This window comes from Peromyscus eremicus, chromosome 2, assembly GCF_949786415.1.
Source record: "Peromyscus eremicus chromosome 2, PerEre_H2_v1, whole genome shotgun sequence".
In the NCBI taxonomy this organism is placed as follows: Eukaryota; Metazoa; Chordata; class Mammalia; order Rodentia; family Cricetidae; genus Peromyscus; species Peromyscus eremicus.
Window position 1 is genome coordinate 55,359,696 of NC_081417.1, and position 72,089 is coordinate 55,431,784.

The 72,089-nt window shown below is 42.7% G+C and overlaps 2 long non-coding RNA genes across 3 annotated transcripts; both read right to left on the reverse strand.

Moving 5' to 3' along the window:
• Positions 1–5,216: 5,216 nt before the first annotated feature.
• LOC131903492 (uncharacterized) lies at positions 5,217–6,444 on the reverse strand. The gene is made up of 2 exons (XR_009377524.1): positions 6,356–6,444; positions 5,217–5,363 (listed from the first exon to the last, which is right to left on the reverse strand). It is a non-coding gene; the product is annotated as an uncharacterized LOC131903492 (long non-coding RNA).
• Positions 6,445–6,559: 115 nt separating this feature from the next.
• LOC131903491 (uncharacterized) lies at positions 6,560–30,052 on the reverse strand. Of its 2 annotated transcripts, XR_009377523.1 has the most exons (3): positions 29,749–30,045; positions 17,161–17,210; positions 6,560–6,760 (listed from the first exon to the last, which is right to left on the reverse strand). It is a non-coding gene; the product is annotated as an uncharacterized LOC131903491 (long non-coding RNA). The 2 variants fall into 2 exon arrangements; XR_009377522.1 differs by lacking the exons at positions 6,560–6,760; positions 17,161–17,210 and adding an exon at positions 23,998–25,542 and having other exon boundaries at positions 29,749–30,052.
• Between the last annotated feature and the right edge of the window lie 42,037 nt (positions 30,053–72,089).

Here is a 72,089-nt window from a genome sequence, read left to right on the forward strand (position 1 = left end):
AACCCAGTGCAAACTGCACGACACCAGGTAGCCAGGCAAAGGCGACTATGCTGCCATGTAAACAGAATCTTGCTAAGAATCAAGGTAGCCCCACATAATTGAAAAGTCAGGACTTGAATTAATTAATTCAAAGGTCACCGAAGAGCAAGCTCATTAGCTAGAGTACACGTTTCCTGGTTATAAAATCGATCTCTGTTTCTATTTCCTCTTTTGTTTTAAAGCTTTAAAAAAATAAATGCAGTATAAAACTGATCCTTTGAAGGTACAGTTGTGTAATTTAAAATACATATATCTTTGTGTAAAAACCACATTTTGAATACAAACTGTTCTATTATCCAAAATTCTTGATGTTGCTATTTGGACCCCTGATCATCCCTAACCATCAAGACCTGGTGCATGGAGGTGCTGTCCCTTTCTGTAGCCTTGCCTCGGACAGATTATCATACAAACGGCATCAAATAGCATCTAGACTTTTGAGATGGTCTCTTAGTCAGCACCCTTGGAGAGGCATCTCTATTATGTGCATCAATAGTTGATTCTTTCTCATAGTTGAGCCATCCCAGTTCGTGGGAGAAGTGCATTGTGTTTACTCGTTTACCCACTGAGGGATGCTTGAGTTGTTTGCAAGTTTTGGAACTGGAGTAGGGTCACAACAAACATTTGTCCAAATGCATTTCCATTTCTCTAGGATAAATATCTAGATTTAGGATTGCTCGATCGTATTAGGTAAGAGTCTATTCATCTTCATATGTAACCAGAAAACGGTTTTCCAGTGTAGCCATTCCATTTTGTATCACCAAACACTGTCATCTGGTTTTTTTCACATCTTCACCAACACTCAATATTGCCAGCCTGTCGAATTCCTCTGCTAGGTGCATGGTGACATCTCACATGGTTTTATACTGTCTCTGTCACTAATGCTGCCACCTGCCTGGCTGTTTATTTCACTTCCTTTTTCCTTTCAGTTTTCAGATGATAACTCTAGATGTGTGTATGTACCTTGTGGGTGTTTGTATTTGTTTTGCTAGATTTTTTCTATGATTTTGATTTGTGATTAGTGTCATTAATTTTAGAAAAATTATAGCCATTATTCTTTGAAGAATTTCATCTATCCTGTTCTGTTCTCTTCTTGAGGAGTTCCAAATCCATTACTGGTGATTATTTTGTCTTCTCAGAATGTGCTCTGAGGAAAAAAAAATTATCTTTTGCCATGTATGTGTGAATATGTGTGTGCTTAAGTGTGTGTGTCTGATTTAAGAACAAAAGATACTTAAGTAGTGTTTTTAATGCTTGGAGACTGGCATTTCTCTTTCTTTTTCCAGGCTTGAGTGTGGGGTATCACAGGTCTAGGGAGGAGCTGGGCTGAGTAACCCAGGGTGCAACACAGGCTTTGGGTTTCTTCAATGATTCCTTACTTTTGAGGATGTGGTCACTACTCTACCAGAAGATTTCTGCTCTTTCTCCCTAGAGAGAAATTTCCACAAGCATTTTTTCTATTTGGTTTTTCGAGACAGGGTTTCTCTGTGTAGCTTTGTGCCTTTCCTGGGTCTCTCTCTGTAGCCCAGGCTGGCCTCGAACTCACAGAGATCTGCCTGCCTCTGCTTCCCGAGTGCTGAGATTAAAGGCGTGCGCCACCACCGCCACCCGGCTTATTTTGCACTATTTTACTATAACCTTTGTACTGTCTCTTTGAGACTCTCATGTATGTACATGCTTTGTTGTTTCTTTGAGACTCTCATGTATGTACATGCTTTGTTGTTTCTTTGAGACTCTCATGCATGTACATACTTTGTCTTGATCATACCAGCCCCATTCCTCCTCTGCCACCGCTCCCATTCTTCCCATATGCCCCTCCCAACGTCGTTTCTTCTTTCATGGTCTACTGACACGGATGTCCACTACTATGTGGGTGATGAGGGTGTTGCTCTCAGATTTCCACTGTAGCTTCAGTCTCAGGCAGGTCTTGGGAGCTTGGGTCCTGGGGCTGTGGCTCTCACAAGTGCACCTGTTTTCACAAGCCTTGGTCATCCTAGAGCATGAACCTGCCTTTCTTTGCAGGTGGGGCTTTAACAACCCTGCTCTCTTCTCACTGGTAGATCTCATAGAAGGTACTGCTCCCCACCCTCATCCCCCCACCCTGCGTGATGAAAACCCCTCCATGTAGAACGCAGGAAGATGGGTCTGGGGGTTTCTGCAATGTCCCTGGTATTCTCTGGACAAAAGCTTTCTCGGGATTTCGCCTGATTTTCCAGTAAGTGTCTGGTGGGGTTTACAGAGTGACACTCCACGAAAAGAAGGCTTTAGACTCCTGCCCTCCTGTCTGTGGGCAGTAGGAGCTTCACACTCTCATTGAGACGCTCCAGCCTTTAACTCTAAAACTCTAGTGAAATCTTAGCGCTGGATTTGCACTTGGCACCATTTGCCTAGGTGATGGGTGTGGCTACCCCCGCTCCCGCCCCCACATGTGGCTTGTTTCTCTTTATTTTTGGATAGATGTTTGCCTTGTGAATCCGGGTGTCTGAAAGTTCAGAAAATGTTGCTAACCTGCTTTTTTGCTGTAGTTTTTCCTGTTATATATATGACCACTGTGCCTCTTCCTTTAGAGACAGAACAGAAATGCGCACTCTTCTTTGAAAGTTTATGTTTCTAAGCTGGGATTTTCTGTATTGTATTTTCCTTGTCTGGGCTCATGCTTCTCAGTGTCAGGGCCTTTAGTTAGCTCCATTTCTCTCTCAGTTACTTTGCAATTTCCACAGCTATGGTTTAGATGTAGTTGACTCCCCGATGTCCATGTGTTGGATGTTGGGTCTTCCGGAGGTAGGACCCGAGGAGGTGGGGCCTGGTGGGAGGTTATTAGGTTGTCAAGAATGCTGCGTCAGGATCCAGAGCAGTTCTTCCTGGACCCTGGTTAATGCTTACAGAACTGATCCTGGCTCCACCTAGCCTCTCATGCTTTTTACCTACCTGTGAATTATTCCCCATGTATTCCTTTGTCTACCGTGAAGTCCTTGCCAGAAGTAAATAATCCGAGTAGAGAGGAACCCCCTCCCCCACTTTTCTTTATAAAGTTAGCTTGCTTCCAATATTTTGTCAATGTAATGTACAGCATATTGACACTCCTACTTCCTCCTCTCTGGTTTTCCTTTGCTTTCTTGTTTATTTGCTTGAATATGTTTCGTTTGCTTGGTTAATTGACTGTGTGTTCATGTCCCTGCTAGTCACGTCCTACGAGTTACTCAAGCACCACGAAGGAAGCAGCTTTTCCATGAAGACTCCTGGCGCACACCAGAAGGAGCCTAGTCCCCAGTGGCAGACAGGTTCCTGATACTCTTCTAGCTGTGAGAGGAGGAAGAGGTGTTGACTGTTTCTCAGCACAGCCAGGAGAATGCAGATGGCGCCTTCACTCAGCGGGGGGTTGCAGATGGAAGGCAACACCCAAGTGCCCCCACTCTCCACGCGCATGCACGCTTCACTGTTACTAGATGTTCAAGTGTGTGCACACCACCGCCCCCCCCCCCCCCCACAGACATTGTCCTGCGTTTCCCTGGCAAAGTAAGAAGCAAAAATGAACTCACTCTCCTCCCTTTTAAGATAGAAAATACCCACATTGATTTCCTCTAACTGCAATGTGTATAGGAACACTGCAGAAAAAAAAAATCCAACGAAACAAAAATGTAGCCAAGATCTGTTTTCTTTCTCCCCCTCCTCCAGATCAGAGCACCATGGTTTAGATTTTTGTTGTACACTCCCCAGTAGTTTTTCTATTTGTATGCAGAAGGGTATGTGCCTTCGTTTCTAAAATGTCAGGCTGATACACTTGACTAGTGTGAAGACGCGGTTAATGGAGGTTGCTTCTTCCTCTCCGCATCTCCGGGCTTGCTGCTGAGAGGGCTGGAGTGAGACACAGCTAGCCAGAGAAAGTGGCAGCAGCTTTAAATGACAGTGTGTGTGAAAGCCACAAAGAGGAATTGTAAAATGGCTGTGTGTTGGGTGTGTGTGGGGGGGGGGGGGTAGGTGTGCACTCTCATGTTTACAAACATGGGCCACTTTCATGGCTTAACCCTGTCAGCAGGGGCCAGGGTCAGGGGCGGCAGCGAGGCCGGAGTGTGTAGGAGCAGGAGCGTCCCTTTGTCTGCAAGTCCGGCCTTCACACTCCACAGGAAGAGCCCCAGCTCTTCCCAGCTGCTGCCTCTTTGCTAAAAGGTCATTTTGCCCTTGTTTCTCCCACAGTGGTTCTGGTTCCCCTGACAGGAGGCGTGCTGGCCTCAGCTTTGATCTGCAAGCCCAGGACTCCTGAGGGAGCCCAGACATTCCTAGTAAATGTGTGTTTGTGTCATGCCTGCCTGGATAAGGAGGGTGCTGGCTGGACTTTTGATGTCAGCCCTCCACTTGGAGCAATTGTGTTCTCCACTGATGACTGCAGGGAGGGGGGGGGGGGCCCAGTTCTGTGCGTTTACCAAACGTGCTTCACTTTCGGCGAATGGCTTAGTGCTGGCGAGAGCCGGCAGCAACCAGAAGCTGCAATGTGATGGTCCTTTAAGTCAGTCTGTCCTAACATTAACAGCAGCCAGGGACTTTCCTGACTGAGAATGCAGACCTTGGATTATGCCCAAGATCTAGCCAAACAAAGCTCTCACTTACCTACAAGAGGAAGATGGACTCTGTTGGATTCTCCTATGAGAGAAAAGCAGACCAATCTTAGATACTTCTGTAAGGTCAGCTCAGAGATTGTGCTGACCCCACCCCGGCCCTGCCACACTGGTCTCCATAGCTGGCCTCTCTGCTCAGTTATGCTGACTCTTAATGTGACTAATAATTAAGAGTGTTGATTCTGTGTGGGGTGGCGCCTGGATTCCAGCCTTCCTTCCATCTGGTAAGCTTCCCTCTGAGCCGGAGCTCCTGCTGACTGGGGAAAGAAAGAAGCCTTACCAGTGTTGATTAATCCTCCCCTCTGACTGAGCAAGGCCTTGGACCCCACAGGGATTGGCTCAGTCTGTGTGCACCCAAAGGATGAAACAATTTGTGTTGCTTGCATTTGAGCCAATGCCAGGCCACAGGCTCGGGGCGGGGCCAAGTGCACCTTTTCCTAGACACCGAGGAGCATTACAACCAACCCAACGAAGCATTTGCAATCCAGGAAAATGTACAGGGGTAGGCACTGCAGCAATTCAATACTTTTCCTATTTCTTGTTGTTAATTTAGTATGAACTCACATATTTGCTCAAGGAACATTTAATTTTGTGCCAGAGAATTCGCTGAGGCCTGAAAGCAGAGCAGTTGGGATGTGTACACAGTTGGTACCGAGGAGCGGTGGAGGTGATGGACGGTCGGGACATAAAGATGTAGCTGAGGAATCCCCAGGCCTGTCTTGGGAAGGAAAGTCTAGGATCAGAATCACAATCAGCAAGTGGGAACAGAGAGTGAGCCTGGGGCAGGATCACCAGACGTTACAGATGAGGCCAAGCCTTTGAGGAACCATTCATTCCTTACTAATTCCTGATCTCTTTAACAAATACTACGGAATGGAAATGCCATTTTCTGTGAGGTGCCGGGACAGAGGGGTGCCCTACTCTTCACCCGAGTCATGTGCCCACATCCTAATCCGTAGGACCTGTGAAGAGTTCTTTATGTGTCCAAAAAAAATGTGATTTAGGTAGGTTTCTTCACAGGAGGAGTTTATCTGGTGGACCCTAAATATAATGGTATGCATCCAAAAGAGGCAGAGGGAGCGTGGAGACAGACACGGCAAGGAGGCGGGAATGTGAAGACGGAGGCAGACTGCATTTTGGTCAAATGTTCCCTTCACGTTGTTGTGGCTGTCATCTCATATTTATGGGTGGGTGGCTGAGACTTGTGGGAATAAGGACATTCTCTCAGTTTGGATTGAGAAGAAGAGGCAGTGTTTCAGGGTGTGTTCTCGCTTGCTTGCTGTGGTTGTGATAAGACACTGACCAAAAGCCCACCTGGGAGGAAAGGGTTTATTTGGTTGTCCTGTCCCGCTTCTTGTCTATCATTGAGGTGAAGCCGAGGAGAGAGCTCAGGGAGGCGCAGAGGCGGAGACCATGGAGGAACACAGCTCACCGGCTTGCTCTCTGTGCTTGTTCAGCTAGCTTCCTTATACAGTCCAGGCCCTCTTCCCCCAGGGATGGCAGCCCCCCCCCCCAGCAGGCTGGGCCCTCCTGCATCAATTGGCAATCAAGAAAACACCCCACGGACATGCCCACAGGCCCATCTGACGGAGTCAATCCCTCAACTGAGGTTATTTCCTCCCCGGTGTGAGGCTGACAACAGAGGCTAACTGTGACCAGGGGTCTCAGAACAGGCAACGGGGTCGTTTCTTGCATCTATTACTTACCCACTGTGAACTGGGGTGATGGTGCTTAGTGGGGTTCTGCTTGTCATTGTCACTCGGCTCTGGAGGGCTAGAATGGCCCTGGAAACTGAGGCATGGAAAGAGAGAATGAGACCCACTCAGGGCTGGCCCCTTTCTACCCAGTGACCCACAGCGTCTTCTCACAGTCCCCTGGAATACTGGTGACAGAGCTGGGTGTATCGGAAATGGCCGAGAAGTGGAGGAGAGCAACCAGAACATTTGGTGAACACCGCAGACTTTATCGTAGACAGAGAACTCTCCTCCAACTGGATGCTGCTAGTGGCCTTGTATCAGTGGCAGGGAATGAAGGTGTTTCAGGGTCTGTGTCAAGGTCCTGTGGTCGACACGCCTACTTTCTTCTTCCTGTGCAGCCCACTGCTGGTTCCTCTGCAGGGGCTCAGGAAGAGGCACCAAGGTAGATGTGACTAATTACCACTTCTGCTATACACAGAACATTCAGTGGGCCATTTTGGACTAACTGGATGAGGTTAAGAACAATCTGAAGGTGCTCTGCATGAGAACTGACCAAATATGGCTATGTTGAACAGAGGCTTTAGGGCAGAGTGAGGTCATCCAGAGAATAATATCACAAGAACTTGGCCATATTGGGCTGGGAGTGGAGACTCTGAGCCTAGCACAGACTAGAGAGCAACCCAGGGTTCTGCAGACAGTGGGAGAGCCTGTTCTCCTGTGCTGTTCTCCACCCATGACTCCTCACATTATCCCAGAAGTCCTGTTCCCTGGACTCGAGCTCACATCAGTCACTTGGGATATTTTGGGTTCCTCTGTGTGTTCAAACCTGGGACCAGAACATACCTCATTCGTGACAGCCAGCTCCAGCAGAACTGGGGTATGAAAGCTGCTTAGCTGGGTTTCCAGCTCCAGTGATGCCAGGGTAGAAATGCCACACAGCCTGCAGCAGGGAATTGGGCTAGCCTAGATTAGCAGAGCTCTGCTGTGAGCAGAGAGACTTGCAGATCGGCGCCCTCGGACTGCAAGGAGGCCAAAGCGCATGCCGTCGTGCTCCAGCTGCCACCGTAGCTGTTGTTTCCACAGGTGTCTGAGCCTACTGTGCTCTGGGCTGCCTGTGCTTCCTGCTCCCCTGGTTGGGGTGCAGCTGCAGAACACTGCTCTTCCACACTGCGGCTGAGCCAGTTCCTTCAGCCTGGCGACAGGCCACCTGTCTTATCTTCCCTCATTCCTAAAGGACGGTTGCTCAAAGTGGTGTCTGCCATGGCTGGGGGTGCGTAGGTTGGGGTGGGGGAAGGGAAGCTGGCACACACAGAATATGTTTGGGGTGCTTCTCATCATCCCAACAGTGTTTCTGAACACGAAAGGAAATATTTAAGTTTCCAAGATGTGTAAAAAACCCCAAACAAGTATGCATGTGAAACCATTCATATTCCCATTAACACGCCAGTCCTAGTCATCTGGAGAGAAATCACAAAAAATCCTAGAAGTCCTTTTCCCCCATGGAGACCTGAATCTGACCAATCAGTTGAACTCAGTTTACCCACAGCTGGAGTCTTGCGCCTGCCCAGTTTCCCTTCCATCTCCTATTTGTGCAGTATCTATTTCCTCTAGGAGGCAAATAGCTGTTGACCAGATCCTCAAGTTGGGGCTGTATCTCTTCTCTGGCCCTCAGCTGCTGGGGTAGAAGTGGGTGGGAGGTGGGGTTGGTGATGCTTGCCCAGGTAAACTGGGACCTCACTGCTTATACCTCCTGTGAGTAGGAAGGCTCCAATTATACGTGCCTGCTTTTAGTCTCCAGAGTGCTGGAGCCAGTCTTTGCCTCATCAGGCCTGTGGACTAATGGGATGTCCTTCCCTTCTCAGCAGAGGCAAGCCGCTGCAGTTAACATTTGCTGGTTTGTGATTCTGTTCACTTGCATCTTTATAGCTTTAGTTCTTTTGTGACTAGGGAAACTGGGGGTGGAGGGGTGGGGGAGCTGTGAGTTGTAATCACAATATGAATATGCTTTATGAAGGGAAATCTGAGAGTGCCCACATCACAAAGTCCTGCCAGGGGTCTCACCACAGGGACCAGTCCTCAGAGCTCAGTAGGGAGGGTTCCATTTTGCTTTTCCTACAGATTCACCCAGACAATAGGGGAGGAGCAGAAGACTTCTCTGAAGTCACCTGTCTTCAGTGTGTGAATCTAGACAAATTCTCAAATATTGCTTCAGGTAAATTATGAGACCTGTTTGTTTATTTATTTACTGAAACCAAACTTCCACTTGGTAGGAGAGTCCCAGTTTGATAGCACAGGGTGCTGAACAAAAATTTTGTTTGAAGCCAGAGACTTAGGAGAAAGGCCATTAATGAAGGTCATAGTTAAGTTACGCCTGGTACTTGGTTTTCTTCCTTTAGTAGTCTGGTACACATTGCTGAGTTTATAATCAGTGAAAACTGGAAGTCAAACTAAAAATGGGGGAGCCCGCAATCCTAGGACTTTGTTGGATGTTGTTACTTCTGTAGGCAACTCCTGTTGGTAACAGTGAGATGTCAACTTGGTGACCTGGATTCTAATTGTAATGTGACATCCCTGGTGGCCAAGGCTGCCTGGCCGTGTTCCAGAGCCTGGACTCTTCAGAGCTAGGGGATGTCCTTGAGTGCTCGTGTGCCCGGGAGAGGAGCCTGGGCAGTGGACTGAAGCAATTTTAAATAGTTTTCAGAAGGGGATTAAAACAGCTTTCAGAGCTCAGGGAAACAGCCACTCTCTCAGGCCTACTGGGGAATTCAGAGATTTGGGATTAAGCCTCAGCACTGCCTCCAGGAGTGCTTTTTCTGCTATGGGGCTTTGATTCTGTGTGGTTCAGGGTTCTGCTGTGATCACACAGCAGATTCTGCTTCCATTGGGGGTTCTGTGCTCCTCTTAGGACCCACGCAGGGCTCTGCACATGAAAGGAGCTTCTGGAATTTTCATACTTCTAAAGGCTCCAGTTAAAAAACTAGAGGACCATACTAATCCTACTTCTAATTAGGTCCCTAGTCCTGGGACTTTGGTAGTGCTCTCCACACTGAGTGTTATCATTAACATACAGTGGGATCCTTGAGGGGTTAAGGAGACCGGGTGACTTACTTTGTAATGTAGTTTGTAAGGGGTGGCTCCATAATGGAAAACAAATGTATGGGGCTGCTAACTCGTTATCGGCGTCTGCCAGACCAAAGCACAATTTGCTTTGTTTCTTCCAAAGCTCAGCTCAGAATGAGAGCAGAGCTCAAGAGGAGCAGGACATAGGGCCAGCAGCACAGTGAGATAATACAGCCCGTCTTCAGAGAGTACAGAGATGGGGCTGAGGAAAGTTTGGGACACTGCAGCATGAACCTCTAATAGGTCTTTTAATAAAAAACCAGAGTCAGAATATTGGGTAAATGCTGAAAGATCAGAGAGACAAAGCAACAAGCCACAGCCCACCACCTCTTACTTCACCAACTCCTCCTTAGTTTCTGTTTCCTCATGCCTTATATACCTTTCTCCACGCAGCCATCACTTCCTGGGATTAAAGGCATGTGTGCTTCCCAGTACTGGGATGAAAGGTGTGTGCCACCACTGCCTGGCTTTGTTTCTTTCCTAGACTGAGTCAATCTCATATAGTCCAGGGTGGCCTTGAACTCACAGAGATTCAGATGGATCTTTGCCTCCCCAGTGCTAGGATTAAAGGTGTGTGCCACCACTGCCTGGCCTCTATGTTTAATCTAGTGGCTTGTTCTGTTCTCTGATCTTTGGGCAAATTTTATTAGGGTACACAGTATATCACCACAGGACATGATGGTTTTATGCATTTGACAAAATTCTAGCTCAAAGGGAACAATAGGATCTTGGTGTTTGTTGCCATTCTGCTAAAATTATTTGTTGTGTAGCTTAAATTTCTTTTTTCCCAATCCTTTGTGACATGGAGCTTAATGTTGACACCACTGTGAGCCTTTACCTTTAGTGTTCTTAATGTAACCTTACTAGAGGTCAAATTGTAAAGGACTTCCTGGCAAGGAGACATTTTTCTTGTGAGTTTCTGGTACCAGTTAACTGTGCCACACAAAAGGGCAGGATGACCAGAAAGTGTGTGAGGTTGAATTCAAGTGTGCTTCTTCATGTAGTAGTCAAATTTCACACTTCTCTTTTAAAAAGTATATCTGACAGGCATGTTTAGATTTATGGCATTCTGACAGCTTTTTAGCATTTCTGGGCCCCTCACAAGCTCATCGTGTGGGAAAGGGCCATGGTAATAATTATGACTTTTGAAACAGGTTGGCCCTGCCCTCACCTTCTGTGCCAAATAATGGAGTCTCTAGATTCACAGTGTAGTTCAGTGGATCTGTAGGAACAGAGTCCTGACTGCAGCTTGGGATGTGAGATCTTGTTCTAGATCTCACTGCTTTGGAAGGCAGTGAGAAGGGTGAGAGGATGCCACAATCATAAAGAGATTTACAATTAAAACTAAACTAATTCCTTTCTTCTTTATGCTCTTACCCACATGGTCCTATTTTCTGTAACAGAGATGCATTCACTTTTAGACTCAGGGCTTTCAAATGAAGACTACTGAAAGATTTACCTAGGGTCTGGAGAGACGGCTTGGTGGTTAAGAGAAGTGGGTGCTCTTACACAGGACCTGGGTTCAGTTCCCAGCAGCCATATGGTGGCTAAAAACCGTCTGGAACTCCAGTTCCAAGGGATCTGGCACCTCATTCTGACCTCTACAGGCTCCAGGCACTCATGTGGTACTCATATATACATATATGTAGAGGCAAAGCACTCATACATGTAAAATAAAAATTTAAAAAAAAACCGAAGATTTATTTAAAACCTTGGCTTTCATTTCCTTCCCATTTTTAAAAAAACTTACTTTTCTGTATGATTTTAATATTTCTGTATTTTAGCTTCTGGCTGAAGAAGTCTTATCAACTGACAAAATTATTTTAGGTATCAGTTATGTCTTCAGCCACAGTAACACACTGTATACTGCAAACCCCACATTAACCCCACATATAGACAAGCTAAGAATAGAAACAACATATGCAAAGTCTTTCCTGGACTCCAAATTCACAGCCTTTTATGTTTCTCTCTGAGTTCTCTAGAAGCTTTGGAACTAGATGATGCAAACATCTTCAGGGCTAGGAGATGCTGTGGTATCCCACTATCAATATACAGAAGAAAATAACAGTGGACATATCTGTTATTTGGAAGAAAAAGGAAATCTGATTCTGACCAAGAGACTGCTGCCAAATGCATTATGATTTTAAGTAGCAGGTGCATTTTTCACTGTTGAGAATAACAGAAAGTAAAAGATAAAAAAGACCAGTGCTCCAATTTTTTAAGATTAATATAATTACATCATTCCCCCCTTCTCTTTCCTCCCTCCAAATCCCCACCCATATACTGGCCCCTTGCTCTCCTTCAAATTCATGGCCTATTTATTGTTGTCATGTGTACGAGTGCATGTGTGTGTGTGTGTGTGTGTGTGTGTGTGTGTGTGTGTGTGTGTGTGTATCCTTAAGTATATAAATACAACTTAGTCTGTATAATCTTACTTGTACGCATATATTTTTCAGGGCTGACCATTTAGTATTTGACAACCAATTGGTCAGCTCTTCCCTGGGGGAAGACTATTTCTTCTGCTCTCAGCATTCCTCAGTTGTCTGTAGATCTAGGATTGAGGTCTTGTGAGCTTTTCCTCTTCCACATTGGCGTGTCTTGGTTCCATCCTTGTTCAGGTCCTGTTCAGCTGTGTTTCTGAGTGTATCTTCTGACGTTTCTCAGAGTCTTAAACTCACAGTGAACTCACTGTTCCTTGGGCTCTTACAATCTTTCTGCACAACGATCCCCAAGCCTTAGGTCCAGGAGTTGTGTTGTAGATGACTCCACAACTCCAATTTCAATCAGGGGTGGTTTTCTGTAGTGGCTGTTACTACAAGACGTTTTCCTGGTGAGGGATGAGGACTACACTTATCAATGTGTGTAAGGACAAATACTTAGAATGTGGTTAAAGATCATTCTAGTTTAGGAAAGTGGTGGTTATAGATTTTAGGATCCCCTCTAAGGCCCATGACTTCACTAGCTCTGGGTAGCTGGCTAGGTTTCCAGGACTTGGCATGATTTTCCTCTTATTCAGCAGCACTTAGGTCCAATTAGAGACATGTTGGTTACATCAAGGTATGTGTGCCTCTACTGTACCATTAGAATTACCGTGCTGGCCAGTTTTATGGTTCATAGGTGTCATAGCTAGGTAGGACTGTTGGTCGTTTCCCAAACTTTGGAAGCTTACACAGCATCTTCTGGTACCATGAAAGCTTGTTCTCGGGGAGGCAGAACTCCTATTTTATGCTATTTCACTTACAAGACCCTCAAATCATCATTTTTGAGGGTTTTTTTTTTTTTTTTTTTTTTTTTTTTTTTTTTGGCAAATTTTAAGCTGCAGGGTAACTGAACCAAGCGAACCAAGAGTGTCAGAAAGGGCACAGGCTGCAAGCTGAACTGGAATCAATAAGGCAGCCCTGGCCCTCTGATCAGGAATAGTTTGTGAAGATAATAAAGATGAAGAGGAGGGTGCGAGGGTTCTTTGTCTCATACTTTAAAGTGATGCTTCATTTGCTTAATGGAACACCAAGATCATCCGGGTGAGGCCTCCAAACAGACAGACATTAACAAGCTTCAGAAAATCAGAACCTGAGAGTCCATGAAATAATTGACTGCCTCAGAACCTAGATAGAACAACAAAGGGGCAAGACCCAACACAAATGAAAGCATCACAAGAATATGTATTCATTTGCTATGAAAAAAAGAAAGGCAGTTTTATTAAACACAGTCAAACATATGCGAGTACCTGTCACTTGTTAAGATTTTCTCCACAGTGAGAGCTAAGGAGAAGGACTAGACTGTAACGGGCTGGGTCCAAACATGTGTTATGCTATGACAGACCGGGAGATGAGGGGAAGAGATAAAGGCAAGCAGAATTTTATTGAGAACTAAAAATTGTTGGAGTTTTTTTTTTTTTTTTTTTTTTTTTTTTTAAACAAGACAAAGACTCTGTTGCCCTTTAGAAAGGAATTCAGAAACCCAGGCTTCCCCGCAGGGAACCAGCTCTGTGCAGGAGGTTTAGGGAAGGTTCTGTTTGCTTCTGCTTGTGCAGATCAGAGTGCTGGGTTCCTTCTGGAGCTGGGAAAGCAGAGGAAGAGAGCTGGAGGATAGAAGAAGGAATGACTATGACAGAAAGAGCAGCCAGGCGCAGAGAGCAGTGTGGATTGAGGGCTGAGCTCTGGGCATGGAGTGTGGAGATTACAGGGCTGAGTCACTCTGGGCATGGAGTGTGGAGATTACAGGGCTGAGCTCTGGGCATGGAGTGGGGGGATTACAAGGCTGAGCTCTGGGCATGGAGTGGGGGGATTACAGGGCTGAGTCACACTGGGCATGGAGTGTGGAGATTACAGGGCTGTGCTCTGGGCATGGAGTGAGGGGATTACAGGGCTGAATCACTCTGGGCATGGAGTGGGGGATTACAGGGCTGAGCTCTGGGCATGGAGTGGGGGATTACAGGGCTGAGCTCTGGCATGGAGTGGGGGGATTATGGGGCTGAGTCACTCTGGGCATGGAGTGTGGAGATTACAGGGCTGAGCTCTGGGCATGGAGTGGGGGGATCACAGGGCTGAGCTCTGGGCATGGAGTGGGGAGATTACAGGGCTGAGTTCTGGGCATGGAGTGGGGAGATTACAGGGCTGAGTCACTTTGGTCAGCCATGGTCTCTCCACACACTTCACTCCAACTCAAGAAGCTCTAAGCCCTGTTGTGGAGGAAAGGCTGTTGTGTGTTTCTGTGCATTCTCAATTCCAAGGGCCAACAATGGCAGTGTTAATGCATAAATGCACACAGGGTAGAGGCTTGTGCCTCTTACTGCCCAGTGCAGCTGGACCAGTGAGCACATACAGGAAAATGCGAGACCTTTAGGACTTAAATTTTCCTTTTAAAAAGACCTTCTTTAATTTTCTTTGTGCATATTGATGGATGTGGTACCCAAAGGAATTCTCATATAAGTATATATTGAGCACACCCACACCTCCTTACTTCCGCCACACCCCATGGTACCTTTTGTCACCCTAGACAGTTTCACTTATACTTTCACATTACAAATACATACACGATTTAAAATATTCTAGAGGGCATATTAAAAGGAAAAAAAAATACCCAAACATAACTAACATTAACAACACCTAAATATCTTAGAAATACCATTTCAACACACAGTCAATATGTCTTAGGCAGGTTTCTATTAGTGTGAAAAAACAAACAAACAAAAACATTATTCTAAGGTGACTTATAAAAGAAAGAATTTAATTGAGTTTATGGTTCTAGAAGGTTTGAGTCTTTGATAGGAAAAGGAAGGCTTGGCAACAAATGGCCAGAAGTAGCTGAGAGCTCATGTCTTTATCCACAAGGAAGAGCATTTTAGTTAATTTTCTACTGCTATGACAAAACACCACGATCAAGGTAACTTATAAAAGAAAGCATGTACTTGGACTTGAGGTTCCAGAGGGCTGGAGTCAATGATGGTGGAGCAAAGGTACAGCAGCAGGGACAGGTGGAGATCACATCTTGATCCACAAGCACGAGGCAAAGAGAAAACTAACTGGAAATGGTTTGGGCTTTGGAAATGTCAAAGCCTAGACCACTGGTGCATCTTCTCCATGAAGGCCACATCTCCTGACCCTTCCCAAACAGTTCCACCAACTGGGGATTAAGTATTCAAACACATGCACCTATGGGAACCATCCTCATTCAAACCACCACGCAATATAAAGTCATTAGTGAGATAACAACATTTTAAAAGATTTCATAATAAATCTTTAAGATGCAGTATGAATCTTGTAACTATGTCTGTGTCTCAGTTCGTGTGATTATCAGTTCAAGTTTTCAATAACCCTGTAAGGCTAGCAGCTGGTGTACTGGACAGTATAGCTCTATGTATATTTTAATTTGTATAAATCTGTTAAACCAAAAATGAAATTATATTCTAATATAAGCTAGTTAACACTCATTTTAAAAAAGTAAGTGTCCCAGTCAGGCCTCACATCCAGTGCCCTGCCTTGGTTTGGACAACCCTGCCCGAGCAGGAGCCAACCTCTAGGCTCCCACCCTCCCTTCTACCACTCACAGATCCCTTCTGATTGCTATCCAACCTGTCTGCCCAGCCAGGCTTTCCACACCCCTCTCAAAGGTCCAGCTTAGTGAGTATCAGCCTTCCTGATACTCAGATCTATGTTTCTTCCCCAACCCACAAGATCTGGCTGGATCCCACACCCTCCCCTGCCTGGACTGTGAACATCCACTAGGCTTTGGACAGGCCTCTCCCTACCCATGCCACAGGCTCCTCCCACACCACATTTAACCTTCCCACCCATCTAGATCTACCCTCAAACACCAGGCTTGAACCTGGAAGCACATCCAGTACACCAGTCCAGCCCCCTCTGTCCACTTGACTTCATTCAAACCAAGCCATTTCCAACTTCTAGGACGAACCTGCTCACACTTCCTCTCTTCTGCCCTAACTTGCTCTGTCCATATCAGATTTAGAACTAACAAAAACAAATCCACATGCCCAGACCTCATCATAAAAATACCAACAATATGAAAGATCAAGCCACTATAGTCTCTCCAGAACCTTTAGTCCTGTAGAAATGTTCCCTGGACACAGAATTTAAAAGAACAATAATGAACTTCTTCAAAGAATTCAAGGAGTTTAAAGAAGGCACAAAGAAATACCCTAATAAAATGAAGAAGGAAGAGTTTAAGAAGAATAAATGCCCAGTGAAGCTTATAAATCACAAATGTGAGATTGACAAGGACAGCCCAGGACTGGAGATCAGAATTCAAGCAGGAGATAGAAACACTGAAGAGGACTTAAGCTGAAATGAAGACAGAATTGAAAAACACAATAATTAAGTTAGGAAAGTCAAAGGAAAGCCTTACAAATAGAACAAAGCAAGCAGAATAGAATAGCAGGACTTGAAGATACAACTGGGAAGCTAGACCAAATATAGAAGGAATGACATTAAAAGGAATATGACATTAAAATGGAAAGGCACATATAGAACATATGGGTTACCGTGAAAAAAACCCAAACCTTTGGATTATAGGCATAGATGAGGAAGAAGAATCCAGAGTTGATGGAATATACCAAATCTTCAACAAAATCATGGAAGAAAAAATGTTCCAGATGAAGAAAAGACACAACCATACAGATAAAAGAAACACACAGAACACCAAATAGACAACACCAGAATAGAAAACACCCAGAGCATATCATAGTCAAAACATTAAGCATACACAATTAAGAACATGTATTGAAAGCTTTAAGAAAAAAACAGATGCAAGCCACACAAAAAGGAAAACCCATCAGAATAACAGCTGATTTCTCAATGGGAACTTTGCTAGCCAGACTAAAGCAGAGCTTCCCAGGTTTTAAAAGACTGTGGCAGTCAAACTAGACTAATACACCTAGTATTAATAAAAAAAATCTGCCATAGTTGAAGGAGGAAAAGAAATTCCATGACTTAAACAGCCTAAAAAATTTATATTTGACAAACCAAACCTAAATAAAATATGAGAATCATTATTTCAGGCTGAAAACAGGGATGAAAAGAATACAAAGCTGTAATTATTAAAGCCCAAAATATTACTGAGAACACAGACAAAAACACCCCAAATTAGCTACAATTAACATACTCATTTCAATAATAATTTTAAATATCAATAGCAAAAGACACAGGATAACAGAATGAGTCAAAAACAAGATCTACCTGTGTGTTGTCTTCAAGAAACATATCTTGGTTTTAAAGACAGGCACCACCTTAAAGTAAAAGGATGGACAGAAGTGCTCCAGTCAGGGGACTAGGAAGTAAGCAGCACCACTAGCCTAGTGTCTGACCAGATTTCTCTACTTGTTTGTTTTTACTCTTTGGCTCTTTGCTCTTTGGGGGCCTGTCACCCAGCTCCCAAATAAACAAGTGGAGACTTATTCTTATTTATGAATGCCCGGCCTTAGCTTGGCTTGTTTTTAGCCAGTTTTTCTTAACTTTTACCCCATCTACCCTTTGCCTCTGGGCTTTTATCTTTCTCTATTCCATATACCTTTCTTTACTTCTTAGTCCATGGCTGGCTGTGTAGCTGGGTGGCTGGCCCCTGTCGTCCTCTCTCCTTCTCCTTCTCTCCCTCCGTGATCTTCTCTTCCCAGATTTCTCCTATTTATTCTGCCTGCCTGCCAGCCCCTCGTCCTTTCTCCTACCTTGCTACTAGTCATTCAGCTCTTTATTAGACCAATCAGGTGTTAGACAGGCAAATTAACAAAGCTCCATGTAGTTAAACAAATGCAACATAAAATTACGCAATACATCTTTGCATCATTAATGTTCCACAGCATAAACAAATGTAACACATCTTAAAATAATATTACACAACAGATTTCAATCTAAAATTAATCAGAAGAGCTAAAGAGGGACATTTCATTCTAATCAAGGGAGCAGTTAACCAAGAAGACATCACTATCTTAAACATACAGCAAACAAACTCTGCAGTGACCAATTTCATAAAAAATTACTACTGGATTTAAAGATACAAATTAATATCAACCATTTATAGTAGATGATTTCAATACCCCACTTTCTCCAATAGACAGGTGATCTGATCAAAATAAAACAGAGAAACATCAGAGTTAACTGACATCATACACCAAGTAGATCTAATAGATAGCTACAGAATATTCTACAAAACCTCAAAGAATATACAAAGAAGCTTTTCTAAAATAGACCAGATAATAAATCACTTTTTGCATCCTATCTGACCACAATGAAAGACGACTTAAAATTGTCAGCATAAAACTCTAGTAAATATGTGAACTCACGGAGATTAAGGAACTCTTTACTGAATGATGAATAGATCCAAGGATAAATCAAGAAAGAAAAAAAATTCCTGAAAGCAAATGAAAAAGAAAACACAACACAACAAAACCTTTGTGACACACTGAAAACTATCTCACAAGAGAAATGTATAGCTCTGACTGCCTACATTTAAAAATCAGAACGAGCACAAATAAATGGCTTAATGATGCAACTAAAAAAGTTGGAAAAACAAGAAAAAAATAAATCCATACATAACTAATGGCAAGCAATACTATAAATCAGAGTATAAATCAGTGAATCACAGAGAAAACAATACAAAATTTTAATGAATATAAGAGTAGGTTCTTTAAGAAGATAAACAAGATTGATTGGGCCAACTAACCAAAAGAAAAATATAGAGTACCTAAATTAACAGAATCAGGAATGAACAGGAAAACATTACAACAGACACCAAAGAAATTCAGAATATTATAACTAAATATACTCCATTAAGTTGGAAAACCTAAAAGAAATTGATAAATTTCTAGATCACATAAACCACCAAAATTAAACCAAGAAGACAGCAACCTAAACATACCCACAACAAATGAGCTTAAAATAGTAATAAAAAGCCTTCCAGCAAAAAAAAAAAAAAAAAAAAAAAAAAAAAAAAAAAAAAAAAATTAGAGCCAGAAAGATTCACAGCAGAATTTCATCACACATTCAAAGAAAATCTACAGTCAGTCCTTCTTAACTGTTAAACATGAAGGAAAAAAAGAGAAGGCTCCCAAACCCCTTCCACAAAGCTAGTATCACTCTATACCAAAACCAAGTAAAAACACAACAACAACAACAAAAACCTACCTAATAAACATAGACTCAAAAATGCTCGATAAAATGCTTGCAAACTGAATACAGTCATACATCAAAAAAAATTATTTACCTTGACTAGGTTGACTTTATCCCTGAACTGAAAGGATGGCTCAATACACAAGTAAATAAATGTAATAAACCACATCAATGGACTTGAAGACAAAAAAAAAAAATAAAATAAATAAAAAAAATCACATGATCATTTAATAGAGGCAGAATAAGCCATGGAACAATTCTAACATGACTTCATTAAAAAAAAGTCTAAGAGAAGGTAGGGCTAGAGAGAACACACCTCAACACAATAAAAGCTATGTATAAGAAGCCCACAGCCAACATCACCCTAAATGGAGAAAAGCTTGGAGCAATTCCACTGAAGTCGGGAATTAGATAAGGATGTCCATGCCTTGTCAATACTGTTCTCAACTACTAGCTGGAGCAATAAGTCCAGAGAACAAAATTAAAAGCATACAGACAGGGAAAGAAGAAGTGAAACTATGTCTAGCTGCAAGTGACATGATACTGTACATTAGAGATCTCCAAAATTCTACCAGAAAACTTTTAGAAACATAAACACATTCAGCAATATGGCAAGATACAGAATCAACCTGCACAAATCAATAGTTTTTCTAGACACTACCAACAAAGATACAGAGAAGGAGATCATGGATATACTTCCATTCACAATAGCCTCAAAGAAAACAACTTCCTGGTAGGAATAAACCTAACCAAGGAAATGAAGGGCTTCTACAATGAAAACTTTAAAGCTCTGAAGAAAGAGATAAAGACACTAGAAAATGGAAAGACATCCCACGCTCATAGACTGGTAGATTTAATATTGTGAAAAAGACCATGTTTATTGCTGCCCTACTCACAATAGCTAGGAAATGGAAACAACCTAAGTATCTCTAAACTTATGAATATATAATAAGAATATGGCATGTATACATTATGAAATACTATTCAATAGTAAAGAAAAATGAAATAATGAACTTTGCAGGTAAATGGATTGAACTAGAAAAGATCATATTGGGTGAGGTAACCCAGACCCAGAAAGACAAATACTGCATGTTCTCTATCATCAGAGGTTCCTAGCTCCAAACTTCAGATGTGACTATACAGCCCAGAGTAATTGTAGAGCTGGAAAGTGAAAAGGGACCATCACCAGCGAAGTGTGTTGGGGAGCAAATAAAGTAGCTAATAGCAGTGTGCAAGTGATGTGATTGGGCAAATGGGAAAAAGGGGACTCCTTAGGGAGAGGTAGTGTGGTAAATATAGAAGAAAGAGGAAAATTGTAAAAGCCAGCCATGGTGGATGTGGTGGTTTGGACAAGAATCAATGGACCCCATAGTCTCACATATTAGAATACTTGTTCCTCAGTTGGAATTGTTTGGGAAAGATAAGAAGGTGTGGCCTTGTTGGAGGAAGTGTGTCCCTGGAAGTGGGCTTTGAGATTTCCAAAGCCCAAGACATTCTCCGATAGCTCTTTCTCTGCCTTGTGTTTTATGTTCAAGATGTAAGCTCTCGGTTACAGTTCTATGCCTGTAACCCATGCCTGCCCACTGCCATGCTGTCTACCATGATGGTCATGAACTCTAACCCTCTGAAACTCTAAGCTACAACTAAACCATTCTGTAAGTTGCCGTTGTCATGGTGTCTTATTTCAGCAATAGTGACGTGACTCATGCAGTGGACAACTACACAGGGAAGTGCTTTCCAGACACGCGGTGGCAGATCCACACAGGAACTCATGGCAGTCACGACAGCACACGCAAGTGCTGCATTTGCTCAAGCCAGAGAAAACCCCAGCATGGGAGTGGGTGTGAAGTGCCACTCCCTAGCTGGTGAGCTATTGGGAATGTGTAGATGCTGGGAGAGGGAGAGTCAGTTTCCTTCAATGGTGTCGCTCCTGACATGTCAACCATGCTCCAGTGGACGGCCACATAGCCAAGAGTATGTGGTCAGCATAAATGGACTTGATGGGTTTAAGAGAGAGAGAGAGAGATGGTTTTTAAAAGCTGGGTGAGTAAGAAAAGGGGGATGAATCTGGGAAAATTTGGATGTGGGGTAAATATCATCAATATAGATTACATGAAACTCTCCAAGAACTAATATAAAATAACAAATGGAGTTATATTTGCTAGAATTCCATCACAGTGACAAATACCTGGAATAAACATCTTAAAGAGATAATAAATTATTAAGTTATGTGTTATTCATAATTTAGTGATGTTATCATGCACTTTTATGAAAATTATTGCATCGACTTTCAGAATTACAGTGTTACATAATTACTATGACTAACCCAGTTGGAAATTCGAAAGATATAGACTCACCCAAGATCACCTAGCAAGAAACAAAATCAAAGTTCACATTTGGAGCTAGCCCAGCACCAAGATCCTGGTGCTAAAACAGCACAACCTTTGTTCCCTTGAGACAGAGGAAGGGGACTTTTCTCCTTGAGGTATTGGATGGGTATTAAACAGAGTTAAAATCACTGCTGGTGTTGATCAGTTTTTCAAGATCTTATTGTAAGCATTTGTTCTAACTCCCTAATTATCAGCTATTCGAATCTCCCTTATGGCCCTGGCTGCCTTATACAAAAAGATGCCAACTGAACAGCCAGCCAGGCTATCTTTGTGTCAATGCTGGCTGTGAGGCACGAACATTCCATGGATGTCTTGAGGAAAACGTGATGATTATAGATGATTATCCTGCCTCTTGGTGGAGCAGCGGCCATGGTGGTCTCCAGACCACCCTGTATCTGTTTCCAGCTAGGTGGGAAGGGAGGCACTTCCCCTTGTGGCCTAGCAGAACGATGCTGTGACAGGTGCTGAAGAGGCAAGGCTGTGATTGGTGTAAATACTGACTGTCCCCACCCCCTTACACCTTTCCTTTTGGCTATATACATAGGCTGCTCAGGCTCGCTTGGTGTGTAGTCTGGGAGACTCTCCTGTGCTGTTTTCTCTGGTGTCATCCCTTAGACCCAATAAAAACTTCTTTCCAGTAGTCTTTGATTACTTCTTAGTCAGGGTTACTATTGCTGTGATAAAACGCATGACCAAAGCCACTTGGGGAGGAAAGGGTGTATTTGGCTTACACTTCCACATTGTAGTGCATCATCAAAGGAAGTCAGGACAGGGACTCAAACAGGGCAGGATCCTGGAGGCAGGAGCTGTTGCAGAGGCCATGGAGGGGTGCTGCTTACTGGCTCACTCCTCGTGGCTTGTTCAGCTTACATTTTTTTTTTTTTATAGAACCCAGGACCACCAGCCCAGGGATGGCCTCACCCATAATAGTCTAGGTCCTCCCTCATTAATCACTAATTATGAAAATGCCTTACAGGCCTGCCTAAATAACCTGATTTTATGGAGGCATTTTCTTAATTGAGGTTCTCTCCTCTCAGATGACTTTAGCTTACTTTACACAACTGCTTTCCATAGTGTGTGTTAAGTTGGTAACACAAAGAAAGAAAGCAGAATCGTTTGAGTGGCAGTGGTCACTGGGCAGTCAGTGGGCTAAACTTAGAGAGTGGAGGACATTTGACTTCTTGACAGCTAAAGAGACATCAGCTGAGCAGTTCAGGAGTGGCTGGGGAGGACCGCAGTAAGGAAATGGTAGGTTACTAAGAATGATGATTGGTAAAAGGCTGTAAGAAGACAAAGTAGAGAAACTGTCAGCCGTAAGGTAAGAGAGCTGTCAGGTCTTTGGGGCCAAGGGTCTTGAGCATCCCAAGCCAAGATCTGTTAACACTGGCTTGTGTGAAGACTAGGGAATCCTGACCTCCTTGTAATCTGTAATCCTTGTAAATCTAGGGGCCACAATACCAAAGCCTGTAACCTTGGGGGACTCTGCCTACAGATGCTTCCACTTGCCTGCTGCTGCTGCTCACTGCTGATGAACACGGGAAACCAAAGCTTCCAGGCTGGCCCTGGAAGAGCTCCTCCTTCTTCCTAGCATTTCTGTCTGGTGCTAAAGAACCCCAGCCAGCTGCCTCTTGGCTGCCCATCTTGCATCAACCCTGCACACAGTTAGTCCCCTCTGCCTCAGTGATCACATGAAGAGCCAGAACCCACTTCCCATCAACAGATGCTGCTCTGTAGAATTTTCAGCTTTCCCATTTGTGTGAAGGAATGGCTCTCTCAGCTCTCTCAGATTCTTAGGGTAGGTGGAGTGTGTTAGCCTGGTGGACAGAGCATCGATAGGGCAATCAGTACCAGGGACGGCCTGGGCTATAAGCTCAAACAATTCACAGACACTTTACTTTCCCATACTTCTCTTCTCCTCCTGTACAATATTTCTCAAGCAGAAAACGATCATCTGGGGTGCAGGAGGCCTTGGAGACTAAGCACCCACATTGGGTATATAATTATTGATGCAGCTGGTTTGGGGCTCACACATAGTTCTGGGTGTCTGGGGACTGGCTTGCTGTTGAGTTAGTACCAACTCAGTGGCTCAAAACAATAGGATCTTCTCTCACAGTTATGGAAGCCACAGGTCTGGGACCAGTTGGTCCACAGGCCCTCATATCCTCCAGTGGCTCTTGGGTCTGAGCTCTCTTTGCCTCTTGTGGCTTCTAACGATTCCAGTATTTCTTGGCTGTTGAAGTTGCAAACGTGAGGAAAAACCAAAGTATTCAACACATCCAGCACAGAAACTTCTGTGACCAGAGATATGAGGACTCCGTGATCGTGGGTGGCTAGTCTCACTCTATCTGGAAGGTCGTCTCAGATCTTGTAGGTTATGATTCCCATTCCATAAAACTGTTCTTAATTACACACACCAACCATAGCTCACAGCTTCTGTCTAACTTGTCTGTGTATTGGAGGCTGCCAGGAACTCCCTCTTGGATTTGAATAATTTATTAGAAAGGCCTCCAGAACTCAGGGAACCTTTTCTGTTTCTTAGTTTATTATCTCAATAGGAATATGATACAGAACCTAGACTTACAGCCACATGAAAAGATACACAGAATGAGGTCTCCAGGGTCTGACTGCAGGGTTTCTGTCCCTGTGGAGTAGGGGTGTGGCAGTTTCTCAGCATATGAATGTGCTCAACACCAGAGAACCTCTAGAAAGCTACAATTGCTATCTGAGGATCTATCATGAATATTTCACTAGGACAAAAGACGCTCCCATGATGTAGAACATTCCCTAGGACTGGGAACTCTGTTTCAGGAGCCAAGGTCAAAGACCAAATATTAGAAAAAATACTCTCCCTCAGTCCCTATTGCTCAGGAATGGACAGGGACTTTAGAAGCCTTCTGCTGGAAACTGGAGAGAAAGGCCAATATAACATATAATAAATCTTACTATAAATCACAGTTTTATAGTAGACAAACACAATCCTTGCCTCTGCTTCCACATGTCCTTTGTCATGTCTTTGTCCTCTTTTTCTGTTTTTCAACAAGGGCACTAGACATTGGATTTAGGACTGTCCCTAAATCGAGGGGCATCATAAGATCATTAACTGATTATATCTGCAGAGACATTATTTCCAAATAGGGTCACATTTTGAGCTTGTAAATAAGCAAGGAGTTTTGAAGGACACCATTGACCCCCTTGGGGACATGTGTGCCCTGTAGAGTAACCTCTCGCGATGGCTGACGACAGGCTCACAGCACACAGTAGTCTGCCTTTGATGAAGACATCTTTTGCCTCTTTGAGTCTCGGCATCAAGAATGATCAAAGGAGGCAGGAAACTCCAAAGGCCCTGGGTGTGAAGAACCGAGGGAATAAACAGCTCTCTCCAGTTTTTAGCCACTGCGTGGCACACGGGGCTTTGCCTTCTATCTTGTTGCCCTCTCTGCATCAGGAACTGCTGTCCAAACTTTACAGGAAACATTCATTTCAAAGGAAAGCCAACATAAATTCCTTCTTTCTTTTGGAAGACTTCAAAGAGTACTCTTAGTCAAGAGCACTTCCTTCTTGGGACTGCGAGGTAGTGTGCTGTTCACGTCATCTTGCTTACAACATTTAACATGTATCACATGTAAAGCATTGAGGCTGAGGCAGAGGCAGGGGCAGGGGCAGAGAGGTTCTTTGTAGAGTGTCCTTGTTTCCGCATTTTACTATAGTATTTAGAGATCAGAATTAGCTTGTCTAATTGGTAGTTCTTTTCAGAAATAAATTATTTCTCTCTCTCCCCCGACCCTGTGTGTGTGTGTGTGTGTGTGTGTGTGTGTGTGTGTTTGTGTGTGTGTGTCGTTCAGAAGACAACTTGAGGGAGTCAGTCCCCTCCTTCCAGTGTGTGGGTCCTGGGGATTCAATTCAGGTTGCTAGGCTTGGTGGCGAGTGTCTTCATCAGCTGCGCATCTCATTTGCCCTTATTAGTGTTTTTAGCAGGAAAGCATACCGGAGTCATGGTGTGTGTGAAGTTCTCACAGGTGCACAGAATTGAGAAACAGCTCCAGGGAAGGTTAATGTCCTCTTTTTACTGAGAGAAAAAAATGTGTAGATGGGCATAAAGACCTGAGAGCCTTCTTTTGCTACCTCAGAGTGTGTGTGCACACGCACACACATGCATGTGCACACACACACACGCATGCATGTGCACACACACACACACACACACACGTGAGCTTAGAAGATCCTCCCCTTGCTCATCCTGTGATGGTGGTGGCCTTGGCTGAGAGCTTGGTGGAGACTGGTAAAGAGCCCCTGAGTCAGGAACTGTCAGCCTGGCAGAGTCTGGGCTCTGACCCAAAAACAATGAGAGTAGATGCTGCACGCAGAAGCAGATAACTCACAGAGCCACTGGGTACTTGGATGCTGAACCCAAATTCTTTGTAAGAGAATCAGAATTTTTGGATAGGTAGGAAAGCTTTGAGACTATCATCCTAACCTCTCTGCTGTACTTATGTGGAGTACATATGAGGTCAGAGGTTAATGAGACCCTATGAGGGTGCAGAGCAAGGTGTGCACTGGTCCTGGATTCTAAGGACTACAAAGACATTTACTGCTGTATAGTCTTTGCATCAAATGTATTACTCTCCGTAGAGGTGGAGAGATGGCTCCACAGATAAGAACACTGGCTGCTCTTGCAGAGGACCTGGGTTTGGCGCCTAGCACCTACATGACAGCTCACAACTGTCTGTAACTCCAGTTCCAGGGGATAGAATACCCTCTTCTGGCCTCCACAGGCACTGTGTGCGTGTATTTGTGTGTATTTATGTGTGTGTGTGTGTGTGTGTTACGCATACATACATATAGAGAAACACTCATCTATATAAAAATAATAAATAAATCCTTTTAAAAAAGCATGGTTGTTAGCATTTCCGGCATCACCTAGCCAGCCATAGGGTCCTATGGCTGCCCATGCATTTTCAGTACTCAGCAAATGGGTCTTCTGGCCATATGTCACTATGTGCTGCGTGGCTGAGTAAGCCTCTGTATGCATGCGCTAAGCCCCCCCCCCCCTTTAAAAGCAAGTTCCACCGTTCCTCGTTCTTCACTCTCTCTGTCACTTTCCTTTCAGAGTCTGGTCTCCATGTCCCTTCTGTCCCCCCCGCCTCTTAATTAACTTCGAATGTGGGTTAAACTACAACGATGGTTACCTTAGTGATTCTAGTTATGTATGGGCAACAACTTAATCATCGACACATCAGAAACCAATACATCTAAAAATAAAGTAATACTACATATTTTAAAGTGATATAATGTATCATAGTGATTATCTCTAATAGATCATATTCATGTGACACAATGTGTTATGGGAATTATAATAAATTATACTTGGATATAATTTCTTACATTTACAGCCTTCCATGCCTGATACTTTCTTTAAAAAAAAACACATAAATTTTTATTGACTCACTGGGAATTTCCCATCATGCACCTTGTGACACCCATTTTCCAGTCCTTCCATGTCCCTCCCTCCACCCTTGTGACCTCCCTCCCCCAAAAAGTAAACATGAAAATAAGAATGAAAAAATAAGAAAAAAAGAGTCTAATTTGTGTTATCTATATACTCCCTGGGTCATTGTCACACTCTCAGGGGCCTGCCCCTTAAATACATCTGAGTCCTTCCCCTCCTGCATCCTCACCAGAAGCCAGCAATTGCGGAGAACTACACTTCAGCATCCCCATCACACTTTTTAAGAGTTCTCTTCGGTGGCTTCCTATCTAGGCTGTTACCTTTTATTTGAGGAGTTGGGGTAGGGGTAGTGGCTGTCACAGAAGCCTTCCCTGTCTCTCCCTTTCAACTGTGTGTCTGCAGTTATCGATGTCACTGCAAAAGTAGCCTCCATGCTCGTCATAGTCAGTGGGAGTACCGATCGTGGGCCTCCACATGGCTACAGCATAGATCACGAACATGGCCCCCCAGCTGCAATAGGACCACAGACTCAGACAAGGCCCTCAGAGGCAGCACAGCCCATGGACATCAACTTGGGTTCAGGCTGCAGCACCGACCATGGACATCTGCATGGCCATTAGCGGTGACACAGGCCACAGACATCAACACAGACTCTGGCTGCAGTAGCAATTATCTCTCATAGATCATATTTATGTGACATAATGTGTTGTGATAGGGATTATAATACATTATACTTTGATATAATTTCTTACATTTACAGTCTTCCATATATATATATATATATATATATATATATATATATATATATATATATTTGAGACAGGGTTTCTCTGTGTTTTGGTGCCTGTCCTGGATCTCGCTCTGTAAACCAGGTTGGCCTCGAACTCACAGAGATCTGCCTGGCTCTGCCTCCTGAGTGCTGGGATTAAAGGTGTGCGCCACTGCTGCCTGGCCTCTGATATCTTCAAAACAATCTCAATGTGTGAATAATTAGCTCTAATTTTATCTACATGTCAACTTCTTTACCTGCATTCCCATCCAGGACCTGAATCCAGGTCTCCTAGACTAGGCTCCAGCTGGCATAACCTTGAGCATCCTCTTGACTTGGTGCTATCCCCAGCCTGTTGTTCTTTCTGGCTAGGCTGCAATCCCACGGCTGTCCTGCTGTAATCTCTTGCTCCAGTAACCATGAGTTTTGTGAAATGAAGAATATTTTAAAGATTTTTATTTTTGGTATGTGTCTTATATTATCACGACGAGTAACATAGTAGTAATAGGGGGTGGCAAGAGAAAGGGAAAAGCTCTCCAACCATGGCTTTCAGCTAGACTCTGCCTCACCTGGGTAGCAGGAAGCCTGATAGCTCACACTGAAGCCCTGCCACAGTGAATGGAAACACCATGCAGAGACATGGGGATGCAGCATGGGACCCAGATTCTACTCAGTCTGCTTTGCACAGGGCAGCTCTGGGATGTGACAATAGAATTCCAACAGGCTAGTTATAATGTGGACCTCAGGAAACAGACTTTCAAGGCCATCACACTCCTCAGGTCTGAACTCAGATCCCTAGGGTTGACTAAAGCTGGGAAATGTGGTTCACTGGAAGATACAACACACTATTCGCCTGGCAGAATTAGCAAAGATTCCTCACCTTCTAACTACCCAGACAAAGGACAAACAAACAAAAACAACCAAATTCTGCAATTAGCTGAATTACCAGAAAGCAGTGAGAGATCTATCAGCAATAGGCCCTGTGAATGCAGTGTAACTCTTCTTCCTCTATCCTGTAGAAGTAACCAACCATCTTATTAAATAAGAAACACAGAGCCAATACAGAGATAAAAGCCAAGAGGTCAGAGCAACAGCTAAGAGCTAAAAACCTTACCCTTCACTATCACGGTGGTCCTACCTCTCTGAAAGAGACCTACTTCCTGTGTGTCTGTCTTTATAAAGACTTTCTGTTCTGCCTTCTCATTGGTTGTAAGCCCAACCACATGACTGCCTCGTCACTGCCTGTCTGTACAGACCTCCAGGTCTTCTGTGGTTGGTATTGAGATTAAAGGCATGTGTCTCCAATGCTGGATGTATCCTTGAACACACAGAGATCTACCTAGGTCTGCCTACCAACTGCTGGGATTAAAGGCATGCACCACCACCGCCCAGCTTTTGCTATGGCTTGCTAATAGCTCTGACCCCTGGGCAACTTTATTTATTAACATACAAATAAAATCACATTTCAGTACAAATAAAATATCACCATACTATCCTCACATCTTCTTCCTCTGGGGCACATGTGTGTGCAGATACACACACAGTTGCTGTGGATACCACTCTGTATGCTGTGAATGTGTTGCTCTGATTGGTTGATAAATAAAACGCTGATTGGCCAGTAGCCAGGCAGGAAGTATAGGCGGGATAAACAGAGAAGGAGAATTCTGGGAAGAGGAAGGCTGCAGAAGATGCCAGCCTGCTGTCCAGGGAGCAGCATGTAATGGCACACAGGTAAAGCCACAGAACATGTGGTGACATATAGATTAACAGAAATGGACTGAGTTTAAGTGTAAGAGCTAGTCAGCAGTTAGCCTGAGTTAATGGCCAAGCAGTTTTAATTAATACAAGCTTCTGAGTGATTATTTTATGAGCAGCTGTGGGGTCTGCGGGGCTGGGCAGGACTGGAGAAAACTTCAGCTGCACACAGTGCACAGACAGATCTCCACTCTGTATAACTTTTGTCCCTGCTCATTTTAGACCTATTTACTTAAAGCCACTCTCACCCGCTGGTTTTATCTCCTGTCTAATTTGCATTGCGCAATTCAGCCTGAACTTACTGCTCTTATTTTGTCCTCCCATAGTTCTCTTCAGAACTTGTGGTCTGTCAGTTTTCTTCCTGAAGACCCTCCCCTGGAACCACTGGAGCTTTGGACTCCTTGCCTTCCTTCCCAGCTGTCACAAAGCGTACCCTTCAACATTACTTTAGAAACAGAACTTGGGATCTTCCTGTTGAATTCCTACATTCTCTGAGTTCTGTCTTCTACTTTACAGATCCCCTCTTCCCTGGAGAACACTCTCATGGTTCCCTAAGACAGGGCATGCGGGAAGACAATTTCCACCCTAAGACAGGGCACACAGGAAGACAATTTCTACCCTAAGACAGGGCACATGGGAAGACAATTTCTACCCTAAGACAGAGAACACAGGAAGACAATTTCTATCCTAAGACAGGACACACGAGAAGACAATTTCTACCCTAAGACAGAGAACACAGGAAGACAATTTCTACCCTAAGACAGGGCACATGGGAAGACAATTTTTAAGATCTCACCTCTCCCAAAATTTCTTTCTTTTAGTCTCACAGGTAGTTTCCCTGGTTATCTGTTTCTTTGTGAAGTTTGAAAATACCACTGGTATTATTTCCTGGTTTCTAATTGGGCTAACTCAAATGCCATTGTGATTCATGTTCCTATGGCTTTGTTTATTTTCTCTTGGAACCTTTTAAAATTACCAATTTTTTTAAAAAAAAATCTTTTATGATGTGGAATTTTCAGTTATATGTTTGATATTTATAGGGCTGCCATATTCTTATACTTTGCTTAGAGCATTTCTTTGGTAACTTTTTCCTTTTATGTTTTCCCTCTTTGTGAAACAGATACACTTCCTAGTTTGAAAGTTTAATATGGTTAATAAATATGATTAATATGGTTAATAATATGGTTAATATTGTTTTTCCCCTATACCATTTCTTTGCCCTTTTGTTTCATCCTCTGGAATAGTTTCTTAATTCTATTTTTAAAATGTAAAATTTAATTTAATTTTGTGTTTATAGATAGTCTATATGCATGTGTGTCTGTGAACTTTGTGTAGGCTTGATGCCTTTGGAGAACAGAGAAGGAGTTAGATACCCTAGGATGGGGTTACAGCTGGTTTTGAGCAGCCATATCATTGCTGAGAATTGAACCCAGATCCTTTGGAAAAGCAGCCAATGATCTTAACTATTGAGTCATCTCTCCAGCCCTTGGTTTTTTTTTTTAAATTCTTTTCATTTTAAGATAATTTTTTTATTCTCCCTGCCTGTCCCTCTCTCCTGTGTGTGTGTGTGTGTGTGTGTGTGTGTGTGTGTGTGTGTGTGTGTGTGTGTGTGATGTATGTGTGATGTGTGTGTATGATGTGTAGGTATATGTGTGTGAGAGTGTGTGCATGTGTGTTGTATGTGAATGTGTTGTGCAGAGAGGGTACACCCATGTGTATTCACATAAGCCAGAGGAGGACAATGAGCAGCCTTCTCTATCACCCTCAGCCTTGTTCTCTGTGAGGTATGGTCTCTCAGTGACTCCGGAAATTGTGTTTTTCAAATATGTTGGCAGCCAGCACTACCCAGTGACCCTCCCATCTCCTCTGCCCTCAGTGTTGGGGTGACAGGTGTGTGCAGGATCATGTCTGGCTTTCACGTGGGTTCTGGGATCTGAACTTCAGTCCTCACACTTGAGCAGCAAGTACTAGTAACTGCTAAGTCATCGCTCAGCTCCTACTTTTCAATTCGTAATTATTCTCTTTTGAAAACATCTTATTCTTATTTTATTGTCGATACATATTCTTTTAGCTTGCTAGGTGTATTTTAGTTTAGAAAGAGAAAATTCCTTCCCATTTTCTGCACTTTACTTCCTCCAGATTTCTTTTCACTAGTTTTAAAATGAAAAAGAAATATATCCATCAGCCCTGTTGTGTCCTTGGAGCCATCCAGCCACTGCTGGCTCTTACAATCCTCCCCCTCCTCTCTCACATAAGTCCCAGGGAGGAGAGGGCTTTATAAAGACATCCCATTCAGGGCTGAGCCCTCCAAAGTTGCTAGCCCTCGGCACACTGTCCAGTTGTGGATGTCTGTGTTAGTTGCAAGAGGAAGCTTCTCTCAGGAAGGCTGAATGAAGCTCTGCTCTATGGGTAAGGAATGTGTTGTTAGGAGTCATTTTATTGTTGTTTTCTGTTAGCAGCATGATGGTGGTATGTTTTTCCCCCTAGGGTCCATAACTTATCTACTTTATCAATGTCAGTCTGAATTTCATCTCATGGAGTAGCCCTTGAGTCAAAAAAAAAAAGAAAGAAAGAAAGAAAGAAAGAAAGAAGGAAAAAAAGGAAAGAAAGAAAGAAAGAAAGAAAGAAAGAAAGAAAAAAAGAAAGAAAGAGGTTGGTTATTCCTAGAACATTTGTGCCACTATTATGCCAGTATACCCTGCAGGCAGGTTACTATTGTAGGTCACAGGATTGGTGTATGGGTGAAACTGATGACTACTTTTCTCATCCAATAGTGTGCACAATAACTTTTCTCACCATGAAAACTAGTCAGTAGAGGTGAAGCTTTCAGTTGGACACCAGCTCTATGGTATCTTCAGCAACAAGGCCTTGCCATCAGGTTGTGGAGAACAGCTAATAGCATAGACAATAAATAGCCTGTGATGTTTAGAGAAGTCTATGAGGCCCCTTTGGCCAATGACATAACCCATTCCTCAGATTGTGGCTTTTGCTTGGTAACATAAGATGTCTAGTTGGGGCATTGTTTCCCCTATTATATGGTAACTCCATTTAAGTGCCTTTCACGTGTTCTTATGTTTTAGGAAGCTTCTATAGTAATGGGTTTCCATATGGCTTTTCAAAGGCCTTTAGTGTTAGCTGTCCCTCCTCATATTCTCTCCTTTATCCTGCCCTTCTATCATTCTCCCCATTTAGTGCTCCTGTCCTGGCTTCCCCTTTATCTCTTTATAATATTATACTCTATTGTCCCTTCCTTGGAAAATTCCCTCTTTCCCCCTGGTCCTTTACTAGGTATCTAACCTCTTTGATTATTCTAAATGAAACACATATACTTAAAAGTTTAAAAGGTAACATTCACATATAAGAGAAAGCATGCAATACTTATCGTTTTGAGTCTGCGTTGCCTCATTCAGGAAGACTGTTTCTAGCTCCATCCATTTACCTGCAAATTTCATTTTTCTTTATATCTCAATAATATTTAATTTATAAATGTGTCACATTTTCATTATCCATCAGTGGAGGCATCTAGGCTGTTTCCAATTTCTGGCTATTATGAATAGAGCAGCCGTGAACATAGACGAGCAAGTGTCTCTGTAGTAAGATGTAGAGTCCTTTGGGTATCTGTCCAAGAGTTTTTAAGTAGGTGTCAGTGAATGTGACTGGAGGGATGTCAGAGGATACACAATTAGATGGGAGGAAAGTCAGTTCTGGTAACTACAGCCAGTAGCATTTAAAAACCACTACAGAGCAGATTCTGAGTATCCTCGCCACAGCAATGATAAGGATGTGAAGTAATACACATATCGGTGATATCGATTTAGCCATTCCATAATGTATACACAGTATAAAAACACTATGGTGGATGTAGAATAGTTGTCCAATAAAAAATTAAATTAAGAAAGGCACAGCAAAATGTGTACACCTGAATATGTTTGACCTCAGTGAAGGTTTTAATAGGAACGCTTTCCCTGGATACTCACGATTGTTAAGCCAAAGCCTGAAGCACAGATGTTTGGCACATAACTCCAAGTTACTCTCCCCCTTGCCCTTCACACTCCATTTCAGCCAGACCTCAGCCTGCAGAGCATGCCTTTTCTCCCAACATGACATGCCTGCTCACCTCTGCATATTAACATGTGGCCTTGTCCATGCCTAGACTGTCTCTTTTAAAACCTTCCAAACCTCATCTGTTCCTTTTCTACAAAGCTTTTGCTGAGCACTGAACCCTGAAAAATTACTGCACCCACTATTTTCATTTTTTATATTCTGCTGGTGTCAGTTATATGGTGTTTCAACTGTGCTGCCCTGCAACATCTCTTTTATATTCTTACATGATTTTAATTTCTTTATTGACATTTTACTTTTCACATGTGCATGTCTTATCATCCTTGAAAAGATTAATTTTCTGGAGGGCTTGGAGTATGTATTATACATCTTTACATCTCTCCTAGTGTCCAACATAATGCTGTAAGCGTAGTTGGTAGTCAATAAATATTTGCTGAATAAAGGATAAGGTAATAAATCATGCAGAAAATTTAAAGAGAAGAAATTGGAATTTTTGAAATAGAAAGAGGATTTGCTATGTCAGGAGGAATTGTTAGGACAGAATCACCCCAAGAATGTATTGAATTAGCAAGAGGCCACGTTCTTTATAGCCTGCATTTTATAAAGGATATACATTATAAGAGACCAACACAATTCATAAGACTAATCTATAGGACCTTTCGAGCTGCTAAAAATAATCTATAATTGGGACATGGTAATTTTAAACCTTAGTGATTCCTGCACTTATTCCCATCGACTTATTGCTGGGAATCTTGACATTGTCCCAGGAGGCAATGTCTTGTGCTATATACAGAATTCTTCATGTCATCTTTACCCCTTCCTGGCGTTGTCAAGATAACAAGCATTTCTGCAATTCTAGGTAGATGTGTGTCCTGCAAACAGCAGGAATGAACTCAGCTGTAACATATGCTACACATTATTATGCACAGCTTGTTAGATTCTGATTTGCCATTTTCCCTAAGGAATACAGACTTCTGGTGTGGCAAAAATAATATGGCCATTTTTATTTTAAAGGACATACTATTTGTAAGGACAATAACAATAACAACAAAATTGGGGCCCCCAAATGAATCTATCTGTAAATCACATGTGATCTTCCTTTTACTTGCTCATCAGTTGAATTGATTTATAAGTAAGTTTTTATGGCATCATATTTATTTTGTCACAGAGAGAAGGAATACATGGCCAGAAATTGGACGCCACACATACCCACTCAACTTACGGTAATGAGGGCTGTTCTTACCAATTTACTTTGCTGCCTGACAGACAAGAGGGCCGTTCGTTTTATCATTGTTGCCCACACCTATCAACCCTCCTCCCTCCAACTTGATGACTACCACTGCAATATATATAGCAAATCTCTTCGGGGACTGTAATTATTTATCTTTCAGGAGGCGCAGAACCTGTAATGGATGAATGTTGTAGACACAAAAGCAGTTTACAGGTTTATCTCCTAAGTGGAAAACTAATCTGTCTTTATTGGAAGGATGAACCCTTGCCATTTAATGGATGAGTTGTAAGTATCAGAGGATGGTTTAAATGCATTTAGGGTTCAGACACAAAACACTGCTCTGGCATTGTCTCATGGAAGATAAGAACTGGTGTTTGGTCCATCAGACCACACCATTATTGGGGAAATCCGGGGCCTGTCCTGGGACCTTATCATGTTGTCATGAGTTATAAATTACTCCTAGATTAATACTAGTAGTGCCGCTGTTAGGAGCAGCTGATTTTGTAATATTTGGGGGACCACTGGTTGATCAAGGTGCTTAAGTTGTGATTTCCATTCATGAAGGGTGCTTAAAATTTCCCCTGTGATGTCCATCTTGGTTTTCTGAGAAACCAAGTCACATACCATCCACTCTGGCCTCTCATGCTGTGTATTTTGGTAGCCAGTAGAGTGCTTTTCACAACCTGTTTTGTAGCGTTCTGGTGATTTCCACTAATTGAACTTGTTTACTAACTGAAGCATTTGAATGGTACTCGTGGTAACTAATTAAGTGGGTCTGCTCAGCCGCCTTCTGATTGCACCAGTTAAGCCTCTTCAGAGTCCAGAGGGAATGGGTACATCTAATGTAGCCTAAAGAAAGAGGGGATCTTAACACATTATAGACATGGTTTGTGTGGTGTGGGTGGCCTGTAAGCACCACGGTGTGGTGTCTGTGTGAGACATGTGGAGGGCAGAGGGCAACTTTGTGGAGTGGTTTTCTCCTCCATCTTCATGTGGACTCTGGGGATGGAACTTGAGCTGCCAGACTTTGGTGGCAAGCTCCTAGACCCACTGAGCCATCTTGCTGCTCTGAAAGGAGTTCCCTGCCTCCGCCACCGCCACAGTCATTTCACGGATAGGTATGGGTTCAGAGCTAAAGGGAAGAGACTATGCTTTGCCTGTATCACTGGTCTATAACATGTCCTCCTCCCCTCCCTTTCCGTCCCCTCCCCTCCCCTTCCTTTTTCTTTCCTTCTCTTCCCTCTCCTCTGCTTTTCTTCCATATGGCTAGTCTGCTTTTTTGCTTGGTGTCTTGACTCAAGAAGGCTGCAGCTCCTACTCCATCTTGACCTCTGCTTTCCTGCAGTTTCTATTTCTAGGGTTACATTCCTTTCTTGAGAATATGATTGGCTTATCTTCGCTACAGAATGTCACCTTTAAGACATTCTTTTAATGCCCATGGATGGGGCAAGTTCTGTAGAAGAGGCCCTGGAGTACCAGCTGTGAACGGATACATGATCTGTCTCACTACAATCTAATTTACTCTGCTGTCTTCCGTGTCTTTGAAAATGGGAGAAACAGTACATTGCTGGCTTATCTACCATCCATAGCATACCATTTTGGTTCTGTAAACGCTATATAGTAAAGAAAGTTACTTTACTCAGATACCAATATTGGAAACTAGTCTGGTGAGAGGAGGCTGCTCTGTTGTAGTGCGGAGGGGGCACTGTAAAGAGATTTGGTCCCAACATACATATGTCTATAATCCACATATGCCAATCTTTCTTCCTGAGAACATCTTCAAGGACAACATTAACCATAGGCTGTTAAGATAGATCCCAGGGTCCACCACAGTGCATGGCTATGATGGTTAATATCAACTGTGAACCTGACCAGTCTTAGCATCACCTAGGAGACAAGCTGATGCTCTTGCCTGTGATGGTGTTTCTAGATTAGGCTGAAGGTGGGTGGTACCATTCCATGGGCTGGGGTCCCAGCCTGAATCAAAGGAGAAGTCCAGCCGAGTCCCAGCATCCATAGCTGTCTGCTTCCTGTACACTTCCTGGTGTAAAGTGACCGACTGCCCCACACTTCTGTCACCCGTGATTTCCCTACCGTACAGATTGTACCGTTGAACTGTGGGCCAAAACAAACCTTTCCTTTATTAAGTTGTTTCTGCGAGGTGTTTTGTCATAGGAATGAGAGAAATAAACACCACCCTGTCACATGGTGGATACTCAGTAGTACTTACTAACTGTGTGAGTGGTTGTCGATGGAAATTCCTCTGAGGACCTCAGCAAGGGCCCCCTCAGGAGGAGCCCGCTTTTCTCCTCGTTCCTTCTGGTGTGTGGAATATTGGGCCCATTCATCATCCTAATTAAAATTTAAATGCATTTCTAATCTTAGGCATATTCAGGGAGTGTTCCCTTTCATTGTCAGACTTCAAAGGAATTGCTTTCATTTTGCCTCTGGATGTGCTGCTTTGTGAGTTACAGGGACACACTTTTGTGAGTATTCAGACCTGTAACCCATTTTCTGGCATGATCGTCGCACTTAAACTTATTCACATCATTTATTACCACAAGACATGTGATCTTTTTTGTCTCTTTCTGCTCAGAGGCATGGTCTGCTCTAGCTGAGCCCTCAAGGGACCCTGTCTCCAGGCCCCAGAAGCTGCATTCCACCTCACTCGTTTGCCTTGAAAAGACTGTATTGCCATTTTTCTTTTGATAAAATGTTTTAATGTATATGTTTTAAGGGGGGAGCAGAAATAAGATACCAGTGTGTTACAGTTTCCACCACTAAGATATAACTACTTCCTTTCACTCCTCCCTCCCCCCACCCATTAGAATGTGATTTTAAGCAAAACCAGTATTTCTTTACCTTTATCCATAAAAATTATTGTCCTGTTCAAACTTTCATCCTGTTGAATCTGTGGGCTGCCTCTGCAACTCACAGGCCCTTTGTGGCAGTTTGGCATACAATCCTCCTCAATTTTACTATTATTTAATTTTAACAGTTAGAATTTAGGTTTCATTTCACCACATTAAGTATTCTAGCACTTTTCGGTCTGTTGGTGGGCTGGTTAGTTTTTTGTCAACTTGACATAAACTAGAGTTACCTGGAAAAAGGAACCCTCAACGATGAATTTCCTCCATCAGCATGGCATGGTCATTTCTGTGGGGCATTTTCTTGATTAATGATTGATATGGGAGGGCCTAGCCCACTGTGAGTGGTATCACCCTAGGTTGGTGGTCCTAGGGTTGTAAGAAGGCAGGCTGAGCAAGGCTGTAGGAAACAGGGTTCCTCCATCATGTCTGCTTCAGTTCCTGCCTCCAGGTTCCTGTTTGAGTTCAGTTCCTGGCCTGGCTTCCCTCAGTGATGATCTGAACTGTGTAATCAGCTCCTTCCTCCCCAGATTTTTTTTGCCCATCGTATTAATCACAACAACATTAGGTAACTGGAATCACTGGTTTATTTTCTGGATTCATTTAGCATCACTATCAAAGACGACATTCCTTTGACCCCCTGGGCACAGGAATCACCGTGTTAACAAAGCAAGGAGTAGAGGCAGCAGCCAGGCCATTAGACTCCTCAAGCAGCCTTCTTAATGGAAATACATTAAGCATTAAGTGACTTTAAGGAAATCCAAATTCAATGTTGAACTGTTGAATTCATTGTTGAAAAGTCCTGAAAATTCGGGTCTTTTCAGAGATGAGATGGAAAGTTACCACAGAGCCCCATATGGCAGGGGAGCCCTAGAGAGGCAAGCATTGATGTCATGCTCGGCTTGGGCAGAGGCATAGCCATAGGGAAGAGGAGCTGAAGCTGACAAAGCTTGGCTCCTCTGTAGATGCATAAGTCAGGGCAATCGAAGTGAGAAAAACAAAACTACCAGCAACAAAACAAAAAACAAAACAGAAAAACACCCACGCCCCTGACTTTTCTTTTTTAAAAGACAAGGTCTTGCTCTGTAGCCCAGGTTAACCTGTGATTCTCTATGTAGACCGGGCTGGCCTTAAACTCTTGGTGGTCCTCCTGCCTCAGCCTTGGCAGGGCTCACAGGAGTGAGCCACCTTGCTGGGTTTCCCCTGATGATTCACTGCCACTAGCCAGTCCAGAAAATATGAATCCGAATATGACTAATAAGCTTGTAAAAGTGTATTTTAAAAAAGATGTAAAAGTAACTCATATTAGAGTTTTCTCTTTGTACTGGCTCACCTGTGTTTAATTAACAAATATAACTCACACCCCATTGAATATTATATTCACCATCCAATAGATATGCACCTAACTATGTTCCAAATGCTTAAAACACTTTTTTTTTTAAATACCAAAATGATGTGCTGGAAAGATATCAGATTATACTCCAAATACAATGGGTAAATTGTGAAAATTACAGGGATGTGTTTTGAAACACAGAATTCTATCAGGAGAGATGCTGGCCCGACCAAGGGTCAGTCTATACTCTGAGAATGATCCTTCGCCCTGTGTTGCTCCCCTGGACACATTTCCTGTTTAGCCCTTAAGTCTGGCTAGTGATGAAATATGTACACGTACACACACACACACACACACACACACACACACACACACTTAAATTCAAAGAAAAGTGTGAACGATACGTAAAGAAAAGAAAGAAATGTCAAGTACGTGGGTTTAAGCAATTCTTGTGACGATTTTTCATCTTTTTGTGCTGCTGGCGTCCTGTGGACCTTCCTCATCATCCTCTTGTTCGGCAGCATCTTCAGCAATGGCAGGATGGAGAACTTCTACCAGCGTCTGCGTTGATGGTTTGCTTGAAACCACTGTTTACAAACTCACTCTCCCGCATTAGCGCTTTCTGTATGTGCTGGTTCCTGCCAATCCTGTGCCTGTCTCAGTTTCTGTCAAGCATCAATTTTCCTTTCACTTTTTGACACTTTATTGCTGGTCATTGTATTATTTTTATTAGAAAAATTTCACTGTATTTTCTTCTTTCGCTCCTGTGACAAGGTCTTACTAAGTAACTCAAGCTAGCTTTGAACTTACAATCCATGGGTTCAGTCTCTCAAGACCTGGGTTACAGGTGAGTCCCACCATGCCTAAATTCACTGTATTTTTTCCTAATAAATGCATTTATCCTTTTTTCTTTTTTATTCTTCTCAAATATATTACAACTCGACCTCAGTTTCCCTTCCCTCCTCTCCTCTAAGTCCCCCAAACCCTTTTCCCCCAGATCCTCTGTTTCCCTTCAGAAAAGGGCAGACTTCCCAGGGATATCAACTAAACATGGTATATCAAGTTGCAATAAGACTAGGCCCATCACCTCATATTAAGTCTGGATGAGGCAACCCAGTAGGAAGAAAACAGTCCCAAAAGCAGGCAAAAGAGTCAGAGACACCCCCACTCCCACTGGTAGGAGTCCCACAAGAACAACAAGCTACACAACCATATCATAGATGTAAAGGACCTAGCTCAGACCCGTACAGCCTCCATGATTGCTGTTTAGTCTAGTCTCTGTGAGCCCCTATGAGCCCTACATAGTTGATTCTGTGGGTTCTTTTGTGGTGTCCTTGAGCCCTCTGCCTCCTATAATCCTTCCTCCCCCTCTTCTGCAGGATTCCCCAGCTAATGTTTGTCTGTGGGTCTCTGCATCTCCTCCATCAACCTCTCTGATGACGACGATGTTAGGCTCTGGTCTAGTGTAGCAGAGTATCATTAGGAATTACTGTTTTTTTTTTTTTTGTTGTTGTTGTTGCTGTTGTTTTTGTTGTTGTTGTTTTGTTTCTCATCCTGTTTGGTTCTATCCCAGGTCTCCAGACTATCCAGACTCTGGTTCCTGGCCCGCTAGGCAGTGTTAGGGGTGGGCTCCCTCTCATGGCATGGATCTCAAGTTGGACCAGTCATTGGTTGGCCACTCCCACAATTTCTGCATCACCTTTATCCCAGTACATCTCGAAGGCAGGACAAATTGTAGGTCGAAGGTTTTGTGCCTGGCTTGGCATCCCAGTCTCTCCACTGGAAGCCTTGCCTGGTCACAGAAGATGGTTAGTTCAGGCTAAAAGTGTTTATTCTTGTTATCTGTCTTGTCATACTATAAAATAATACAGTTTATGCACAGATTTTGTATGTTTGATAATTAGGAAATAATTTAAACATTTTACAAATTAATGATATTTTGTTATTGATGTTTAGGTATTCTATTTAAAAATAGGTTGTGAGATAGGGTTAGCATATAATATGACTGAAAATAATCTCCCATTTAGTGTTTTTCCATGCAAAATTGCTGATGTTTTAGGAATGAGCTACTGATACCAAGCAGATGTTTTCATACAATTAACCACAATAAATGTAAAAGGACTAAATGATGCAAAGGAAAATAATAAATAATACAATAATAAAGAGAACCCCATGTTATAATTTTTAACTTGTACAAAAGATACAGCAAATCTAACTTTTATGCACAAAATAATATAATTAAAAATATGTAAATAAAAATTAGATACAAACGACAACTGATAATTCTACTACATATCCTCTACAATAGTAATAAATCAGATATTAAAAATTTATTGAGGCTATAGAAGATTTTAACTGAACAACCAAGCTTGATCTAGGGGGCCTTCAAAAATAATAGATTTAACAGTTTGAAAACACATATTCAACATGTTCTATGTAGCACACATGAAACATTTGTAAAACCTGAGTTCTGGCTAAGCTCAGACAGAAAATCTGAAGCCACAGGGCCTGTGGTAGTCACCTCTCTGTTATAAAACACCTGAGAAAATCGATTTAAACGAAGGAAAAACTTGTTTTGGCTCAGTTTCAGAAGCTGTAGTCTAGTAGGATGTCTGTCTTGTTTCTGGTCTGTGCAGAGGCAGAATGTCATGGACGTGTGAGAGACTGCTTACCTCATGGTCACCAGGAAGAAGAAAGAATAGGAAACAGATCATAAGAGAGGTTGGGGGAAGGGTGCAGGACAAGTTAAACCTCTCAAGCTATGTCTCCTGTCCCCTTCTTCCCTAATTAGATCTTACTTCCTTATTTCTTACCCACCATCTCCTAATAATTCAGCCACATTATGAACCCACCAAATGACTAAGCCATCAATTAGGTAGGAACCCAATATCCAACCACTCCCTACACATCTGGCCACCATGGCTCTAACATGTGAATCTTTAGGGAACATTTCAGGTTCAAATCATAATAGGAGGAAATGGGCACATTTTTGTTATTTAGTATGAAGCTGGGTGTGGTAAAATATAACTGAGTTCCACTTGGAAGGTAGAAGAATGAGAATTGGAGTTTAGAGTAGCCTGGGCTCCACAGTGAGTTCCTACATACCAGCCTACATGGCCTATATGTTAGTACCTTGTCTCAAACATCAGCAGCAACAGCAAGCAATTAGCAAATAAAACCTAGAGCCGTCACCAAATAGCAATTGGAAACTTGTAAATTCAAATCATGATAGGATACAATTTCATACTCACTGGAAGGGTGAAAATCTACATATTGGTCAATACTAATGCCATGATACAAGTCATAGAAGAGCCCTCATATGCAGCTTGTCCTAAAAAATATGCTACTCAAGGAAACAGCTTTAAGCAGTGAAAATGAACATAAAATTCAGGATGAGAGTTGTTTCTGAGTGGGAAGTGAAGGGAAGAGGAGGGTGAGCATCTATTAAACTGTCCATGTGTGTTGGTGTGTATTTTTATAGGAATGTTATATTTCATGTTGAAAGTAATGTTGATGAAGACAAAGGCTGGTATCAGCTACACAGAAAGTCACCTTGATTCTTCTTAGATAAAACATTTCTATCACCTTTTTATGCTCTTCCTACTGACTTCCAGCATTAGGTACACTAAATTTCAGCATGTCACATTATTGGCTTGTTTCCTACAAACCTTTAAGATGGAGGGGCTGAGAACCCAAGATGCTTTCAACTCAATCTATGGTCTAACACCAGTTAAATCTCTCAACCATTTACTGAGGTTGTGGGTTTTAGCACTGGTTAGCTTTGTCTAGCATGATTTTCCCCGCAAGTAACGTCATGTGTCCTAATGTGCTTATGTACTTTCTAAATTATTATGAGATTTTTATCTTAGATTTCTTTTATGATGATTTCAACATTTTTAGAAAGCTTGAAGAAGATGAAGATTAAATAACTTATTTAGTTGTGATAATTACTAGACTTATTAGAGGCCTATCTTGCCAACCTCTGATTCTGTGAAGATGCTGTAGTAATTTATTAAGTCGGTAACTGAACGCTTGCTGTACTTGGCTGTAATGAATCACGTCAAGTTTCTCTCTATGCCTACAGACTTCTAGGACCATCTGTCTTCTATTTGAATTGAGTTTATGCTGTCTGACTTCGTGCTGTACAGCCGCCGAGCTGAAAGCAGCTGTCGTTGGCTTCAGGTTTATTCTTGAATCTCTCTCTAATCCAGCACCATGAACTCGGTTTGGGGTTTCATCTTTGATCCTTTCAAAGGGCTTTTTCTCTGATAACGATTCGCTCCATTCCCTTGCTCCGTCTATCTCTTCGCTCTCCCCTAAATATTTACATCTCACTTTTCGTCAGAAACAAGCAACACGATTTCCTAAATACCAATGAGCCATTAAGCACAGTTTGTTAAAAACATTCATTTATTTCGCTGGCAAACCACTGTGCACTTCATAAGCCTCCCCTTCCTTCCCCTCCGTGCCACAGCCGTTGTGGTGCCTCTCAGAGCGTGCTTTGTACCTCTCCACCCTTCCTTCTCAACTGTGCTGTGAGCGTGCTGGTCTCCTCACTGCTCTCCAGGCTGACAGTGCTCCCTCTGAGACTGTCCCCCGGCTCCTCTTCCACCCCAGTGCTCTTCCCCCATATTTTCACAAGTCATAAATGTCTTAGTCACTTGATTTAAAAAAAAAATCCAAGTACCCCCACCCCAGCTTCTTGGATTGCTTATGTTTTTCTTCACAGGACTTAGGACTAGCTGGCATATGCTTATTGGTGTCTGTTCAGTGTTAGAATAGCGCCTGCCCATACTTGGAGCTCAGTAGATATCTGTGGGTTGAATCAAGCCATGAATGTGGAAACCGTTCTATCAGGACTGCAATAATTCCCTCTCTTCCCGGCTGTGTGACTCACACTGTGCTGCATTTGGTTCCTGTGACACGTTGTTTCTCTCAGCCTTCATGGTGCCATGCTCTGCATCCTACCCCACCCTCTTCCTTCTTCATCCCAATTCTTGTCCATCCCCAGGCTCAGTTCTTGGCCCTAGAAATTTGTTTTCAGTGCTTACAACCATGGAGATTTAATATAGACTTTAAAAAATTGTGATAAGCATTTTACATAGGAATTTTCCAAACCATTTTGAAGGTAAAGTTTAGCAGCATTAACTATATGTATGTAGTGGAGTCATACTGTGGTGTGTGTGTGTGTGTGTGTGTGTGTGTGTGTGTGTGTGTGTGTGTACACGCATGCGTGAATGCATGCATGCAAACATGTTAATTGTTTGACTTCACTTAAAGACCTCAGGGTTCATCCATGATGTAGAACAAAGATTTTCTTCTTTATAAAGGCTGGTTTCTCATGAAGTAGAAGCTGTATCTATTTATACATCACTTTTTAATCTGTTTATCTGTTGATGCATGTTTCAGTTACTTGACTGTGTGAATAAGATCCTCTTTTCAATTCTTCTGGACAAATATCCCAAGTGGCCTTTCTGGACTGTGGAGATGCTGGTTAGTTTTCTTCCCAGTATCCAGATTGTTTTCCACAGTGGCTGCATCTTCGCATTCACCAATGCTACACAAGGAGTGGGTTCTCATCAACACTTGTCACATCCTGATAGTCTTCCGATAATGGCTATCTGCGGATCTTCTTTGCAGAAATGTTCATTAGCTCCTTGGCCCAGTTGCAAATTGGATTCTTTATTGTTGAGGTGTAGGAATTCTGGGCTGAAGAGATGGCTCAGCTGTTAAAGGTTAGGCTCATAACCAAAATATAAGATATATAGGATTTTTTTATATTTTAATATGAGTTCTTACCAGAAACAAGGTTTCAAATCTTTCCTCTTACTGTGTGGGTTACCTTTCTTCCTGCTATTTCCTTGTGTGCAGAGATTTATTCTGAAGTCCTTTCTTGTGTCTCCCTTGACTCCTGATTTGTGGAGATGCACCCCAACCTTGTTTGTTCTTGCACTTTGCCTGCCTGTGTCTGACCTTTGTCCTTTACTCTCTGTAGTGTTTAGCAAAGGACCATTTACTAAGTGAGAATTTAACACTATGGTCACTGCAGTGAGTGATATGAATTTGTATGTTGTCACTTCTAGCTTAAACTTTTTAAGTCTTTAAGTCTACATATCTAAATGCTCCATGAGTATCTCATCTGCCTCATGGTTAAGGTGAGATGGTCAGCTTTCCCCCACTTTCCTCTTATCTAATTATTAATTACTTATTATTTATTTTGAATCATGACTATGTTTGGTATACCTAATGTATATAAATGCATAGGCATATTGTTCTTCACTAGACAGAGGGGGGAAAACATGATAGTAAACATAAGAAGACTTATGATATTACCACATTGTAGTTCAATGTGATAATGGAAATACCCAGTGCTTCAGTGAAAATAGTATGGTCATATTAAATACTCATTGTACACACACACACACACACACACACACACACAAACAAAACAAAACCAACCAACCAACCAACCAACCAACCAACCTAGCAGGCCAGCTAGTACTGTAGCATGCTGGGTATGACCACTGATGACTTTTCTCCCACAGCAACTGTGGAAGCTTGTCATCAGGGAGAAGGTTCCCAGCAGCCAAGTTAGGCTGCTCACAAGTACACATGACTCCAGACTTGGGGGATCTGATCTCCTCTACAGGCCTCTATGGAAACCTCATGAACATGGTATACATACAGACAAGCAGGCACACATACATACATATAATTGAAATTAAAATAAACTTTAAAAAAGAGAAAGTTGTATTTTGACTAATGTCATTTTGTTGGTTTTGTGGTTGTTTTCTTAGACCTTTTTTGAGTAACTTATCTGGTATTATTATCCTTGGTGGTATCCTTGTACGGTTATCTTTCTCTTTCAATAGAAATATTCTTTCCAGTATTTTCTGTAAACCTTACTTAGTGGTCACAAGATTCTTTTGTCTATTTTTATAATGAAAAGTTTTTTTTCCTCTTCCATTTTAATAGATAGTTTTACTAGGTATAATAATCTACATCAGCAGTTGTGTTCTTTCAGATCTTGGAATACATCTTTACAGGTCTTTCTGGCTTTAAAAGTTTCTATTGAATAATCATATCTTTTTTTCTGATGAACCTGTCCCTTCTTTCAGCTTTTGATACCCTTTATTTTGTTTATGTTTTTAATATTTTAACTATAATATGTTGTGGAGAGTTTGTTTTCTTGTTCTATCTTCTTAAGTATTCTATCTTCTTGGGCTTCTTATACCTGGTTAGGTATTTTTTTCTCTAGGTTTGGAAAACTTTTTTCTGTGATTTTGTTGAAAATATTCTTTACATCTTTGGCTGCATTCTTCTTCTGTGCCCATAGTTAGAAGATTTACTCTTTTCATGGTGCCCCAAGCTCTCTTATGTTCCATTAAAAATGCCACCGACCTTTATTGAATAATCCAACTCTTCAACCTTGTGATGCCATGTTTTCTACAAGTCTGTTCTACTGGGGAGGCATTGTGCTGAGGCCTTGACTTGGCTTACTGAATTCCTCACTTCCAACATCATTTCTCTTCGGTTTTTCTTCAATTCTATCTCTTCACTGTATTCTATTTCCATGTCTTGGATTGATGTCCTTATTTCATTCAGCTCTTTGTTTTTGTCCTCTTAGAGTGCATTCACGTCTTCTTTATGTTGTTTGGACATAGTTATAATTATTCTTTGAAAATTATTTGTTGAGTACTCTTCAAAATCATTCTCACTGGGAGCCATTAGTATGGGACTGATAACTTTGGGGAAGGTTTCTTGTTTTTTTCATGTGGTTTTCATTTCTGTGACAGGACTTGTACATCTATTGCTAGTTTGTTGGTTCAGTTATTCCTTCAGTTATTCGTGAGAAGGTTAAATCACATTAGGGTTGAAGTAGCATTTCCTTCTGTGGGTTTGGAATTTGGGGCCAGAGGTTCTACCCCATCTTTCTCTGAAGGTCAGGTACTGTCTGTCCTGGGTCACCTTGGGCCTCCTGCTGGGGTCTTTAGGCTGTGCTGTGAATTGTGGGATTCAACCCACCTGTGGGCTGTACAAAAGGACAGCTCAGGCCTCCTTTCTAGGTCCCTAGCTTCTGTCACAGGGACCTCTTAGTGTATCTGTGTGTCTCACCTTGTGCTCAAAGCATCTTATGAATAACTTTATGCTACTTCTTTTGACCTCTTAGATGAAGAGGTAAATTTATTAGAAAATACCATTTTCTTAACAAATAAGGTAAAAACTGGGCATGGTGCATGCCTATAATCCCAGCACTGAGACAGCTGAGGCAGCAGGATCACGAGTTTGAGCCCAACCTGGACTGTAGCTTTGTAGTAAATTCAAAGATAACCTAGGCTACATAGCAAGAACTTGTTTCAAAAAACCAAAACAAAAACTAAACTAACTCCCACTCCAAAAAAAAATCTACTAATTAGCCAAAACAAAGAATTAGAATGTCTATGGGCACTTAGTAAATTTCACATTTGTTGAAAGCTTCCTACATAAAAAAAACTCAAGTCCAAATGATTTGCTATTAAAAAAACTTTTTAGTTTATAAATAAAAGTATATATATGTATTTATGTGGCACTCCAAATCGCAGCACATACATGCACTGTGCGCTGCTCAAGTGAGGGTAAGTATACCATCCTCAAGATCATTCATGCTGACGTTGTGGGAGAAAGCGTTTGAAGTCTCTTCCCCTAGCTCTTTTGGAATAGGTAGCCCAATGAGTCACAATTCTGACATTTCCTTTCGGTTTCCAGGGTCACTGGAAGGCAAGCCTAACTGACAGGGCCCCTCCCAATTCCGTTTTTCCTTCTGCTTTCAACTGTAGAGTTGAACAGCAGAAGGCTCACCCTAACTACTGTCCTGTTCAGGAAGCTGGAGCCTTCCATTGGTTGTTTCCTATGAAGGTGGGAAATACAGTCCATACCCACAAACCCAAGAATGGTACCTCTGCTTCACAGACAACATTGATCACGTCCAACATAACCTCCTTACCTCTGCTTCTGTACTGTCACTGTGTCCTGGGAGATTTTCCACCTGGCTTAACTAATTCAAGGCTTCCTCCTCTCCTCAGGTCCTCACTCAAACATGCTCTTCGCTTTCCTCTGGAAACTCTATCCAGTATTTTCCACGCCATGCGTTTCTTGGCAGTATTATTTCCTTGGTGCCAGCATTATCTCATAGTTTTCTCTGAGCACTGTGCAGGAGCAAACCACATCAATCTCTTCTGATTCTGAACTATAGATTTGGGAAAAGTCAAGAAGCAACATTATTTCATTCATGGCCTCTTAACAACTAAATTAAGTAACTTCAAAAAAAAAGAAATAACTTTATAATGGCCATATGACAAATTTTCATAAGCACAGTGACTGCCACGGGATAGTGTCTTTGAGTAACAGTGGAGGGAATGCTAGACTCACAACCCAATGAGATGTGAAGGAGCCATGATCCTTGATGACGCTTGCCTTGGACTCAGTTTATGTTCTTGGGTAATACACTTAATTCTTTTTGTAATTCTCCTATTTTCAAATGGCAGCATGATTAGGATGCAAGATTTGCTACTTTTAGAAATGTTTAGTCCTTAATAAGTGAATCTTAAATTGTGACATTAAACCAAGGCAAATTTTATTTTTTTGTGTTTAAAAACAAGAGGTTATTTACTTATTTAGGGGCAACCTATCCTCTTGTGAAAAACAAACAAAAACAACAAACTTCAAAGGATTTTAAGTCCGTTTTCAGAATACATAAGATTTTACTTCCTTGCCCCTCTAGTACTGGGTGTTGAACCCAGGGAATCATGTATGCTAGACAAGTATCCTACCACTGAAGAATGCCCCCAGTCCAAAGATTTTACTTTTCAAGTTGGAAAGAGTCAAGGTAGATGATGAGTGGCAGGAAAAACAATACTGTGAAAGGTGAGAGTGGGATTAAGGCACAGAAAGCATGAGCCAAGGTGATCTGCTCTCTATGGATGGACAGCAGGTCCTGCAGCAACTCAGATATGTGATTCATGCGGGTCCACAAGGAAAAAATCACATAGCTGTCAGCACAGCTCTTCCTAGTGATGAGATAGGGAGGAAATTTCCTATTCTAAACTCCATGCTCACAGGGTTAAGAGAGATAGGCTCACAGATGAGTAAGTGATATGCAACAATACACTTTTTTAAAATATCATTCAAGTGGTGTTGCTTTATGTTTTTCCACAGGAAAGAGCAAGCAATAGAAGTATATTAGTCACTTGGGGGTGGGGGATTTGAAAGGAAGAAATAGGAAGTGGTGAAGAGTAGAGGAACCCGGCCACCAGACATAAATGACACCCTTTTAGGGGAAGCAAGGGTAGAATGGCATGCACCATCCATGCCATGGGGTAGGGAACCCAAGGCTGAAGTGACAGAGCCCACATTTTATGGGAAGTTAAGGAAAATGGACTAAACTTGGGACAAGGTGATAATGTAATTACAGTGAATAATATCATTTCATCAGTGCAACATTTAATAGCATCTTGTCTGTGTTCTCATTTCATATAAACTATTTTTAGAAAAAAAATTTAATTATCCTATAATTGGCATGAAAGGACTTCTACCTTGAAGTTACATGTAGCTTTAACCATTGACTCATTTTGAAGGAACTAGAGTCAATTGGAAAAAATATGGTATGACATGAATATCCAGTTCGGTAAAGAGGGTGTTTGCATTTGTATGGGTAATATGCATCAAATATTTATTCAGTTTTATGGGAGTTACTAATGGACCTTGAAATAGTAATGATACATGAGTGTGGGCCATCCGTTAAAATTACATAGCAGTCTTTACTTTTATATGTAAAATGTCTTATTTATGAATATGTGTATATGCCTGTTTATCTGTATGTATGTGGCCATGTGTGTGCTATGCCTTCAGAGGTCAGAAAAGATCCTGGAGCCAGTGTTAGAAGTGGTTATGAGCTACCCAGTGTGGGTGCTAGGATCCAACTCTGGCCATCTGAAAGAGCAGTAAGTGATTTTAACTGAGCCATTTTCCAGCCCTTGAAATTTTTTTATTTTAAATGATAACAGAGTCATTTTTCTTACAAGCTACTGGTGGCAAGTATGAGCAGACATGGCCTGTGGGGTCTACACTTTGGTAATGTATGAAAGTCCTTAAGAGTAAGTGCATCATTCTACAGATTCAACACACTCCACATCAAAATCCCAATACAATTCTTCACAGTTGTTGAAAGAGAAATACTCAACTTCATATGGAAAAACAAAAAACCCAGGATAGTTAAAATAATCCTGTACAATACAGGAACTTCCAGAGGTATCACCATCCCTGATTTTAAGCTCTACTACAGAGCTGTTGTAATAAAAACTGCATGGTATTAGCATAAAAACCGACATGTGTATCAATAGAATCAAATCTAAGACCCAAATGTAAACCTGCACACCTATGGACACCTGATTTTCGACAAAGAAGCTAAAATAATACAATGGTAAAAAGAAAGCATCTTCAACAAATGGTGCTGGTCTAATTGGATGTCAGCATGTAGAAGAATGCAAATGGATTCATACTTATCACCCTGCACAAAACTCAAGTCCATGTGGATCAAAGACCTCAACGTAAATCCAGTTACACTGAACCTGGTGGAAGAGAAAGTGGGAAATAATCTTGAATGCATTGTCATAGGAGACAACTTCCTGAACAGAACATCAATAGCACAGGCACTAAGATCAACAATTAATAAATGGGCCTCATGAAATTGAAAAGTTTCTGTAAGGTCAAGGACACTGTCAATAAGACAAAATGGCAGCCTACAGAATGGGCTGCAATCTGACATCCAACAGAGGGCTGATTTCCAAAATAAGTAAATAATTCAAGAAACTAGATATCAACAAGTCAAATAATCCAATTAAAGTGGGGTGCAGATCTAAACAGAGAATTCTCAACAGGAGAATCTCAAATGACCAAGAAACACTTAAGTTATTTAACACTCTTAGTCATCAGGGAAATGCAAATCAAAATGACTCTGAGATTCTATCATATACCTGTCAGAACAGCTAAGATCAAAACCACAAGTGACAGCTCATGCTGGAGAGGATGTGGAACAAGGGGAACATTCCTTCATTGCTTATAGGAGTGCAAACTTGTACAGCCACTCTGGAAGTCAGTATGGTGGTTTCTCAGAAAACTGGGAATCAATCTACCTCAAGACCCATGATACCACTCTTAGGCATATACCCAAAGGATGTTTGATCATACCACAAGGGCACTTGCTCAACTATGTTCATAGCAGCTTTATTTTTAATAGTCAGAACCTGGAAACAACCTAGATGTCCCTCTACTGAAGAATGAATAAAGAAAATGTGATATACATTTACACAATGGAGTATTACTCAGCTGTTAAAAACAATGGCATCATGAAATTTGAAGGCAAATGAATGGAACCGGAAAAAAAAATCATCCGGAGTGAGGTAACCTAGACCAATAAAGACAAATGTGGTATGTACCTACTCATAAGTGGATATTAGCTGTTAAGTAAAGGATAATTATGCTACAATCTACAGACCCAGAAAGACTAGGTAACAAAGAAAGTGCATGGGGGACACCCATATCGCCCTCGGAAGGGGAACTAGAAGAAATTTTGTGAGTGGATTGAGGACAGGTGGGTAAGTGAACATGAGAGATCAGGTTGGGGGGCCACAGGGGTCTGAGTGCTGAGGGGGACTGCTAGGGGGTCATTTGGGGGTTGGGCAGAAGCCTGCTGCAGGGGAATCTCCTAGGAGTTTATGTGGAGGACCCCAGCTTAGATTCCTAGAAAATACTGGATAAGTAGCCTGAACTGGCCATCTCCTGTGACCAGATTGGTGCCTGACACAATTGTCATTAGAGAGATGTCATCCAGCAACTGATGGAGGCAGATGCAGAGACCCGCAGCCAAACATTAGGTGGAGTTCGGGAATCCTACAGAGGAGGAGGAGAAAGGAGTATAGGAGTACAGGGGTCAAGGACACCACAGGAAGGCTCACACAATCAACTATCCTGGGCTCATAGGGGCTCTCAGAGACTGAACTGACAACCAGGGAGCCTGCATGGGACTGACCTAGGCACTCTGCACATATGTTACAGTTGTGTAGCTTGGTCCTCTTGTGGGACTCCTAACAGTGGGAGTAGGGGCTATCTCCAACTTTTACTGGTTTTTGGGTCCCTACTCCTCATACTGGGTTGCTTTGTTCAGTCTTAATACATGGGGAGGTGCTTAGCCTTACTGCAACTTGATATGCCATGTTTTGTTGACACTCATAGGAGACCTACTGTTTCCTAGATGGAGATAGAAGAGGAAAGGATTGGAGCGTGGGAAGGGGGAATGATCCGGGAGAGGGACTGGGAGGGGAGGATGGGGGTGTGGAAGATGGCCAGGATGTAAAATAAATAGAGGAATTAAAAAAAAGAAAAAGAAAAAAGAAAAGAGCCAGTGTATCCTTTAATTTAGAAATTCCACTTTTTGGAATTTATTCTTAGGTTACCATATAGGACAATACCAAAGATTTTCATTGTTATGTAAAAATAATTTTTACAAATATAAAAGCTAAACAAACAACAGAAAAAAAATTTAATAAATTGTCACCGTGTTCTGTGCATCCACAGAAGCTAAAGATGCCACAACTTAATTGTTGACCTGGATTAATGCCCATGACATCTTATTTTGTCTTAAGAGCAGGTTTCCTTAATACACACTATAAATCATAGTCATCGAGACGGTGTGATACTGGCTCACTATAGGATGATACTGGTCTAGGTACAGGGTGATACTGGTTTAGATGTAAGTTTAGACACAGATTAATAGAGTCAAATAGAGACTAGAAGTTGATGGAGTTATACAGTCAATTAATTTTCAACAAAAGTGAAGTATTTGAGAAGACACTAAATTAAATACCTTTGCACAAATAATCCTGAAAAAAAAAACAGATACCCATATGAGAAAAGAAATATGTTCCATTCCTGTGTCATACATGAATTCCAAAGGTATTACAAGATGAAGCACAGGTTTAAACAGGCAAAGAAAAACAGATAATATCACTACAATTTTGGGAGTGAGACAAAGGGTTTTATATGTATGCTAAGAAAAAATTAACCATAAAACATAAAATAGATAAATTTGACTTTATTGAAAATTCATTTATAAAAAGACATCATTAAGAAAAAAAAAATCACACCACAGATTGGAACTAAATCTTTCCAGTCTATCTATCTATTGAAATACTTGTATCCAGAATATGTCAATAATTTCACCAATCATATGTCTGAATTTTAAAAGTGAGCAAAGACTAGATACTTCACAAGAAGATGCTAGCTGATGATAAGGTGCTGAATAGCTCATAGAGAAATACATGCCAAAGCCACATGGGACACAACTGTACACAAAGCTAAACTGTTGGTAGATGTCATAACTGAGGCTCCCATAAACTGTGAGTTGTGCAGGAGTAAAATGCCACAATTACTGTGGAACTTTATTTGGTGATTTTTACAAAACAGAACAAAATATGTGTTTACTTCTTGACCTTGCAATAACAGCCAGTTTGTAGCTAGATGAAAACACATGTTCGCACACAGACCTTTACAAGGCTGCCCGTGCCAGCTTTATTTACATTTGCTCCAAGCTGGAGACAACCCAAGCCTGTCTTCAGGTAAATGAATATGGAATTTTTGCTATTGATGTATTTAACAACATGGGCGAATATCCAGACTATGCTGAGGGAAAATGCCAGACAGAAAAGAGTACCTACTGTTTGGTTCTACTTACATGAGAAACAAACAAAAACAGTTCTATGATTTAAAAAAAAAAATCAGAACAGTGGTTGCCTCTAGTGAGGCGGAGCCCACACTAACTAGGAAAGGGTGTGAGGAACTCACTCGTTTACGGAAACACTCTGATTGGCACTGTTGCACTAGTGTGCACGTTTGCCAGACCTCATTAAATGTAAAATCTGTGCCTTTTGCTCGTAGAACTCTCCCGAAGAAGGCCCTCCTTTTATCTGCCACTAGACTTTCCCACCCTCACAGCTGTCGCAGGCTTGCGCTATGCGACCCTGCAATGCAGCAGACGAGGTGTTTGTGACCTCTGGTGCTGGCTTTGAGCCATGCCGTGGCTTCTGCTTTGGTCTTGCTTTCATGGTCTTTATCGGATCACTTGTTCTGGATAAGCTAGCTGTCCTGTCTTATGCACGTCAAGCAGTCTAGGCAATAGAAGCTAAATACCTACTTCAACAACCAGTGAGGAGCTGAGGTCTTCCGACCACCATGGCAGGGAGCTTAGGAATGGCTGCTCTAGCCTTCAAATGACTGAACCACTGACCTAAACTACTTCCAGATTCTTAGCCCCAGGAACTGTATGAGTTGAAAAATATTCTTCTTCTTCTTCTTCCTCTTTCTCTTTCTCTTCTTCTTAGCTATAGATAACTGATATGCTTTATATGTAAAATGTATTTTAATTTGAAATATTAGAAAGGCAAAGCAGATAACAATATATAGAGTTATCCATATATCTTTTTAGAGAACAGTATCATACAACAAAAAAATTAGCCACAATTATTTGGTATATTAAGTGAGTTATCTAGAGGAGGAGGAGCAACAGTATCAAAGGAGACTGATTAGACCGACTTGTACAACCAGGGCTGCAACAACGTCTGTCTGTATGCTGGGGAGGCAGAGAAGCTGGCAGTACTCAGGCCAGTCCAGTACTGAATGTCTGGAAGTTCTGCAGAGAATCACTGATTGGGGCTGAAGACCCTGGAGTGTGATGTAAGCAGCGGCAGTGGCTGAAGAGATAGAGACACTGGCCCAGGAAGAAGGGAAGGCAGACAGCACAGCTCTTCCTCAGCCATTTTCCCTCTAGGCCCTCTGTTGAAGATGTTGCCCACCCGGAGGGCACAGCTTCCCTCCTCTCAGTTAATCCTCTCCGGAAACACCCTCACAGAAACACTCACAGGTCTCCTAGGTGATCCTAAATCCCGTCAAGTGGACAGCACCAACCTCACATTTGGAGAGTCTGATTGTGGTGTTTTCTACTTTTCCCCTTAGGACCATGCACCTTTCGATTTCCTCTAAATATTGTAATGTGTAAAACAAAAGGTTTTAATAGAGCAAAACGTTGAAACACGTTTTCTCTGTGCTCAATCTCCTGCCCACTAAAAGTCATCAGTGGTCTCCATGGTATCTACACTCCCCAGTGTCTGAGCACAGGGACTCGTGGGCCTGGCATCTTGAGTTTTTGTCTTATATTTTCATTGAATATATGTTTTAAGTATATGAGTGCTTTGTTCACATGTATGTCTGTGCATCACATGTATGCTGTGCCTACAGAGTCCAGAAAAGGGCACCAGATGCCCTGGAACTGGAGTCATAAATGGTTGTGAGCTACCATGTGGATGCTGAGGACAGAACCTGGGTCCTCTAAAAGAACAGCAAGTGGTCTTAACCACTGAGTCACCTGTCCAGCCCAAAGAAACTTTTTATTTTACTTTGAAAACGACCTTTCCTTTCCTTCAAGCCAATAAAGCTGAAAGGCAGCTGTGTGACAGAACATCTGGCACAGTGACATATGGGGGGACGATGATTTTGGCTCACCACTTTAGAAGGTTGTGGTCCATTACAGTACGAAGTCCCAACACAGTTCATGGCAGGGAGAGCATGTGGTAGAGTGTGGGGCGTTTACCCAACCACCCCCACAGTTCCCCAGAGTTTTCTTGAGTGCGAGCAGCAGGAAATATTAGATAGAAGGATTTATTGCGGAGAATATCGCGGAGATAAACAGATAGAAAATAAAGGATAGCCTCGAGAGGGCCTGGAACCTATTCCAACGGGCCCCGACTGTCTCTGCCCCAGGGTTTTTATAGAGACACCAAGGGGTGGAGCAAAAGACCTCCTCCCCCAGCACAGCCAAGTGCAGACCATCTCAGACACCTGCACTCAGGCCCGTGGTCTAATCATCCTCTATGTGGACCTGCTGGGTAAAGCCACGAGGAACCCGAGAATGGGCTCCCACAGTAGAGATGCTTCACAGGGTAGCTGACCAGGAAGCACAGGCCATAATCAGGACCAGAGCACAATAATCTTGAAAGACCCATCTCTTGGAACCTCCTTCTGCTAGACAGATTCAACCTTCTGACAGCCTTCAAGACAGCACCACAGACTGGAGGACAAGTGGCTAAGCCATACACTGGCAAGAGGCATTACAGACCCAAACCACAAGAAGACAACATACAAAAGCACCCCATTTTGGCTAGGCTTGCATGTAATTTCAACACTGGGGAAGTTGAGGCAGGAGGATTTTGGATTGGAGACCAGCATAGGTTACATGGCAAGATACTGTCTAAAAACAAAAGAAGATGAACAAGATCCCCGAAGCACCTGCTTTTCCTCCGTTACCTGCCTGGCATTTGCAAGTGGAATGAACACTTACGCTATCCTTCCTTCCCCCTTTTGGCTAGCACAGCCATTGCTACACAGTTCTTCCCTGTTTTCTTTCTCCTTTTTCAAACCACCCGATTCAGTCTTAAAAGATATCTATTACCACTGGGCCCTTTGTTTCCCACCCTAAAACATACATTTTTGTCCCTGTGGGAAAAATCTGACTTTATATGCCTTATGTTGGAGCCTTAGTAGAGCCAGGATAGGGTCAAGGCTGAAAGCCAGCTCCATGGATGGATAGTGGCAGAAGTTGAGACAACACCTTATTAAGCACGTGATGCTGGGATCCCTGGAGTTCTTGTTCTATGTGATTGTGTGTTTTGACAGTGTCCTCAGATACACTGGGGAAAGCAGCCATACTGCTTGAACTCAGGTCGCATCTTGTGATGCTCACATGGGCTGGAAACGCATTCCTGTCACAGTGCATTGATTTTTCAGTAGATACAGCTATGATCTGCCAAGTGCTGTGATGACAGGCACCCAGCTGTTCTAGTTCATGATGCCAGGGCCTTGTTGGAAAGCTGTAGCACAGAAAATTCCAGTACCCAGTGGACAATACCTCCTCCAAAAGACATGGGCTATTAAATGAAAATCTCAGGGCCAAGGGTGGTATAACTCCCTGTAATGATTAGCTTTGACTGTCAGCTTGAAGCAATCTAGAACCACCATAAGGTGAAACTCAGCTGAGGAATGATCTAGATATAGTGAATCACAGGCATGTCCATAGGGGATTGTCTTGACGGTTAATTGACCCAGCCCACTGTTGGCAGTACATCTCTATGCTAGGCCTGAACTATATAAATAACAAAACAAAACAAATCAACCAACCAACCAAACAAACAAACAATCAAAAAAAACAAAACACAAAACCTAGCTGAGCAAGCAAGTAGGCAGCATGTATGCATTTATTTCTCTCTGTTCTTGACTGTGGATGTGCTATCACTAGTTGCTTGATTTCCACCTTGACTTCACCTCAATGATGGCCTCTAACCCAAAATTGTAAGTCAACTATATCCTGTCTTCTGCTATGTTGCCTTTCAGAACATTTTATCACAGCAGTAGAAAAGAAAGCAGAACACTCTTCATGAATGATTGGTTAGGGAAGCTCCAGAGGCTTCCAAAACAGCACAGGCTATTGCCATGGCTTTTGGCTTCTCATTATAACTAGACGGTAAGACTATTGATGAAGACACAGCACACTTCGGTGGCAGGACACAGAATAACAAGGCTGGAACTGACTTGAGAACTCCCTCCTTGCTGGTTAGTTGTCATTGTACTGAAATGTGCTATAGAGGCCCCTGGGGGAGAAAAGCTATCAAGAATATTAGTCAGCTGTGAACCCTGAATGTTATAATCATCTGGAAGGCAAGACGTGTCCATTAGTGCTATAGTGACATGAAGGTTATGGAATAACTAACTGCTTTCTGATTGAATTTGAAGGGCAGCTTTACAGAAAGGAGTTCATGTCAGGCACTGCAAATCTGGTCAAAAGCTCATGGATTGGGAAGTCATGGGCCCTAAGTTGGGAACCTACTACTGTTCTGCTATTGTATGTTTTCAGACTACCTTATAACCATTTAAAGTTACACTCATGGCTTTGTGCTTTTCCCAGTTGTGGCCAGAGAAGCATCTTCCTGTAGTGAGCAGGAGTTAATGCAAAGAGTCATAATGCTCAAAATTCTGAGAACAAGTGGCTGCTGAGTACTCAGCCTTAAATGGAACATTTATATCACCCTGCCCTCTGAAAATCTCAGGGAATGTGCTGTGGAGTAATCATTCTGTACACTGTGAAAATATGTTGCTCTCATTGTTAGTAAAAAGCTGATTGGCCAATGGCTAGGCAGGATTTTCAGGGCAGAGAGACTGCTTCAGAGAAGGGTGAAGTTTGAAGAGATGCCAAGAGATGTAGAGCGCTCAGGATGGGAAGTACTTATATGAGGCAAATAAGCCTTGGGGCAACACATAAATTAATTTAAAAAAGGAATTATTTAAGTTATAAGAGCAAGCTAAAAACAAGCCTAAGCTATCAGCCAAGTATTTATAATTAATATTAAGTCCCTGTGTGGTTATTTGGGGAGCAGCAGGTGGGACAGAAAAGTCTACCTACAAGAATATCTCAGAATAGGGGGCTGAAGGAATGAAGAGCCAGAGGGTAAGGAGGACGGTTGAGAAATGTCTTCTGGACACAACATGGCTATTATACTCATGAACTCACTGCATTTATGGTTACCTGCTCAATACCTATACATGACCAAGCCAACAAAGTTAGGGTTTCTATTGCTGTGAAGAGACATCATGGCCTCAACAACTCTTTTAAGGAAAACATTTCTTAAACACACTTCCTCCAACAAGCCATACTTTCTGCTAGTACCACTCCTTACGAGTATACAGGAGTCATTTTTAATCAAACCACCACACATTGCAATAGGTAGCACTAACTGGACTCAGTAGGCTGTGAATGTGGGAAGGGGACATGTTGGAGCGTGTGGAGTAGGGTGAGAAAGGGGAGTCGTGGGTGGATAGGATCAAGATACATTGCACACTGTAGTGGATACCTGTTCTACCTACCTATGACCTAGAAGTACCTGCCCCTGGGGTGTGACCTGGGGGCTACCCTTGAGACCTGAGATGCATGTACCCAGTCTCTTCTCTCCCTCATGGGCTTGGATGGCAGACTGACTCAGAACAGCATGTGACAGTACCTCAGTCTTCCAGGACCCTGTGACGATTCTCCTGTTCTATTTTAGTGAGTTTTCTATCCTAATAAATCCCTTTTACCCTTTAAGCAGACTCTTATGGATTTCTTGCAACAGCATACATATATGAAATTGTCAAAGACAAATAAAATATATTCAGTGAAAAGAAAAGTCAGCATGCAGAAATTAACTCAGTCCATTTTTGGGTCAGATTAGTAAGTTTGTACATTCATCATGTTGTTGCTAGTTTTGCCAAATCTCTGACTTTTGGTTTCATGGACATATTGCTCACCCAGCAAAAAAAGAGAGTAACAGTCACATTGAACAGGCCATCAGTTACTGATCTGATCAATCTCTTCAGACAATAAGGCTGGAAGTATGACATGAAATGAAGTTTATGCTATGCAGATACACTATGATGCTACTCAGAAAAGCAGAGGGAGTCACTGTATACGCGAGTTGGGTGACTATCGATGTTTAGGTAGGAGAGCCTTCAGGGGAAGGCGCTGGGGTTTTCTATTTTTGGTGGCAACACACAACAGATTTTACCATTTTGAGTGCAGCATTCAGGAGCACCAAGAATCACCTGAGTAAGGAGCCTCACCTGGAGGTATCCTGACTGTCTTGATTGAAGTGCAAAGACCCATGCTGACTGTGAGTGGCACCTTCTGCTGGTAGCCCAGATAAAAAGGGTGCAGCAGAGGGATGACCATCATCTTGTTAGCCTGACCTTCCCTCCTGCCCCCCAGTTCATCTGCCCTGTGCTCCGGCGGTTCCCCTCGCTACTGTCAGCACCAGTCTCCATGTTTTCACGGAAGTCTCGGGACCAGCGGCTCTCCAGGACTCTTCCAGAATTCTGATGTCAGACCGGGACTGCCGAGGCACCCGGTCTTGTGGAGTGAACAGCTCCAGATGTTGCTCTCCTCTGCCAGTGAGAGTCAAGGATGAAGGAACGTCAGGTGTGTTAGCTTTCAGGTGTGACTCTGCTCTTGTCTCTAATTTCAAGCTGACTTAAATTCAGGGAGAACTCTGACTAGGACAGTGAGTACCTACCTATTCAGACCACAAATACTCGCTGTAGTGGGAGTGGGAAATAATTTTTCTTGGACTATAAATGTTCAAATTTCACTACAAATGTTTAATAATACAACTATCATAATAGTTACATTTCTTGAATAAAATTTCAGATTTAGCCTTGTTTCCAAAAGCTTATTCTATAATAGTGACTAGTTTCCTGTGACTTCCACAATAAACTACCACAAACTTGACAGCTTAAACAATAGGCATCTATTTTTTCACAGTTTCAGAACCTCAAGATGTTGTCAGGGTTGGCTCCTTTCAAGGCTCCAAGGGAGAGGCCCTTCTCTGGCCATCCTGGGTATTCTTGGCTTGTGGCTGCATTATTCAGTTTCTGTTCTTGTCTTCACATGGCCTTCTATGTGTCTTAGTGCCACCAAGTCCCCATTCTTTTAAGGCACTTCTCATTTGCTTTGGGGCCCCCATAAATCCAGGCTATTCTCATCTGGAGAACCTTCACTTAATTACCTTGCGAAGAGTCTATTTCAAATAAAGTTACATTCACAGATATGAGGAGTCAGGGCTTGAACACATCAGTTTGGGTGACACAATCCAGCCATACATTGCTATTTTGCTCTCATCATATATTAATGCTAATGCATTCAGGATTGGGTGAGGAGGCTATGTCCTCAGAGCTCCTCGAGCCACAGAATGGGGGTCATAGAGCCAACTTGTGAGGATGCTGTAGATAGCAGTCTCCTGTGCTGTTGTTGCTGCCCTGCAGGAGCTGGCACCCTGGCCCAGGTGCTGTCCATCCAGGCAAGGGATGACCCACCCTGCTGGGAACCATGACCATATCCTGTGTTTGGCACACTGGCCCAGGTGCTGTCTGTCCAGGCAAGGGATGGCCCACACTGCTTGGAACCATGACCATGTCCTGTGCTTGGCACCCCGGCCCAGGTGCTGTCCATCCAGGCAAGGGATGATCGTGTCCTGTGCTTGGCACCCTGGCCCAGGTGCTGTTCATCCAGGCAAGGGATGATGCACACTGCTGGGAACCATGACCATGTCCTGTGCTTGGCACCCTGGCCCAGGTGCTGTCTGTCCAGGCAAGGGATGACCCACCCTGCTGGGAACTATGACCATGTCCTGTGCTGTCAACATATGCTGTGTCTTGCTAGACCCTGAAGCCCCTTTCAGGGAAGAGATATTTCTTTTTTTTATGATTTGATTTGGAAATACTAGAAAGCATGAAAACGTGCTTGAGTTCCATGCCTTCAGCAGAGTCTGTGAAGGAAGTCCTGATAGAGGGAGTGAATTCTGGTTTTGATCCCAAAGTCAGCTTTTGAGAGCTCTTTTTAAAAACTAATTTTTATGAGTGTTTTCTCACATGTATGTACATACTGTTGCACTTATTTCACAAAACCCCCAGAGACTACTAAGGAGCTGGTTTCCAATGTAAGCACATAGGGTTCTTTTATGTCAGGTATAACCTGGGCCACCACATAGCAGATGGAAGGAAATGTGGTGGCGGTCACGAGCCCAGGGGTAGAGAGTTTTTATAGGGAAAAACCACAAGCTGGGAATTATGTGCTTGGGATTGAGTAGAAGGGACATGGAACAACGTGGTGATTTTTTTAAACTATTGGTCCAGACTTTCGGCGCAAAGCCACATTTGAAACTATTGGATTGTACTTTTGGTGGGAAACCACAACCCGTTGAACAGGATTATCTGGACTGCTCAGCAGGATTATTTAGATGTCTTCAAGGGCCATAAACCACAGACAGAATGTCTGCCGGAACATACTGGCCTGTATCTGTTCCAGTTGTCATGGCACATTTCTGAGGTCCTTTCTGAACTGAGTACAGTAGGTGGTCTAAGATGCTGGCTCTACCCTTAGATGGGGTCTGTATTGCCTTCACGATACATATATATGTACTACTGTGTGCAATGCCCACGGAAGCCTGAAAAGGACGCTAGAAACCCTAGAACTGGAATTACAGTCACCATGTGTATGGTGGGAACCGAATCTAGATCCTGTACAAGAGTAGCAAGTGCTTTAAACCACCTCCAGCCCCATCAGAGAGTTCTTAAGAGTTTGGTAGCTAGCGTGGAAGGTGAAAGTTCTTGAATGATGAGGTGCCGTCAACACACCGTCAGTTCCATTTGGTGTTTCACATAGGAGGAAATGGAGAGAACAGATGGGATCCAAAGCCACCATTCGGGAAGTGATGCTCCAAGCCAGGCACAAGAGGACGAGTCTCAGTATAATGGCTGGTGGGGGACTGCAGAAGGTTAAGTTTAGGGGCTAGAACGTGCATGAGGCGAAGTTGAGGGCAGGGTGATAATGAGTGTTTGAGAGCGGCTGGCCATAAGAGGCCTGTGCTGATTGAGTTGTCTTCATTTTCGTCTTGGCTCAGCTTCATTTGTTTTCCACTTACTTTGGCTTCATGTGAGCTCTTTAGCCTGTTACTGTCTTCCTTCACACTAATCACAAGTGGCTGCTGTTGCCCAAATGTGACATATTCAATTTAGGATCCTGCCCGTTAGTCCCCTGCTGGATCATTGCTGAAGCATTTTTCCCCTTTGCTTGTTAATGTGTCATTTTCCAGAGAGTTGCTCAAGCTGCAGACATCCACGGAAGTCTTCAGGCTCTAAAACGACTCATTTTTAATGTGAAGCTTGTCTAGTTGAGGTTGTGTTGGGTATGTGCTTAATTGGTGGCTAAACTGTGGTGATATGGTAGCCAGGGAAAGCAGTTCAGCATTGGCAGTGTGTTTTGTGGTCTGAAGTGAATGGATCGCTGAGACCAAATCCACGGTGCTGCCTTGTGTCTCTCAGGTGTGAGAAGTGAGCCACGCACTGGGTGAGGCTTTGATTTTAAAACCAAATGCAGTGACAATCAGCTGAGGCTTGTGACTTCAGTGAGGTAGTGTAATGTGTTCTGTTTGTGTTATGAGTATTCTGTGAGCATGGATATTCTAGATAGGTCCTTCTAAGTGGGGCTGGAGGAGGTGGCTTGATGACTACCTACTATGTGAATGAGAGCTCAGGTGGCCTGTGTCACAGAGTAGGTTCCTCTGCTTTAGGAGCAGGTCAAACCTCTAGTACTACCACTAGCCAACCCAGAAACCACAGAAGATGGTGGCCTGAGATGGCCCTAAAAGAGACTCTGCCCAAGGAGTGACTTGTCAGGCTGGAAGCATTCATAAATTGTGGCCTGTGCAGTAAAGACAGAAGAGGAGAAAAAGGCACTTCCTAACAGTCACATATGATATGTTCCCATTGCCATGTCACCGTCGAGACAACAGAACTACAGACAGAGGAGAGATCAGTAGTTCCTGAACGCAGCTGAGGTCAGGCATGACTGTGAGGAGGCCACACATGGGCAGCACACAGAAGCTTCTTTGCTGGGTCAGAACACTCTTGCATTTGGTTTGTGCAGGGTTATACAAAGGTATGCTTGAAATTAAATTGATCAGAACCACACACTTGCACACACACAGGTACATATAAAGACCAGTGAAAACCGAAGAAAATTAATAGTCTGGTTAACAATGCCACCAAGCTATCAACTTGCTGGTTTCCTATACTATTATACTAGAATTATGTAAGGTGTTACTATGGAGGGAAGCTTCCTGCATGATACAAGAGGCTTTATGTACTATTTTTTAACCTTCCTGTAATGTGTAATCAATTCAAAATAAAAAGTTAAAAATAAAGCACCTATTCGTAGCATACACTAAAACTTATCCAATCTATATATTCACCTACAGTTCAGTTTTCATCTGAAGGTAACGTTTCCCTTAAGGTTTGTCTTTTTCTCTCTGCAGCAGAGTCAAGGTCAGGGGTTGACAGAGTAAGGGGGGAGGAAAGGGGGTGAAAACAGGGCATTTGCCATCTACCCAATAGTGCTCTAGGACGGCTTGTGTTCTTTGGCCCTAGCAAGGTTCAAGTGGACACTTTGCAGACCAGGTCCATGAGCTGAGGACAAATATGTTACTGTTTGAAATTGCTTTTTTCTTCACAAAGTAGCATGAACTCATGACCCACCCAAGTTGTTGGGTGAATCCACAGTTTGTTTTGTTTTTTTGTTTCTTGATAATTGTGCTGTGTTTTTCCTTTGTTGTTCTTTTGTTTTTGATTTTGGGGTCAAATTGACACAAGCTAGACTTATCTAGGAAGAGGGAACCTCAACTGAGAAAGTGATCCATCAGATTGGCCCATGGGAAAGTCTGTGGGGGCTGCTGGGCTGGCGATAGATGTGGGAAGAAGGCCCAGCTCACTGTGCACTGTGCCAGCCCTGCGCAGGTGGTCCTTGGTTCTATAAGAAAGCAGACTGAGAAAGCCACCAGAAGCAAGCCAGTAACCCTCCTCCATGGTTTCTGCTTCAGTTCCTGCCTCCAGATTCCAGCCTTGAGTTCCTGACTTCCCTGGCTGATGGAGGGCAACTGTAAGCTGAAATAAACCCTTTCCTTCCCAGGCTGCGCTGGTCACGGCGTTCATCACAGCAGAGAAACCTGACTTGCTGTTCCAGGGATTGTTTCATTGCCCATTGCAGTGGATCATTTCCAGTTTGGGTGGTTACAAATCAAGCTACTATAATCTTTGATGTGTCTGTTTTGTGCGAACATAATTTCTCATTTCTCTGGGGTAAGGTAGTGGAAGTTGCTGTATATTTGGCAAATGCACATGTCGTTTTATAAAGAGAGACACTTCCCATGTGGCAACCTCATCCACACGTCCGACAACATTTGCACATTGCCATTTTCAGTGTTGCTGTCCTTATCGGCACAGGGTGGCATGCAGCTGCTGCTTCACTCTGAGCTCTGTGATGGCCGCATGGGCATCCCTACTGTGTGCTTACCTGAGCATCTTCTTTGGTGAAATGTCTGCTCATATCTTTCGCTCATTTTCTAATTACATTTTTGTTTTGTTTTTATGAATGAGTTTTTTTTTGTATCTTTACACATTCCAGATACAAAATTTATTTTTAAGTGTGTTGTTTGAAAATATTTGGGAGAAAAAGCAGACTGGGAGGAGTCTGTAATAATGCATGTTTATGATTTTCCTATCAATAATTTCACAAAGCAAAAGATTTGTTTTGTTGAAGTACAATTTATCATTTTTTTATAAACTAAACTTTAAAAAATTTACATTTAACTCTCTTTGTCTAGCTATAGATCAAGAAGGCTATCATCTTGGACAGATATTTAAACACTCACTCAACCCACAAAAAGATAGACAGGAAGAGCCAAAGAACAACAATAATTAAGAAAAATGAAAACTAGGGAGAGAATGGGGGAGAGGAACTGGGAGGGGAGGAGGGGAGGATGGGAGGAGGCTGTGGCTGGGATATAAAATAAATAGATGAATAAAAAATAGAAAGCTTTACTAAATACTTCCACATAATAAAAATATTTTAATAACCTAAAAAAAGAAAAATATAAACTAAATAACAAAATGGTCTGCTTAATACAATGGCATCAGTAGTTACAGCCACCTGAATGAACTGAGCACCCTTCTCAGAAGGCAGAGCTTGTCAAATTGAAGAAAAAAAAGTTCAACTCTGTGCTGTATATGGGTACACTGTAGATTCCAAGATGCAAATAGTTATAAGTGAACAGAAGATTGGAAAGATACTGAGAAGAAAGACACTGAGAGAGCTGAGTGGCTACAATGTCACACAAGAAAAGTTATTAAAGAGTGAAGGGTTACCTCATAATTCTAAGTTCAAGAAGATATAGTAACTAAAATTATATGTATTCCACATCTGTCCCTCAAAGTACCTGAAGCAAGAAGAATAGGCAATTGAACAGTCACTTGATGATTTCAATGGTCTGCTCACCTTAAACAACAGAAGAATAAGACAAGTCAACGGGAATATATAAGATTTCAACAACGTTGACTCTGAGTCAATCTGGCCTGTCATAGAAGATTCATCTAAAGACTGCAGAATGTGTGCTCTTTCCAAATGCACATGCCACATTCTCTGAGTTAGATTGTATGCTGAACTAGAATTAAATTAAGGAATTAAAGAGTCACAATAGAAGATGCTTGGCAAAATCCAGACAATTTAAAACAACATAATTGTGAAAAACCCATGTGTCAAGGAAGAGTACAAAGGAAAAAAGTATTCTGAATTGATTGGGAGGGACCAAAGCCTGGCAGGAAGTGAGAGAGGCCTAAAGGCTAGCCTGGGCTCTTGACCTCAAACTCTAGAAGAGAATAGCCTGGTACCTAACTTGCAGAGCAAATCACAAAGAACAGAACTAGATGAGCAACAATAGAGACAGCAATAAAACCAAGATCCAAGCCTTCAAAAGATGAGCAGAACTGATATGTATGAGGTTAACAGAGGAGTTTACTCCATTAGAAATCAAATGATCCCAGCTTGATATTCTAAGTCCTATACGCCAGCCAACTAGACAAGACAGATGCAGTAGTCACCAGAGAAGACAAATAACAGATAACAAAAATGGACATAGGAAGAAGTGAGGATAAACCTAGAGGGCGAAAGTCTCCACACATGGAAAGATAAAACACTGCTGAGACAGAGAGATTGTAGGAGCAGTGTTGGGAGACTTGGCTTAATCTGCCAGAAGACCATATTGTTAGGGCCAGGACCTTGGTCCTAAACAGAAGAAATCCTCCTTTTGGAGAGCAGCAGTGACCCACACTCAGGACCTTCCAGAACTGCAGTCTCTGGGTTTCTGCCCTGCTCACAGCCCCTGAAAAGCCAGCTTCCTCAGCTAAGTGTTAAGTGTGCACTGCCTGTGGGTTCTGCTTTCCTGGTTCCTCAGTGGAGACACATGACCTGTGGCCCTCTGAGGGTGCAGTTCCTTACACTCCACAAATAGAAGCTGGAAATTCAAGAGCAGTTAAACAAAACTGATACTCTAAAAACCAAATCTTCTTTTGAGGTCAATTGACAATCAAAATAACTATCTATGTGAAAACTTGTAAATGAATATTCATAGCCTTATTATAGTAGCCCAAACTAAGAAGAACCTAAATATTTACTGATTGGCAAATGTCTACAAAACTATGGTGTGGCTATAAAATTAGACACTATTTTGCAATAAAAAGGACAAAACACAGGCATGTGCTACAATGAGGATGAATTATTATTGTGAGCAAATATTAAGTTTCTTTTTACATTATGTTGTCATTTCAAACATTCTGTGGGGGTTTATTTTTTCTTTTCTCTTGATGATGAGGGCAATCCCCATGATTTTTTTTTAGTTTACTTAAAAATAGCTTTATTAAAATATTGTATTAAGTAAAAGCATCATCAGACATGAAAGACAGTTTTTGGGTTCTGCTTCTATAATGTACCCATCAAGGCGCATGGCAGAGTAGAATGAGCCAGCAGCTCCTGCTGAGGACTGAGCAGGAGTCTCTGCAAGTAGGTTGGAGGAATCTGGGGAAGTTCATGGAAATGTTAAAAAAAATGGATTGTCACGGGCTGGTAGAATGGTTCAGTGGTAGAGGTATGCTACCAAGCCCAATGACCTGATTTCAGCCTCTAGTACTCATATAATGGAAGAGGACAAGTGATCCTCTGACCTCCACATGTGCACTGTAGCTTACAGGTACACACACACACACACACACACACACACTCTTAACACTGGACTGTCATGATGGTTGTAGCACTCAGTTAATAACCTGAAAACAGTATGAGAACCGAATTGTGCCTTCACAAGGGATGGCATAAAGTCAACCTTACCAAAGCTGTCTAAAAAGTGAACAAGAAAACCGTGGGGTTTGCTGCAGTTTTCATTGTGGGAAAAAGAAAAAGAGTCTTCCACAGAGCAGCCTTGCAGGGACAGGGCAGGACAAGAGTGAAGTTATTTGCGCACACCCAGTACTGTTCCCAAACAAGCTGTGAGGAGGAAAGTCCTGACCATGTGTAATGGCATGCTTTTCAGGACGATTTTATTTAGTGCCATGAGGATATGTGAAGGTACTGTAAAAATTAATTCAGCAATAGTTACTTTGTAATATGCTTATGATTTTTAGCTGATGAAGCCGTAAACCAGTTTCTACCACCCCAAGAGTAGAAAAGTAAAGCTCCGGATAACTACCCTTCAGCAAATAAACATAGAAACCCACAGCCTCAGGCCTGCAGTGTTCTTGAATTAGCCAATCGGCTTTAGGAAGAAATGCTCCAACGTCAAATCCTTGAACCCCGCCAGTCTCCTGAAATATGTGGGCCTGTAGCCCAGTGGGTACAGGAAAATAATGGGGATGGCTGTGAAGGCCTGTCTTCCAGGGAGCTGTGGGAATGGCACCATTCACTATTCATGGGACCAGAGACATCACAGGTAAAAGAACGGGGCAAAGTCACACAGTGTGCTGGTGAGGAGTGCTGAATTAGTAAGCGAGTTTATCAAGAGGCGATGATGTCAGACAGCAGAACTCAGTAACAGCCTTTGGAAGCGCCGAGTCTGGGTAACATGTTTGGAGAACACACCCAGCAGGTTTTCACTGAGGCCGCGGAGTCCAGGCATGTAGTAAACTGTAGTTACAGAATCTCTGTAGATACCGCTACCTAGTTTGGCTTCTGTCTTTTGCACAGGACTTCGGGGCAGATCGTTATTTCAAGGCTGGTACCCAGGCTGTCTGGCTCCGTGATCTCACAGTCACACCAAGGCTTGGTTCTCAGTCCGGTAGTAGCTCAGCAGTGTGGAGCTAAACCCCCAGCTGAACTCTTTCCACAGAGGAGCTTTTGGGATTCAGGGCCCCCTTGCTGTGATCACTATGGTAATCGGACTAGCCGCCCCATTCGGCAGACTCTAGGGAAGCGTGGAAGCACCAGATATCACAAAGGCAGAAGCATTTTCTCATTCTAAAGTGCACGGGGGAAATCTGCCCTTGTCTGATGCTGAGATTATTGCCGTCGATGGAGTGTATAAGAGTTAGTCGGATTTTGATTTCGAAACTCCTCATTTGAAACTTGCTTATCATTGTACCCACTGATTTTCATTACAGGTCTGTTATGTTTGTCGACGGGTGGCCAAAGCCCACAGCTGACTTCCCTGGTTATCAGACTCGTCCAGCCCCAAGTGCCCTTCCCCTGTGCCTCACGTGTCCAGCCAGAGAGGGGCTCTTCGGCTCACACAGCCCCTGACTCAGGAAGCCACAGCTGGACAATAGTCCCTGCTGTCCCACCTGTTATCACTGATACTGTCAGCTCAGTGTTACAAGCAGCTGAGAAACCGTCTGTGGAGGGACAGAAGCAGGGGAGGGGTCATACTGAGGGATCATGATTCAGTCCCAGCTGGTACCCGCTAAGCTCTGCAGCCAACTGCAAAGATCTGGCTGCTTAAGGCCCATGGCTGAGACACAACCACTGTCGACATGCGCTAGACAATGAGATGACCGGGGTCAAATCATACCCACTAAGTGAATTCCATTAAAATTCCCAAATTTAAAAGGAAAATGAAAGAAATAGAGAAAATTTCTTTAACTTGGGATGTGCTGAGCACAGCCTCGTCCCCAAATTCTGAAGATTTTGGCTCAGCAGTTATTTAAGACCTTCAAGAAATATGCCCAGGTTCCTGGAGAGTGGTGCCTTCTGCCTTGGTTACTGGATACACAGTGTCAGGCTTTATGGGGTAGGCAGACCGGGCTGAGAGGCACCAAGTCCAAGGAAGGGGTGGTCACTCTCCTGAAGGACAGTTTCATCCCAGAGAGGCAAGGTAAGGTATGTGTGCTTTTTAAATGTCTAATAGGAGTCTCTCTCCTGGTAGAGGAGCGTGGCCTGGTAGACAGGTGAGCAGGGAACAGGATGTGTTCTTGCCCTGTCTGCTTACTCTGAGGACCTGGGGTCTCTAACCTAGTGCCCCATCTGACTTTCATAGCCCCCCAGGGTACACAGGTCTACTTTTTAAATGAGAAATTGTATTTTAGTCATTTCGAGGTTAAGCAATTTTATACACAATCACAACAAAAGAATGAAGTGTTTCAGGATTACAAAAAGTGAAGACTTTAAATGTTTTCTATACATACACACACAAAGTATGTGAGGTGGTGAATTGTTAATTATCTTGATTTTGTCATTAGATAATGTTAACCTATAAAAGACACATTGTAGTGTATATACAGCTGTATATGAGATATATGATTGTCAATTAAAAATAAAAAAGTAAAAGGCATATTGTGGGCGGGGGGCCCAAAACAGCTTGACCACATAACTGTCATGACAGGCTTAGAGGCCCAGAGACAGCTTCTGTAACAGGCTTACTGGCAGGTAACACCGGATCCAGAAAAAGCATGAGCTGACCCCACCCAGGGAGGGCCTGCATCTGAGGGGAAATACCTGACATTCCAAACATTTCCTATATCCCAAGACAATGTCAGCCAATCAGGGTCTTGAACCCTGGAAATCCCCCTCACCCCAACCTCTGCTATGATAAAAACCCCACCCTGCCTGGGCTCAGGGATCTCTGCTCTGACTGTGTTAGACAGAGTCCTTGCTATGAGCCTGAAAGTAAAGGCTCTTTGCTTTTACATATGGGATTCAGTGTCTGTGGTGGCCTTTTGGGGGTCCCCAAGATCTGGGCATAACAATATTCCATAGATCAGACATTACATGCCTATTAAGTCAGGCACGTGAACAACCTTCACCTTGCAGCCTTTATCTCAGCTCCACTTCACCCACAGAGAATGAAGGTGGCCCAGTAAAGCTTCCAGTACAATTGTTCCTGATCATTTTGTTTTTCAAAAATGTCTTATTTTATAAGTTCTGGTTCATTATCAGAGAGCTCTTTTCACTGCTTCTGTCTTTATTTTGTCTCAGCCTGGTATAAAACAGTTAAATGCATATCTATTTACATAAGAGTGTAGGAGATAGATAGGAAAAGGGCCAGGGGACCAAACGTCGAGAAATGTCACAGCACGGGTGTGTGAGTTCACGTGGATCCATGGAAAGAAAACTCAGAGGTACCTTAAGAATGAATTTAGCCTTTCGAGGCTGCAGGAGAATCCAGTCTCTAAGGTCTGAAATACTTTCCCTTCGCCCAGGGCATTTTTATTTTTCTCTGTATTTACAGTTTAGCCAGCTGATTTCCATATGTTCAAAACAACCTGAAAGAAGCTCCCAAAAATACAATGCCAAGTGCAAATTCCTCGATTCATGGGGTACCACAGTTTTCCTGAACCAGGTTTTGCATAGGCCTTTGTATCTTTGGGAGACTCCCAGACAAGATTCACCTAGGGCAACAAGAGAAACAAAAGGTGTCTGCTAAACAAAAGATGGATTAGGGCTAGGTGCTGCTCTCTGGAGCCAGGCCAGGAGTAGCTTAGTGGGAATGCAGCCACATATAATTTTAGAGTTTCAGCATCATTTTTCAGTGGTGTGTGTGTGTGTGTGTGTGTGTGTGTGTGTGTGTGTGTGCGCGCGTGCGCACATGCACACATGCATGAGAATCATCTGGTTAGAATTTATTTTATAAGTTCAGTCTTAGAATTTTTTTGTTATTAATTTGAGGTTTAAATCATTGACATTTGTCTAAACTGAGTTCCTGTTCCTACTTACGTCATCTTGTTTCATGTTTTGTATTCATGCTGCCAGGAGACACTTTTTAATTTTCTTCTTTCCAGAGAAACCCTTATAATCACAGTTAAAAAACGTCATAACAGCAGCATCACCAGCAGCAATAGCACTTGTTGTTATAAGACCCATCGTGACTGTGGGGAGCACCATGGGCTGGCATCCCAGGTTAAGTAAGGGATCAAAAATGCAATAAACACCAGCATTCATATCTCAGTTTCCAAGCTGCAGGCAACGTTATGGAACCAGCTGCCCCATACTCTAGCCACTACGACATCCCTGCCATGATGTACCCTCCAAGTATAAGCCAAAACAGCGCCCCTTTCCTTAGGCTGCCTTGGGATTTTATTTCAGTTAGACAAGTAACTAAGAATGTTTTTCCATAGAATTTAAAAATTTAGACAAACCGTAGAATGGTTCTCTCTGCTGATCAATGACCCTCC